This window comes from Medicago sativa, chromosome 3, assembly GCF_051527215.1.
Source record: "Medicago sativa cultivar Bolivia chromosome 3, Bolivia_mono, whole genome shotgun sequence".
NCBI lineage: Eukaryota > Viridiplantae > Streptophyta > Magnoliopsida > Fabales > Fabaceae > Medicago > Medicago sativa.
This window is the reverse complement of record NC_140751.1, coordinates 38,695,324-38,767,412: the sequence shown is the minus strand read 5'-3', so window position 1 is coordinate 38,767,412 and position 72,089 is coordinate 38,695,324. Positions and strand designations below refer to the sequence as shown.

At 35.4% G+C, this 72,089-nt stretch overlaps 2 protein-coding genes and 1 long non-coding RNA gene across 5 annotated transcripts in view; 2 read left to right on the top strand and 1 right to left on the bottom strand.

Moving 5' to 3' along the window:
• LOC146937520 (protein CLT3, chloroplastic-like) overlaps positions 1 to 9,384 on the top strand; it is an 11,303-nt gene extending 1,919 nt beyond the window's left edge. For both annotated transcript variants that reach the window (XM_085751787.1, XM_085751786.1), the window contains exons 2-10: positions 63 to 208; positions 805 to 842; positions 1,603 to 1,718; positions 4,092 to 4,191; positions 4,276 to 4,311; positions 4,668 to 4,718; positions 4,811 to 4,934; positions 8,236 to 8,361; positions 8,868 to 9,384. In XM_085751787.1, the coding sequence (XP_085607913.1) occupies positions 63 to 208; positions 805 to 842; positions 1,603 to 1,718; positions 4,092 to 4,191; positions 4,276 to 4,311; positions 4,668 to 4,718; positions 4,811 to 4,934; positions 8,236 to 8,361; positions 8,868 to 9,037 (907 nt within the window). In that variant the 3' untranslated portion in view covers positions 9,038 to 9,384. The remainder of the gene's footprint in view (positions 1 to 62; positions 209 to 804; positions 843 to 1,602; positions 1,719 to 4,091; positions 4,192 to 4,275; positions 4,312 to 4,667; positions 4,719 to 4,810; positions 4,935 to 8,235; positions 8,362 to 8,867) is intronic.
• An 18,795-nt stretch (positions 9,385 to 28,179) lies between these two features.
• Positions 28,180 to 52,552, bottom strand: LOC146937519 (quillaic acid 3-O-glycosyltransferase CSL1-like). Its single transcript, XM_085751785.1, has 8 exons — positions 51,915 to 52,552; positions 50,457 to 50,549; positions 50,009 to 50,110; positions 49,679 to 49,891; positions 49,483 to 49,585; positions 34,518 to 34,702; positions 29,565 to 29,912; positions 28,180 to 28,780 (listed from the first exon to the last, which is right to left on the bottom strand). The coding sequence occupies exons 1-8, from the start codon at positions 52,482 to 52,484 to the stop codon at positions 28,313 to 28,315; spliced, it is 2,082 nt and encodes a 693-aa protein (XP_085607911.1). The 5' UTR covers positions 52,485 to 52,552; the 3' UTR covers positions 28,180 to 28,312.
• Positions 52,553 to 54,499: 1,947 nt separating this feature from the next.
• Positions 54,500 to 57,063, top strand: LOC146937518 (uncharacterized). Of its 2 annotated transcripts, none has more exons than XR_015030965.1 (5): positions 54,500 to 55,103; positions 55,483 to 55,593; positions 55,990 to 56,165; positions 56,292 to 56,365; positions 56,727 to 57,063. It is a non-coding gene; the product is annotated as an uncharacterized LOC146937518 (long non-coding RNA). The 2 variants fall into 2 exon arrangements; XR_015030964.1 differs by having other exon boundaries at positions 54,501 to 55,103; positions 56,289 to 56,365.
• Positions 57,064 to 72,089: the final 15,026 nt, after the last annotated feature.

Sequence of the window (72,089 nt, the reverse complement as noted above, 5' to 3'; positions counted from 1 at the left end):
CAGAGTTCCCCCTCCCCTTTTTGGTTATATAACTACTTATACTGCTAATTTCTTTCTTTCAGATATGTAATTGTATACTTTTCTGTTTTATATATCCGGTACCGTGCTGGCATTGTCACTGATGAGATGTTAGCAGTGCCTAAAACTCCATTTCTGATTGTTGGTCTCTTGGAAGCTCTAGGTGCTGCCACAGGAATGGCGGCAGGAGGTAATGCTTGTCCTAATTTATGATTTCTGTTTAATACCAAAGTTTGTGGCATTTTCACTTGATTAAAAATGCTCCTGTCTTTAGTAATCTTTCATCAAATTTTCTTCCTGAATGGCAGAATTGTGAACACTAAAGAATTAACTAAATATGATTATAACAGCTGCAGCCTCCAGGCATGATATACTGGTCATTTTATTTATGGAGAATAATAATATATCAGTTAACAATTTTATAGGTTTACAGTACTAGCAATGCATATCATTAAATTTTTCTCAACTATCATCACTTTTTCTGTCATTATTTTTAATGCGGTTAGTTATACCAATTTAAGATTTCCTGGATGAATTGAGCATATATCTTTAATATTAGAAATGATTGAAAGATTTCTAAGATTCTTATTTTCATTTTTATCTGCATTTTATGTCGTTTTCTTTCAACTCTAATTTTTGAAGCATCTTGGAGTGCAACCTCTTAATATCGCATAGATATTCTGGGAGATAATAAGTCAATACTATCATTTGGATGTACGTCTTATAAATAAATATGCACGTGTCTCTAATTTATTTAATTATTTGTTTGTTTTTATGTTGTATCAGCAATGCTATCGGGAGCATCAATTCCAATATTGTCTCAGGTAAACGCCATCAGCATTCAATTGCTCTCTGCCAATTGTTGTGATCTCCATCTTCTAAGTTATGTGTTTTTCCGCTATTAATAATGTTCGATTAGATAATTGAGTAGGTGTTCTTTGACATAGGTGTCATTGTTCATAAATAAAAAAACACTGGTGCGGTTAGTTACATTAATCACGTACCATAGTCAAACAAACATATAGAAAACATGCATCATCGTGTGTGCATGTGCTAGACGAGTTTGGTTTGGTACAAAACAAGTCCTAACACCATATGCCCAATAATAGATAGATTTGAACTTCCCCATGAGCTACACTATTTTTCGAAAGCTCTTTCCGTCTACTACCATGATTTTTTTCAATTAGATGTCTAATCCTAGATACTACACAGTCCTCTAATGTGGGTCTGCTGGTGGCAATGACACTTTGGATGATGAGATAGGCCTGGTTACAACTGTTGTAATCTCCACCTTTCAAATGTATGAATTCCATTATTCGTACCATATAAGGTATGTTACTTCATTGTGTAATGTCTATTGTTTCATTCGTCTATAATTCCTAGAACACCACTATTGTCGGTCGACTTGTATAAATTGGTCATTAGGTACCTTCCACCCACAGAAACAAGACCAATAGATATATTTCTTAGATGTAAAACAATTTCCTTGATACATGACGAAAAATTGTGATCTAAGCAACTTGCTTACATTTCATGTGATAGGTAAAATAAAGATAGATAACTTCACCTACAATTTTCTTGCAGACTTTTCTTGTGTGGCAAATTCTCCTGTCAACTATTTTTCTTGGGAAAAGATATAAGGTCAACCAACTACTTGGATGCTTTCTTGTGGCAATTGGTGTAATCATCACTGTAGCAAGGTCAGTCATGTTAATTTATGCATGTGTTAAGTGTCAACATATACACTGCACTTTAGAACCATGTATATGTAGGCAAAAGAACATGATCTATAATGGCGTTTACTGTGAATCAAGAAATGAATCTGAAAGATCATAAACATTTACACCCATATACACTATTAATAGATGCTCTATGGATCATTTTGGTCAAATTGATTGAAGGAAACTGGGTTTCTTGCTTTAACTTGTGAGTATAAGAGGATGTGGGTTAATGCGGTAAAAAAACTACTCAATCGCTTTCTAATTTTATTGACTCTATGTTACTTCACTTGTATCATATTTCAAATGAAGTCTGAAAACTCTTTTGTTTTGGCTTATAGTAGTTACATTCCCCTTAGGTGCTGTTATTTTATTTTAAAAAATTGTTATTTTAAAATTGTTAACATCTTATTACACATACATGTTGCGATTTTTAATGTAGTTGTGGCTCGTACAGACTTTGTAACTGCTCCGAGTAGATTGGAATCATTAGCTTTCTAGAAACTTTTTCTTATTTATTATTTCTTAATATTATGTATATAATCCCAAATGACTGGGTTCCTTCCGAGCGATTCATACCATTTTATCTCTATTTTCTCAAGTTTCTCTACCTAATTCTAGGTTTTAGAAACAAATTCAGTGGACCTAAGTAAACTCTTTTTCCGAACAAAAATCATAACTGATGTCCTTGATATATTTTTTTTCTCTTGAAAGACCAAAGATAGTATAAAACTGAGGGAATATAAGTGGTACTCCAACCACTATCCTTGCTATATGGTTGTCTGCCCATCATTGAATCTGGGTCGTCTGCACTAGGTTCAAAGTAGTTCATCTGTCATCCCCCCAGTAATATGTTTTCAAAGTAGTTCATCTGTCATTCCCCCAGTCATATGTTTTCAAAGTAGTTCATCTGTCATCCCCTCAAGCTTCTGTGGATGATAGAATCAGCATTAAATCCAACCAGCAGTGGGAAGAACAAATTTCAAGAGACAATGGTGATTTGTGGAGGCACCCAGAATTTTGTTGCTGTTGAATTGGTGGAAAAGACAAAGATGTCTGTCACAAACACTTACCTTATTTTTGTTTAGGTTGGACATGGTCACAGAAAGGTGAAGGAGAGTGTGTAAATCTGTAGATTGAGGACATGCAAATTCAGAAGAATTGAATTTGTTGTTCTTCAGTTTGGGTGGTGCAGATGTTGGCTTGGGGCTGGAATCGTTAGCCTGCTTTGAAGAATTAAGGGCATAACTTGACAGTGAGGGTTAAGGAGGATATTAAGGCTTTGTTTGGGAGTTTGGAGGGGAGGGGAGGGGAGAGTTTTGGAAAAATGGAAGGAATAAGTGGAAGAAATAGAAGACATTGGGAGGAGAGGGCTTTGGAGGTTAATTTTTTACTCATAATAAAAAATCCCCCTCATTTGGGGGAACTCAAAAATTGTATTGGGGGAGGGTTTTGGGGGGTTATGGAGGGTTTATATGAATTTTTCAAATCCAATCTATGTTGTTATTATATTCTTAAAATTAAAAGTATATTAATCATAAGTATTAGTTTATCATTCTCTAAAAAAATGTTCTTTCAAAAAATGTGAATTTTTTGTCCATTTTTCTATATATTTCCAACCCCTCAAAGCCCTCCCCTCCCTTCCCCTCCAAACTCCCAAACAAAGCCTAAAGGAAAAAGGTCAAGGGTTCATTGTGGGGTGCAACAAGGTTGAAGAGCATCCAGCTGCAGAATTTGGCATTATATCATTTGTAAATTCCAATGGTCAAGTGGCAGATATTCTCTCTGTCACACCGAGGTCCTAAGATAATGTAGGTTTTATTGGAATTTGGAACCATTAGACTTATGTGATTGAGTAGACCAAGATCCATTCATTATATCATTAAACATGTAATTAATGTGTCTTATTCCAAGTAGCATTGGAACCATTTGTCCTCTAGAATTCTTCAATATTTTTTTTTGTAAATAAGTAGATTGCAGTTATTTTTTGAGACATTTATACTCCTTCCGTTTCTAGATAATTTTTCATTTCAAATTGTTTGTCGTTTTCTGTTTTCAAGACAATTTTTTTTTTCCTAATTTTAATCTCAAGTTAATATGTACATATTCCCAACTTATTATGCTCCACTATACATTTATGACAATGATTAATCTCCAGTGGTTAACAAGGACGAGGATCATTTTGTAAAATTAACACACATTCATTTATTGTTTATAAGCAGAGAGAGTAATTCTAACCTTCTGAGTGCATTTCATGCAAGCAATTCACACCACTGTCTGTACTTTCTCAAGTGTAACTTTGTGTTTGTTCTGTTTGAGTATTTCTGATTATGCACCTATGCTTACTTAATGTAGTGGATCTGGTGCCGGGAAATCATTGCAGGAAGCTGGTATATTTTGGAGTCTTTTAATGATGGTTTCATTTTTATTCCAAGCAGCTGATACTGTGCTCAAGGTGGTTGCTTTTTAATGATATTTTATTTTTTTAGGTTTTGAACTATATCTCAATGGTAACTCACGGCCTTTGTATACTATGTAGGAGGTAATCTTTTCGGATGCAACCCGGAAACTAAAGGTATGTCAATGAATATTTTTTTATCCATATATGTGTAAATTATGACTTGTCATAACATAGGTGTTGTATGTATTACCGAAGTAAGTATGGTGAACACATCTACCTCTAAGATTACTATTGATAATGATGTTTCTAAATTTAAGTATAACCTGCAAAAAACTGACATCAAATGGTTGGTTATATTTTAAAAGCTTGAAACAAGTAAAGTCTGATGGACTCGTTTATGTTGTCAGTTAAACATGCTTTTCTAATGGATGTTGCTTATGTATTTCTATTTAAACTTGCAAAATAATGTAGCTTTTACTTTCATATAATCTAATATATTAATTATCAATATTCAATATCATATGAAACAGGGAGGTTCTCTGGATTTATTTGTTGTCAATTCCTTTGGATCTGCTTTTCAAGTAGGTATCCAGCAATCTGTCATGAAATTTGCATCTTTTGAATTACAACATAAATACTAATGGATACATAAATGAATATATGTTTAGTGTAGGCGCTGTTTATATGCCTCCTCCTCCCTTTCTTATCAAAACTATGGGGCATCCCTTTCAGTCAACTGCCAAACTACCTTAAAGATGGTGCAGCCTGCTTTCTGAATATTGGGACGCTGTCTAGCGGTAAGCTGTATTTTCTTTTACGTATTGTCCTTTGTTATGGAAGGTGACTACCAAAATATATTTAGGTTATCAAATATGTTGTTTAGCTTCGTATCAAGTTCATCAAGGATTATATATGACCTAGATCTACCCACAGATGTGTATGATGTGATCAACCAAACATGGATAAATAAACAAAATTAATATTTAATTATTTTTTAAAATTTGTGCAAAAAGGGGGAGCTTTGGTGCAATGGTAAAGTTGTTGTCGCGTGACTGAAAGGTCATGGGTTCAAGTTCGGGAAACAACCTCTTGTGTAAAAAACAGGGTAAGACTGTGTACAATACACCAAAATGTTGGGACCCCTTCCGGTTTAACGCTAACCTGTTTAAATATGGTTTTGTTAGGAACCATTGTTGTCAAATATCCCATGGTGGCACTATGGCAGATATCGGTGGCTGCTTTTTAGAAAACCGATATGCCCTATTTGTGAAGGATGGCAGTGCCACGGCGCCATACTCGGAAATGTTTTCCAGTATGTCAGATTTTTGGCTTTCCGCCATGGTCGCCATCTGCCATCGATAACACTATTAGGATCCCGGAAATTAGATTGAATAGAAAGAACAATTGTATTAAGAAAATAGTAAAAAACATGAGAAACATCTTTCCTCCAAGGTTTCCCCTTCACACTATAGTCACTACTCTATTCTCAAAAGATACTGTATTCAATGATTCCCAGAGGCGGAGCCAGAAAAAAATGCTCGGGTGGGCCACTAAAATAAACTATAATATATAAACATAAAATTAAAGTTGTAATAAGCATTAAGCATGAAGTTGAAGTGGTGGAGTTGGACTAAAAAGCTCGGCCGGGTACTTCAAAAAAAGGATTTACATATTTTACTACCGCTATAAATTTTGAAACTGTTTGTTTATGTTACAACTGTTAATTGTGGAGAATTTTCAGTACTCAGGACAATTATAAGGGAGGTTTGAAACCCCGCAAATTAGAAGGTTTGTAAACCTCCGCTAACCAGCCAAGTATAAGCATGACAAAAATCACTGTATGCCACTTTTGGAACTGCCGAAAACTAAAACCATTGAAAAATCGTTTAAAATCTCGAAAAATGGACATAATTTTTTTATTTTTCCGGGTGGGCTACTACACCATTTTGTAGGGATTTTGGACTTGTCGAAAACTAAAACCGTCACAAAATTGTTTAAAATTTCGAAAAACGGACCTATGGTTGTTTTTTTAATTTTTCTATGCCCATGAAGGGCTCCGCCATGATTCCCCTCTCTATCATTGTTTTCCCCAATTTAATACAAATACTTTCTGTAACTAAGCAATTAACTAACTAACCAACTGATTCTCCCTATTCTACATCCTAACAAAACAACCTTGTCATCATGGTTGCAATCTACTAAACTATAAGTTGAATAGTTGGAAAAATAAACCATTCACCAAAATCCACTGTTGTGAGCATGTGGATGGGAAGAAAATTCTAATGAGCTCCTTCCAATTGTTGCCATAGTTTGATGATTCCTCAATTTTAATCTAGTCTTCCAATTCCTATGCATGTCTCATTTGTCTTGCCTTTTTCGTAGTATTCGCAATCAATGGCTTCCATTGAGATGTATGTGGTTCTCAGTTTTGTTTGCTCAAAACAGGGGTCATGCTCCAGTAGACTTTCTCCTTAAGCCCAATAACAAGCTTGGATTATAGAGATTCTTAGTTTCTTCTTCTTCTTCGCAGATCTCATTGCTAAAATGATTGAGTTGAAGATGGATATAGAGCCCACACACTAACATTGATTTAGCCACTTCTTCTTGACCCATTAATTAAAAAATTGGATTTTTTTGGCAGTTTTGCAAACTCGTCCACTTCTTCTTGATATTGGACCCAGCTACTAAGATCAATTTGGGCTGGATCCACCTGGTCAACAGAATGATCCACTGCTGAAAATCCTTTCTTCCCTTTCACTCTTTCCAAAATCAAATTTCCTATGACAATGCAGCACAGCTTCGTGCTCATTCACGGTGTTTCTACCCAATGTTGTCAAAATTGCAATTTTACTTGAAGCATCGCACAATTGTTTATACCCAATGTTGTCAAAATTGCAATTTTACTTGTAGTATCGCACAATTTGAGATCATTTCCCCTGTTATGATCTTTGACAATAAATAGTATGGGTAAGTATGTAAGCACTTGGGGGACCCTTCCTTAAAAGCTAGCTATCAAGGGGGAAGAACCAAGCAGCACTTAAATCCAAGCTTTGAGCCTCTAAAAAACTGTTGTAACTATAGACTTAAATCTCATGATATAAATTGAAGACATTATTCTAAAATCATCATTGAAGGCAATGTAATATCAACTTCCCTTTAAAGATTTTTTAGGCTGTGAATATGCAATCCTCCATGGTCGGTGAGTTTCTATCAATTGCATCAATTGCAGATTCCGTGATGCTCTCCAAGTTGGCTGACGTAATGGTCTTTTAATCATAATTTTATCTTCTAGTAGAATATGGTAGAAATGACAATCTCTGGACTGTATTTGACCCCGCAATGAGCTGCATCTCAAACTCTAATCGAAATTCAGTATTTGCAGTACTCTATTTCCCAAATAGATTTTGCTAACTTCAGAGTCATATTTCTGGTAAGTATGGCTTGAGAAACATCACAAAATAGACAAGGTTTTGCCTTTGATTTTCGCTAATTTTTCTCGTGATTCGAATTTGTGCAAATGTTGGTTTTTATAGTAATGGATCAATCAGTAATAAGCCTCCATTCTGATTTCCCACAAGTGATAATTCTCACCCTATAATATTGGCAATGTTATGGCTGGGTTATCAGATTCGTTTGCGACTCTCAGTGTAAGTGTTTGGTGGAACTCTAGTCTCAACCAAACACCATTTCCTATAAGAACAATAAATCTCAGGTTACCATTTGTTTGAATTAGGAAAGAAATTCTTTCAAGCCTTATGAAATGAAAACTGTTGTCTAACCTTCAAATCATACTAGCAATCTTTAAATACTTGAATTTGTAATTGCAAATTAATAAAATAAAACTACCCATAATTTTGTAACAGCCCATTCTCAATTTTTAGTTACTCACTATCTCCCATAATTCTCATAACCAGGTTTTGAATTCATAACTATTGGAATTCTACCATAACTTCAGTAATAGGTAAAAGTTCATATTCCCACCAGTTTCCAATCCTGTGGTTAAAAATAAAAAGTTTCAAATCCAAATTTTCTGTAGTAATTCTTGTGAAAAAAAATAAAAATTGCAGAGATTAACCTTGCATTGATTTTTGTTTGCAGGATGTGATGGAGCTCCCTTGCTGCCCTTGCTGTTTATTATTGTCAACATGGGCTTCAATATCTCCTTGCTTCATCTCCTCAAGATCTCTTCAGCTGTTGTCTCTTGTCTAGCCACCACTGTAGCAGGTATTATTAGATTTGTTTCTCTCAAAGGATATCAATATTGATGTGGCAAGTATTCACAAAACATCAATGATTTGCTCATGTTGAATGTGTTTTGAGGTTTCAAGATTGATGTTAGATTTTTAACATCTAGGACTAGTTGCTAACACTGCAAAACAACAGGGTATTGTTTTTTTGGGACAGAGATCATGATACTCATTGATAATTTATTCAATCTTGGGTTTCAAGATTGGCATTAGACATTTAGGACTACAGCTAAAGGGCATTTCTCAAAACAAATTTTGGGCGATGATACATATTATATTTGGTTTCAAGAAGAGGAGGGCCTCTGAATTATTATGTGCAAAGTGGAAATATATGAAATGATATTAGTATCTGAAATTTGAAAGTAGATTTACCTAAATACGAGTATTTTCCTTTTCTTCCATTTTATTTAAATGATAATATTATTTTAAATTCATGGTAATTGGTTATAAGCTAACACCAAACTATACATTCCTATGTGACAGTCCCAATATCAATCTATCTGTTCACGCTGCCACTGCCATACCTTGGTGTTGCCACTTCTCTTCCAACAGGCTTTCTTGCTGGAGCCATCATTCTCATCATGGGATTACTCATTTATACATGGACTCCTCCAAATGTTTCCTCCAATGCTTCCATGACTGCACCCACATAATGAAGCCAGGTGCAAATTTGAACCTCAATAGTTGCACCATTTCTCGACGTACAGAGTATAGATTGCAAACAAGGCTCATGAAAGCTAACGGTGCAACCGAAGATTCAGGCTCATTCTTTCACAAGATATGGGGAGACATGAAAACGATGTAATTTTTGTTTCAATAACATTTGCTGAAAATGATGAAGAAAATAAAACAGGAAAAGAGATCTTCCTGAGCTTGCTCAAGTGATAAATGAGCATAGCTAGATTTAGTTCAATTTTTGTGGAAAAGCAAAATTGAATAGAGGGGAAAAGGCATTTCATCTATTGAAATATGAAGAGTTTTTTTTTTTTCTTTTTTCGAAGAGAATGTTAAAATTATAGTAGCGATGCATTTAATATCCTTTTCGTTTTTTTAATGGCAAATATATATGTATATATATATATATATATGTATATATATATATATATATATATATATATATATGTATATATATGGGGAATGCTACAACACACCCACTCACTTTTAGGGGTGTTCGCGGTGCGGTTTGGATCGGTTTTGAGGCAAAATGTCAACCGATCCAAAATAAAAATCTCATGCGGTTCGGTTCGGTTCGGTTTGGATGAGTATTCTAAAAAAATCCGAACCGAACTGATCCAAATATATGCGGTTTAATTTGGATCGGTTTTTGGATGTCCAAAATGCAAAATATATTTTTTTATTTACTCTTTTTTGAAGAATATAATTTTTTTTATTAATATTAATATTACACAAACACGGTAAAATAATAGGTTTGATGCAAAATATATTAAAAAAATAAAATTATAGTATGAAAATTATCGATTATTTTTGAAACATATGAAGTAATAATAATATAGATTAAATTAGTGCAATGTATGAGATTAAAATTTAATAAACAACATAATAATGCAATCTATAATACTAATAAAAGAATAAATAAGTATTAATATTTATTTTTGCGGTTTGGTTCGGTTTGGTTCGGTTTTGAAAAAGTGATCCGAAATCCGATCCGATCTTAGTGGTTTTTACAAAACAACATCCAAACGCATCCAAATATATTCGGTTTTTTGCGGTTTTTGGTTTTTTTAGATCGGTTTGCGGTTTTATTTTGGATCGGTTTGGATTTGAACACCCCTACTCACTTTTGTGAAGGTGTGTTTTAGCATGTTACACCTTTTTCATCTAGACAAATAGATTCTTTAGTTTATTTTAGAAAAAGACAAAATTAAGGGACACAATTGTAATTGACATTAAATGTTTATTTTTTATTTCTAAATTCCCTATTCTTGGGTCCACCAAATTCTTTTCCTTAGTCTCTTGGCCACTGTTCTTCAATCTCTCTTCCCGTTTCCTTCTTGTTCTTTACTCTCCACTATTCTTGCATCCCCTTGATCACCATCTCTCTAAATTTGCGAGTGATTTGTTATATATAGATTATGAAACAAATCTTAAACAATCAGAAGCTTTTGATATGAACAAAACCAGTGCTGCATATTTTTTGTTACTTGCGGGTACAATGAAAGATATACGATTCTATGCTAAAAATCATGAAAAACTTAGAACACGAAAATGCATATCAAGCTTTTTCTTCATGGCATCAATTTTTTTTTGTCCATTTCATACTAAAATGATAGTATGATATGTATAAATCATAGGAAACTTCTTCTTCGTTATAATTTTGATTTAAATAAATTAATTAATTAATATCAAATTACAAAACTTCTTCTTCGTTATATTGTGTTCTTGAGCAAATTTGAGGAGAAATGAAGTTGTGGTGTTGAATTGTGCATGAAAGGACATATTTAGGAACATGGTTTGAATTGAATTGGACTTGATTTGTGAATTTTTCTCTTAACATTGGAAAAACGGTCCAAACGTTGATTTTTCCGAAAACTCATTTTTCTCCAGAAATTGAAGTGGGATTAAAGTTGTATAATGTTTATATGATTTCTAAAAATGGCTGTGATTGGTTTCATCAAGTTTGAACTTGTTTTGCTTTGAAAATGAGGATTTTTGTGAAAAGTGATAAAGTGAGACGAACTTTGAGTTTTTCATGATTTCGTCACACTTGGCCGGTGAAATGCCAAGGTATCCTCTACTGCACTCATATGTAGCCTAGAGGTATACTTAGTTGAGGCATTGGAACTTGTTTACTTGGTTTTGGCTTAAATGCTCAATTATTTCTAATGTTGTGATTTTGAGAGACGAACTTAGTTGAAAATGTTTTTAAGAGCGAATTTCCTTATGAATCCTTTATGGATAGTTGATATACCTTACGTGAAGATGTTTGATGATGTATAAATATGTCAACTACACGTTGATTGAATTATGGATATTGTTGGTGATTGTATATATGTTGGTGAACTATTGTCGATTGCATATATACTAAATGTTGGTGATGGTGTGGTGATTTGTTTGTATGAACATATGCATTTGTAGTCGAGTCATATGTTCATGCATTCATGGCTGATGGTGGTGGATTTTATATCCAATTGAGGTGATTACGATGTTTTTGTTGGATCGGAGGTGACGACCTTGGAGGAGACTTGGTACCATATGCATCTAGATGAGTCTAGAGCCATTGCATACATTGTTGGTGAATTGAAATGCATTTGAGTTGTGCATGGTGATTGAATTTGTTAATTGTTAATTGACATGGTTGAAATTGTGATACATGTATGATACACTTGTTGATATGAACTTGGAATGATGATATCGAATGATAGGAATGTTGTGAATACTTGTGAGAACATATATGATTTGTTATTCATCGTTCTTGAATGTATCTTTCATTCCCAGTGTTCTTGTTAATTCTACTATGGATTATGATGATGTAATGCTAACCCTCAATGGTTTACCACCTACCTTTCTGTATGGACGGGTAGATGGAGTGCAGGATGCTTAGACTGTATGCTTGATGTTGCCGAGGAGCGGAGTTCCTCTTTTTACGTGCAAGTGTCTAGATTAGGGCTCTGATCTAGGGTAGTACTTGCATGCTGGATTCTGTTTTGATTATGTAGTTTTGGAGTTGAGATATTGATTGTATCTGAGATCTGGGGATATATTTTTATCTTGAGATTTGAAGATGTTATTCATATGGTTTAAATATATGATACACCGCTATGTTATGTAACTTGATAATTTAGGCATGTATGTTTTCGTTTTGATGACGTAGCATCTATTTCTAGATTATATTCGTATATTCGTGCGTTTTACCGCTTATTAGAAGTAAGGTGTTACAAGTTGGTATCAGAGCCGTCGTTAGTCTTGTCCGGACTAGCGTACGTTGAATTTTCCTGTTAGTATGCGAATGGTAATGAGTTACCTTCGGTACTTGTTTGTTGTGCTGTTGTTCGAATCTGTTGGTTGGTTTTGTGTAGTCTTGAGATGGCTGGTGGTAGAGATGATGCGGCGATTGCGCAGGCTTTGGCTTCGATGGCACAACTATTGGCTCAGGCTAACGAGCAGGCGGTAGTTGTCATTGTGATCTTGGAGAGACGAAGGAGCGGAGGCTTGATCGTTTCTTGCGAAACAGTCCGCCGACGTTCAAGGGTATGTATGACCCGGATGGAGCTCAGACATGCATGCAGGCCATGGAGAGGATCTTTCGTGCTATGGTGACTGGTGAGGATTAAAAGGTCAGGTTGGCTACTCACATGCTTGCTAAGGAGGCAGAGTATTGGTGGACCAATGCTAAGGGTAGGCTTGAGGCTGGTGGAGAAGCTGTGACTTGGGCTAGGTTCAAGACTGCGTTTTTGAGGAAGTACTTTCCTGAGGATTTGAGGACTAAGAAGGAAGTGGAGTTCTTAAATTTGAAGCAAGATAATCGTTCAATGGCTGAGTATGCTGCAAAGTTTGAAGAGCTTTCGAGGTTTTGTCCGTACATCAATGCGGAGGATGCTATGGTTTCCAAGTGTGTGAAATTTGAGAGTGGTTTGAGGCCCGACATCTATCAGTACATGTGTATTCAGGAGATCTGTGACTTTGATACTTTGGTGCATAAGTGTCGTATGTTTGATGACGCCGGGAGGGCTAAAGCTAATCACTACAAGGCTCAGAATGAGAAGAAGGGAAAAGGTCATGGATTTGGGAAGCCGTACAACAAGGACAAAGGAAAGAAGAAAGAATCTGGTGGAGGCTCTAAGTCGAGTATTGCTGAGGTGAGGTGCTACAAGTGTGGAGGCTTAGGTCATTACTCTAATGATTGCAAGAAGGGAGAGAGTTGCTACAAGTGTAGGGAAGCATGTCACAAGGCTTTTGAGTGCAAGGAGGAGATCACTTGCTACAATTGTGGTGAGAAGGGGCATATCAGTACTAAGTGTACCAAGCCAAAGAAGGCGGCATGGAAGGTGATTGCATTGAATGCGGAAGAGGTGGAGCATCCGGATAATCTCATCTGAGGTATGTGTTTTATCAATAGTACTTCTTTGATTGCAATTATTGATACTAGTGCTACTCATTCTTTTATCGCGGTTAGTTGTGTTGAGCGTTTGGGTTTGGTTGTGACTCCGTTGTCTCGAGGGATGGTTATCGACACCCCAGCTAGTGGTTCGGTGACTACTTCTTCTGTGTGTGCTAAGTGTCCTGTTAGTTTTGGCAATGTTGATTTTGAGTTGGATCTTGTGTGTCTTCCGTTGAAGCATATGGACGTGATTTTTGGTATGGATTGGATGTTGACTTTCGGTGTTAACATTAATTGTTTGACCAAGAGTGTAATGTTTTCTAAGCCGGTAGCAGAGGAAAGTGGGAGGTTCTTGACCGCGGAGCAAGTGAAGAAGTCCTTGGACGGTGAAGCTAGTGTGTTTATGATGTTTGCTTCCTTGAAGGAGAGTAGTGAGAAAGGAGTTGGTGATTTGCCAGTAGTGCAAGAGTTTCCAGAAGTTTTTCCGGACGACATTACCGAGTTACCGCCAGAGAGGGAAGTTGAGTTTGCAATTGATTTGGTACCAGGAACGAGTCCTATTTTGATTGCGCCGTATCAGATGTCTGCATCAGAGTTGGGTGAGTTGAAGAAGTAGTTGGAAGAGTTGCTTGAGAAGCAGTTTATCAGGCCGAGTGTTTCTCCGTTGGGTGCTCCTGTGTTGTTGGTTAAGAAGAAGGATGGAAGTATGACGTTGTGTGTGGATTATGGGCAGTTGAACAAGGTGACGATTAAGAATCAGTATCCGCTTCCGAGGATTGATGAATTGATGGATCAGTTGGTTGGTGCGGAAGTGTTCAGCAAGATTGATTTGAGATCAGGATATCATCAGATTAGAGTGAAGGCGGAAGATATATCCAAAACTGCGTTCCGAACAAGGTATGGACACTTTGAGTATTCTGTGATGCCATTTGGAGTGTCTAATGCGCCAGGTGTCTTCATGGAATATATGAATAGAATATTTCATCCTTTTCTGGACCGTTTTGTGGTGGTGTTTATAGAGGATATTTTGGTGTATTCGAAGTCGGAGGAAGAGCATGCCGAGCATTTGAGGATTGTGTTCAGAGTCTTGAAGGAGAAAAAGTTGTTTGTTAAGTTGTAGAAGTGTGAGTTTTGGTTGCGGGAAGTGAGTTTCCTTGGTCATGTGATTTCTAAAGGTGGTATTGCCGTGGATCCGTCGAAGGTTGATGCGGTGTTGCAGTGGGAATCACCTAAGTCTGTTTTTGAAGTTAGAAGCTTTCTTGGTTTGGCGGGTTATTATCGGAGGTTCATTGAGGGATTCTCTAAGTCGGCGTTGCCATTGACGCAGTTGACTCGGAAAGAACAAGCTTATGTTTGGGATTCTAAGTGTGAGAAGAGTTTCCAAGAGTTGAAGGAGCGGTTGACTTCAGCTCCAGTGTTGATTTTGTCGAATCCGAAGGAATCAGAAGTCTAAGATTGAACATCAGAGACCGTACGGTTTGATGCAACCGTTGTTTGTGCCAGAGTGGAAGTGGGATAGTATCTCTATGGATTTTGTTGGAGCTTTGCCAAAGACTGTTAAAGGTTTTGATTCGATTTGGGTAATTGTTGATCGGTTGACGAAGTCGGCACATTTTGTTCCTATCAAGACTGGTATGTCTGTGGCTAAGTTGGCTGAGATCTACATTGAGCAGATTGTTAGATTGCATGGTATTCCTTCTAGTATTGTGTCGGATCGGGATCCGAGGTTCACTTCTATGTTTTGGGAGAGTTTGGAAGTTGCTTTGGGAACTAAGTTGAGGTTGAGTTCTGCTTATCATCCCCAGACTGATGGCCAGACGGAGAGGACTATTCAGAGTTTGGAAGATTTGTTGAGAGCTTGTGTGTTGGAGCAAGGTGTCTGTTGGGTCGAATGTTTACCGTTGATTGAGTTTACTTACAACAACAGTTTTCATTCTAGTATCAGCATGGCACCGTTTGAGGCTTTGTATGGTCGGAGGTGTAGGACGCTGTTGTGTTGGTATGAGTCAGGAGAAAGTGCCTTGTTAGGACCGGATGTAGTGCAAGAGACTACCGAGAAGGTCAAAATGATTCAAGAGAAGATGAGAGCGTTTCAGAGTAGGCAGAAGAGTTATCATGATAAGAGGAGGAAGGACATCGAGTTTCAGGTTGGTGATCATGTGTTTTTTAGAGTGAATCCTGTAACCGGTGTTGGTCGTGCTTTGAGTGTCGGAGGTTGACTCCTCGTTTTGTTGGACCTTTTGAGATTGTTGAGAAGGTTGGGGTTGTAGCGTACCGTATTGCATTACCACCCGTCTTTGTCGAATCTTCATGATGTGTTTCATGTGTCTCAGTTGCGGAAGTATGTGTATGATGCGTCTCATGTGATTCAAGTGGATGATTTGGAAGTAAGAGATAATTTGACCGTTGAGACTTGGCCAAGTAGGATTGAGCATCGAGAAGTGAAGCATTTGCGTGGCAAGGAGATCATTTTGGTTAAAGTGATTTGGGTTGGACCGACTGGTGAGAGTGCCACTTGGGAATCGGAGTGTAGGATGAGGGTTGCGTATCCGGATTTGTTACCTTCAGGTAATTTTCGAGGGCGAAAATTTTTTTTAGTGGGGGAGAGTTGTAATAGCCCGATTTTTCGCTAGATTTATTTTATTATTTATTATTGTGTGTTATATGTGCTCTTATGTGATTATTTGCCTCTGTGTGTATTTTTGGTTGGGATTCGTAGCATTCGGTGTTAGAGGGGTATTTTAGTCATTTTGGACCTTGGGGCATTTTAGTCTTTTTGAGATTAGGGGTAGTTTTGTAATTTTGTTGAGGATTATTTTTAGTGCTTAGTGAGAGTTGTTATTTTACTAAGTGCTAGGGAGTTGTAGTAATTTATTTTATTACCGGTAGGTGACCGTTAGTATTACATTTTACCGTTAAGTGAGTAGTAACATTTTGGGTTAGAATAGAAATGGGTTAGGCCCATTAAGGCATTGTGAGTTAAGCCCAAATAGGTGAACCTATATAAACTCTTGTTAGTAGAGAAATATGGTTTTTCACCAACATTTGCAATTGAGAAGAGATAGAGATAGAGAGAAGATAAGGAGTTGAAGAGGAAGGCTAGAGCTAGAAGAGGAATTCATCATCTATGTGCTAAATTGAAGCTTGGGTTAGAGATTCTTGGTGCTAGAGGTAAGAAGGTTAGAATTCAACCATAATTCATAACTTTTTCCTTTTTACCCATTTTTGTGAAATTGATGAATTGATTCTAATTGCTGTAAATTCGTGCATAATTGTTGTTGTTATGTTTGAAAACATGATATATATGATAATTATATGATTGTATGTGAATTAACATGTTGAAATGCATAAATATTGGTATATTGTGTTCTTGAGCAAATTTGAGGAGAAATGAAGTTGTGGTGATGAATTGTGCATGAATTCGTGTTCATTAGTTGTTGTTGATGATTGTTGAACTGTTGGAATCGAATTGGTGTAACTGGAATCGTTGTTTATGGATTTGTGAGGAGATTTGTGGTTGTGTTGGTGTTTGAGAAAATTTTATGATTTTGATAAAATGAGCCATTTTGTTGTTTCTAATGCTTGAATCATGTTTTTTTAAGTGTATTGAACCTATATTGACCTATAAACACTTTCTGGAACTTGTTTTGGTGAATTGGGGATTTGAAAATTGGATTTTGGGGTGAAATGGGTTGGAACCCGTAACTGAGTTTTGACAGACTGAAGGAGGACGCTTAAGCGTTCTCACCACGCTTAAGCGAGCTGCAAGCGTGCTGCCAGCGTGCTGAAAACGTGAAGTCACAGTAGCTTCTGTGACTTGGACGCTTAAGCGAGCGGCGGTCGCTTAAGCATGCTACCCTCAGTTCAGCAACTTTTGATTTTTCGTTTCGTGCACTTGGGGACCAATCCGAGCTTTCTAAAATGTTCCTTTCAACTTGTTAAACCTCTGTTTATGCATTTAATCCTACTGGAACATGGTTTGAATTGAATTGGACTTGATTTGTGAATTTTTCTCTTAACTTTGGAAAAACGGTCCAAACGTTGATTTTTCCGAAAACTCATTTTTCTCCGGAAATTGAAGTGGGATTAAAGTTGTATAATGTTTTTATGATTTCTAAAAATGATTGTGATTGGTTTCATCAAGTTTGAACTTGTTTTGCTTTGAAAATGAGGATTTTTATGAAAAGTGATAAAGTGAGACGAACTTTGAGTTTTTCATGATTTCGTCACACTTCGCCGGTGAAACGTCAAGGTATCCTCTACTGCACTCATATGTAGCCTAGAGGTATACTTAGTTGAGGCATTGCAACTTTTTTACTTGGTTTTGGCTTAAATGCTCAATTATTTCTAATGTTGTGATTTTGAGAGACGAACTTAGTTGAAAATGTTTTTAAGAGCCGATTGCCTTATGAATCCTTTATGGATAGCTGATATATCTTATGTGAAGATGTTTGATGATGTATAAATATGTCAACTACATGTTGATTGAATTATGGATATTGTTGGTGATTGTAAATATGTTGGTGAATTATTGTCGATTGCATATATAATAAATGTTGGTGATGGTGTGGTGATTTGTTTGTATGAACATATGCATTTGTAGTCGAGTCATATGTTCAGGCATTCATGACTGATGGTGGTGGATTTTATATCCAATTGAGGTGATTACGATATTTTTGTTGCATCGGAGGTGACGACCTTGGAGGAGACTTGGTACCATATGCATCTAGATGAGTCTAGAGCCATTGCATACATTGTTGGTGAATTGAAATGCATTTGAGTTGTGCATGATGATTGAATTTGTTAATTATTAATTGACATGGTTGAAATTGTCATAAATGTATGATACACTTGTTGATATGAACTTGGAATGATGATATCGAATGATAGGAATGTTGTGAATACTTGTGAGAACATATATGATTTGTTATTCATCGTTCTTGAATGTATATTTCATTCCCAATGTTCTTGTTAATTCTACTATGGATTATGATGATGTAATTCTAACCCTCAGTGGTTTACCACCTACCTTTCCGTATGGACGGGTAGATGGAGTGCAGGATGCTTAGACTGTATGCTTGATGTTGCCGAGGAGCGGAGTTCCTCTTTTTATGTGCAAGTGTCTAGATTAGGGCTCTGATCTAGGGTAGTACTTGCATGCTGGATTCTGTTTTGATTATGTAGTTTTGGAGTTGAGATATTGATTGTATCTGAGATCGGGGGATGTATTTTTATCTTGAGATTTGAAGATGTTATTCATATGGTTTATATATATGTTCCGCTGCTATGTTATGTAACTTGATAATTTAGGCATGTATGTTTTCGTTTTGATGACATAGCATCTATTTCTAGAATATATTCGTATATTCGCGCGTTTTACCGCTTATTAGAAGTAGGGTGTTACACTCCCCACCTCACCAATTCATCAAATCTTTTTCCTCAAAGATTCATGATCAAGTTTTGGTTCCTCTATAATCCTACAAGAGATTGGTAACTTGGATTAAGCTTGTTTCTAATTCTTCTCCTCTTTAGAAGAGATTCAAGGCTAGGGTTTTCTATTTGGTAAAGTGGGAGCTGGAGCTTGTGTATGTTATGGTTTCATCTTGATCAAAGAAGTAATATGAAGCTTGGAATGGATTGATTTCATTACTTTTCCTCTCAAAGAGAATTTCATGGAGTTAGGGCTTTGGCTTGCTTGAGCTTGGGACTTGGAGCTGTCACAAAAATCTTGTTTTGGTGAGTTCTATAGATAGTTTTCCACCCTTGGGATTATGTGATTACTTGTGTAAGAAAACCATGAATGTCTAGGGTTTATACATAGAGTTTAGTTACCCGTTTTTATGCCATGCTTGCTAAAAATGTTAATACTTGCCAAATGAGTGTTTTACAAGTATTCTATGATCAAATATGTCCAAATATACTTAGAGACACTTGGTTTTGAGGTTTTTGGGTCAAAAATACCATTTTTGAAGGTGTTGGACTGTCACAACTCGCCGGACCGAGCAGTTACTCGCCAGGGCGAGCAGTTACTCGCCAGGAAAGCTAGACCACCAAAACTGGGGGTTTGCTTGCCCCCAACTCGCCACAACGTACTCACTCACCTAGGCGAGTAGACAGTGTGCAAGTGCACTGTTTGCTCGCTTCAGGCGTTGTTGGCATGTCCCGGTTCAATTTTTCTTCGAGTAGTCTTTTTATAAAGTAAACCCCTCAAACCAAGGTCCTATGTGGTAATCTTTTGCAAGGTTTTCTTGTGAATGAAGCAAGTATTTAGCATAGATAGCTAAGCATGGCAATCAAGAGATGTTACGTTAAGAATCGGGTAGCAAGTTAATCGTTAAGCAAGGGAAAGAATATAGAGCCTCGACATAACTTGTTGAGAACTAGATAGTTAAGTATGAATTTATTTATGCTAAGATGTGAACGATTAGATATCTATTCACATAGAAAGTTAAGCAAGCATATAGTTTATCTCTAGAAGGATCGATTAAGGATCCGAGGTAAAAGTGATAGCATGTATAGATTTAAATTTTCATGCATGCACAAGACCAAGACTTTTTAAGATGAAAGTACCATGTCTCTTGTTATCCACACTAGGTTGGATACAAGGGGTTCTCCTAGGGGAACGGTTAAGCCGCAAGGGAGTCGCATGTCACTAAGTAATCAAAGTGAAGGTGTTGTGTCTTTTGTATTCCTTCCAAGGTTGGATATAAAAGGTTCACCAAGGGGAACGGGGTAAGCCGTAAGGGACCCGCACATCACTAAGGGAGTCTGGTGCACCTTAGCTAGGTATTTCACCGGTAGTAAGGGATTAACTTCCGGGGTTACTCCACTCGGGATTAATCCGTAAAATGAACTCAGATAATGATTGTTTGTTCAACGCTAACCTAATGAATGAATCTGACTATGCATATTGATTAGACATTTTTATGTTATGTCATAGAGCCTTGACGTAGATCGTCAAGAACTAGTAAGATAACAGGGAGAGAAAGTCTAGTTGTGATATGTTGTTAGACACAACGTAATCATGCAATAGAGCAAGTAGAGAAGGTTATGCCGATGACGAACTTAGGTTTCCCTTAATTGTCCGGTTTAGAATCGTGTCATGATTATAGTATGAGAAGGCCTCGATGCGTAAAGCGTATCCTGGCATTGCGGTCTTAGTTTCCCCTTTAACCGCCATGACACGTATAGTAATAGTAAAGCCTATAACAAGGTAAGAAGTACCTATGACGGGTCTAGTATGCACGACCGTCTAGGAAAGTATGACCACACACATATAATCAACCGTCAGGTTGTATTGTAGACACGTGGTGGCCGTAGGTTTCCCCGAGGTTACCTATAGCCTAGGATTAGGTAGGACTCACTGAGACATTATGTCTCATCCCAATCCTTATTTGTTTAAGATAAACAGGTTGGTTTAGCAAGCTAGTAGCCGAATGGATGTTTCAGCAAGTGTTCGTTCGTACCCGCTGCAGGATGATATGGATATGCAAGGATGCAATTGCTATGTTTAAGAAAAGTTGAGTTGTATTATTGTTGTACGAACGCACGTTGTTGTATAAGATATTCATTCGAAGTTTTGTTGTTGTAAATTTTTAATGTATCCAATACTAAACTAACGTACATGCTAAGCTTTCTAGATACGTTTAGTGTGGGTGTTATAGCACCCGATTTAGTTCTTTGCTCAAGGATTTAAAAAAACTAGCAAGCATTTTCTGGGTGAACAAAATTAAATCGGCATGCACTAATTCTAAATATAAAAGTTCATATTTTTCCATATTAATGGATGAAAATTTCCAAAATCTTTGTAAATAAAACTTTGAATAAAAAGTGTTGACTTTATCTATCCCTAATCAGTATTTATTTTATCTATTTTTACGATCAAATGGAAATTCAACATCATTGTGCCATTCTTCATAATAAAATAACTATCATGAAGATGAATTTTACTAACACCAGTTCTTAGCATACATTTAGATTTCTGTTTAGAGGAGCATGCATTTAGATATCGATAAAGTTAACCTCCATTGTTGACCATGATAATTTTTTATGTGTTTGAAATAATTCTTTTTCAGCACTTGAGTAATATAATTAAAAAACTAGATTTGTTTACCATAAAAGAAATAAAAGAGCGACATTCACCTACACCAAAAGAATTTCAGATTTCTTGAGGCCTTAAATGAGTAGTTATAAGCCTTTGATTAAACTTAAATGGATGGTTGTGATTTGGTGTCAATATAAAGTTTGACACCTGGTGTCAACGGATCCTATCTCATATATATATATATATATATATATATATATATATATATATATATATATATATATATATATATATATATGAGTTAGGATCCGTTGACACCAGGTGTCAACGAATTCGTTGACACCAAATCTCAACCGTCTATCTCATTTAATCAAAAGGCTCATATTATTTCACATCTCTATTTGATGAGTATCTTTTACATCAATCACATGCTATTATTTTTTTTTCCAATTATTTATGTTACAATCATACGGTTCCAGAGACAATTTATTGCGAATTAATGTTCCAATTAATTTGGTGTAATTTCCTCCAATTCCACCAAAGTAATTTGCTGTAATTTCTTCCGCTGCCACACATCCTCTTGGTTTATTACTCATACAGTTTCAGGGATATTTATTCCAAATTGATGAAAACAATTGTAAATGGAGAGGAAGGTATTGAATCCAAGATTGACAATTGAGTTTTTGAAATTTTATTCCAATTTCATAACTATCCCTAAGTAATAGAATTCCCAAATTCATTACCTAAAATATATTGAGAAGGAGAAGAAGATATAATTTTTATTTGGAACATTGATCGATGGTAGAGAGGGGAAATCTGACCGACAACAATAAGAAAGAGGAGAGAGATAACAAAGAACACTTAAGCTAAAAATGGGGTGATGCAAAAATTTGGTAAGAAAAGATCCAAAGAAGTAATGATCATGTAAGATTTTAAGTAAATAAATATGAGCCTTTTGATTAAATGAAATAGACAGTTGAGATTTGGTGTCAACGAATCCATTGACACCTGGTGTCAACAGATCCTAACTCTATATATATACCCCTCGATCCACGCCTCAAAAGGGGTGTCATCTAAAATCAATGGATTCATGATAAAACCCTCCATAATGCGTTTTTTATTTTTTTAAGGGGTCAAAAGGGGTGGGGGGATCAAATGGTATAGTTCTTTTGTTGGTAAATTGGAGGATTAGAAACATGACTATTGCTTTTCAACTAGCTGTTTTTGCATTAATTGTTACTTCATCCATTTTATTGATTGGTGTACCTGTTGTATTTGCTTCTCCTGATGGTTGGTCAAGTAATAAAAATGTTGTATTTTCCGGTACATCATTATGGATTGGTGTATATATATATATATATATATATATATATATATATATATATATAGACACACACACACACACAAACATACACACACTAAGGTTTAGACGGGCACTTCGTGTCTCTATGTCCCTTTTCTTATTAAGTTAATGCGGATAAATTTTGAAAGGTAGTTTTTATAAAAAATTTGTTTAAAATTAATTTGATTTTGATTAAAATTATAGGAATACACAAGACTAGAGAAAACAATTGATACGAACCAAAGCATTGTGGATTCAATTCATATATGATACAATTCAAGGATTCATGAATCTAATCAGATTTACATGAGCAACACATGCCAAGGTCAGAGAGAAAAAATGATACAATTCAAACTATTTTGAATTGAATCAAAGGTTTAGAAAAATTGTTTTGCCACACAAAAAAGGAAGTTTTCCCACTGTTTGCCTATGATTTTGGCAAACGGGGGCTAGTTCTGATTATTACAAGCAAGACCGAACTAGAAATCTCAAGACCATTGTGCAAAGATTTTTGTATCGAATAAGAGTTTCGCAAAAGGCCACAAAGTGCACTCAGGTTGCTTAGAGAGCAGGTCGGGTTTGATATAAAAATGCACTGTCTCTCGACAGGTTTGAGAATGAGATAAAAAGCTTAAAATAAAGCTAGATAAAATATAAAAGTAAGTTTACGCTTGTAAACTCAAGGAAAAAAATTAAAATGCAGTGCATTAAAATAAAATGGGTGGTCTACAAATCAGTTTACATACATTCTGTATAACTCATTTCGCTAGACGCTGGTAGTTTGAGTATTGTATAATTTTGTATATGATTTACGACCCTCTTTATGCCTTGGAAACCACTATTTATACTAAAAACATAGATGGTGAACCACTAAGCTCATGATCAGCACTTCCTCCATCTTGGACAATCACTTGTCCCACATTTTCCACTAAAAGGAAACCGCTTCTTTGCTTGAAATCGTGTTTCCCGCCTTTTTGCTTATCTTTGACGCGAAACTGCTCTTTCAGCCTTACATTGTCGAATCGCCAATTATGCGCCTTAGGCTTGCCTTGTCGAAGCTTCTTTAACTTATATACGATAGCTCTTCAATTCCTGCAAAGTTAAAGGTCGAACAAAATGTCGACCATATTAAATGAGTATGTGAAATTTACAGGCTAACACCCACACAACAAGAAACATAACACACAAGACACGTATGACACAATGAAACAAAGATTGTTAGGTGCTTTAATATATTCTAATCATTGACTAATATGATCAACAAAAAACATCGTCAAAAGAAACATAAAACTAGTGTAATAAACATCATCAAAACACAAACCTAACACTAGATGCAACTTTAATTTATATTCATTTTGCCGAAATTCTGTTGTAAATTGGAGTATTGTATTTAACGCTTATATTAAATATCTTACTTACTAAAGCTTGTCAGGTCAAGCTAACCCTAACCCTAACCCTAAAGCTAGCATTTTCCCACTCATTCTAAAGCATTTATGTCGACGCTTGACCTCCTCACCTTTAATACACGCCATAAAGTCATTTCATTACAGGTTGTAGTAACTGCCATTTATAACACGATAGCATATTAATTTAATTTTTGAAATAGAATAACACACGATTGTTGTATTAATTGTCATCCCAAATTAGATCCATGAATTACGTACAAAATTGTATAATGGAAATAAAATAAGACACAATCAATTGTATATTGATTAGCATTAAAACCACACGGTAAAAAAAATTTAAAAACAAAAGAGGCCACACGGTTGCATTGTATAATGGAAATAAAATAAGACACAATCAATTGTATATTGATTAGCATTAAAACCACACGGCTGAAAAAAAATTTAAAAACAAAAGAGGTCACACGGTTGCATTGTATAATGGAAATAAAATAAGACACAATCAATTGTATATTGATTGCCATTAAAACCACACGGTTGAATTTTTTTTTTTTAAAACAAAAGAGGCCACACGGTTGCATATTAAAAAAAGCAGCACTTTTTGCATATTAAAAGAAAACCACACGGTTTACATAATGGAAATAAAATAACACCCAAACAATTGTACAATAACTAGCATTAAAACCACACATTTGAAAATTTCTTTTAAAAAAAAGGGTCACACGGTTGCATATTATAAAAAAAAACAGCACCGTTTGCAAGTTAAAAAAAAACACACGGTTTGCATATTAAAATCAGTCTCCTTTCTCCTTCCATTATTCTATCGTTGATTCAAATGGAGGGCCGTGATATTGAAACTCTGCTATCCTATCACTGCTTTAGAGGTAATACGGTTATTTTTTCTCACAATTACGACGTGTTTTAATATCGTTTCCTATTTTTTAAATCTTTATGATGTTGCAGGTCCTTTGCTCAAAAATCCAGCTTCATCCTTTGAAAGTGTTGTCAGCAAGTATTGTGTGAAGTTTAGGACATACATAGTCGAGTATGATGTTGAAGAGGTGAAGATGATTTTGTCTGACATGTTTCAATTTTTTTTTTGTTATTTGTAATGGTTCTAATCGTGTTTTTTGTTGCATCAGGGGGCTGTTATGCTACCGAGCATGTTCATGAACGACTTTGGCGACAAGTTCAACGATTTGAGACTTTGATTGATGCAAAAAACCATCAGTTCGTGTTGGTTGATAGAATTGATGGGCGTATATTTGCCTTCGTCTATCTTCTCTCATGGTCAATTGTACGTGGCTTTGTCAAGGGTTACTTCAAGATAAGGTTTGAAGATATTAATATCTGATGATGATGGTGAAGACATTGATGTAACTTCTAATGTAGTTTATCACGAAGTTTTTCGCAATGTATCCTAAAGTGTGTACTTGGAAGGATTGACCGAAATTAAACTTCTTCATTGTTAATTATTTATGCCTGACAATTTTCACTAGGTTGTTTACTTTCTATTATTTAACAGAATTAAAGTTCTTCTATTCCTATGATTCATGGCTTGGAATGTATCATAAATTTTGTACTCTCTATGTTTTACGATGTATTGTTATAATTATTATGACTTATTCTACTATGGTATAATATTGGCTTAGGTAACATTATGAGTTTCTACATGAAAATAAGATCAATGCGTCAGCACGGGTCATGGTTCTAGTTCTAGATAAATTTAGTTTGGCAGTTATACTATATGTTTTCTTTAATTTCTTTACTACGTCTAATTCTTATTTAACTTCACCTTGAATCTTTTTTTCTAAACTGAAGTTAAATGTTTTGATAAAGAATTTTGGTGTTCAACCTTTAGTTAACAAGTTAACATAGTGGTAATGGTTAAATAACGAAAAAGATTTTAGAACCTAGAAACATAATTCACCCCTTATTTTCCACCCATTTGCATCGTAGCTCCCACCGCCTTTTCTGATCATGTACATATCATTTATATTCATGTAAGTAACTTTTTCTTCATTTTAACTAGTATATGATATTGAATTTTATTCTTTTCTTAAAACAATTTTTCTGAAGGTTTTAAAAAAAAAAAGGAAAGCAAGTATTTTAAAATTCGGTTAATATATATTTTTAAAAATTATAACGTTATAAAAAAAAATTTGGCTAATAAAACTGTGATTGCTAATAAACTTATATTTTTAAGAACACTACAATACCCTAGAGTTTTGTTGTATATAGTATCGAATATTGAACTATTTATGTCATGTCTATTTTTTATATTTATTTATTTTGAACTAAATTTAAATTTTGCATTTATTTGGCCGATAAGATACTGTTAACCAACATCAAAATTCAAATCATATGTAGTATGAATATGTAACTTTGAACGTCCTTTTTTTTTCTCTAGATTTACCCTATCTTATTTGGGGTATTTACCCCCTCATGATATCAACCAATCAAAATGCAATATACATTGACAACATTAAATGTCAATTAATGAGTCAATTTTTTCTAAAAAAATAAAAAATAAATCAATTTTAATCATAAGATAACTTTTAATACTTTTAATTTTTATTTAATTATAGACAAGATTACATTAGAGGTCCTTTATCTGTCCTCGTGAGCTTAGCTCAGTTGGTTAGACAATGCATAAAAATATGCAAGGTCCGGGGTTCAAACCCCAGTCACTACCAAAAAAGAGGTCATTTATCTTATTTATTTGTAACACTTTGATCCTTTATCTTTATTTTTGTCCGTTTAGGTCTTTTATTTCACATAAAAGCACATATACATCTTTTTTCTCATTTTTTTATTAAAAAAATACATTATTTTATTTTTTAAAATATATTTTTATTAAAAATGAAAAAAATCCAGAAAATGATGAAGATGTTCATCATCTTCATCTTCTTCCTTTGAATCTTCATCATCTTCATTGAATCAAAAAAAATCTACACAAATATATCTCCAAATATCATGAATTAATGTTATGTTCACCTTAAATCTTCTTTTAAACTCAAAAATCAAAACCCTACAGAGAAATTGCTAGCATTCGTTGTGAGGTAGTTAGTTATAACAATTGAGTAAGTCATCTCCAAATATCATGAATTGATTTTTCTTGGTTGTGAGGTAGTTAATTATAACAATTGAGTAAGTCATCCGTTGTAATTTGAGAACTGCTAGCAGGTGTTGCCGCGGTGATGTTGTGGGAGTTTGCTAGCATTTTTTTCGGTTGCTGCTGAAATGGTTATGTCATGAGGCTTTTGTTCTTTTATTTGGACTTAAAGGCTTTGGCTGATAGTGAGGTAGGTCTATGCGTGTTAGCAGATTTTATTAGCTTGGTTGCTTAAATAAAAAAATATGTCACGATACCTGGCGCGGTTCTAGAAACAACAACAATTCTCACTATAAATGGAAACTGCGACAGTTTGGAACGACAAAATTGAACAATCAAAATGGGAAGAAGTGAAAAAGAAACAAGAATTGATCAATAAGGAAGAATAAAGAAGAAGAAATTTGAATGAAGGAGATGTTTTTGTTCTCACGTTCGGGGTTCTGGAATGGAAGAAATTTTATGAATGTAAGTGATGAATTTAAGGACATCTAGATGAAAGAAATTTGATGTAAAATTTTATTTGTTATAAGTCTTGTAGTGTAAATTAATTAAGATTGAACACCTTAATATAATTAAACAAAAATTAAAAGTATTAAAAATTACCTTATCATTAAGATTAACTCTTTTATTTTTAGAAAAAATTGACTCATTTATTTGATATTTAATATTACCTATGTATATTACATTTTGATTGCTTAATATCATGAGAGGGTAATTACCCCCTAAACAAGAGAGGGTAATGTAGGCCTCACCCCTTTTTTTTCTTTTCTTTTTGATGTCATTTTACTCTTAATTTAAAAAAAATAAAAAATAAAAATTAGGACAAAAGATGTGACACATTAGACAAATGAAATTCATCCAAAAATAAGATTATCCTCTCAAAATCATCTAAGCTTAAGATTACAGAATTATAAGATACAAAGCACTATGACGTACTCATATGCTTTTCATGGTTCATATATTTGCTACCCAACCTTGCGTTTCATACTTATAATCCCCTCAATAATAGGATAACTTAGAGCTATTAGATAGCTAACGAGAAAAAGTTGGCCAAACATTTCATTAAAATCCTTCACATTGAGTAGTCTCCATAAACCACCAAAGAAGCAAACAATGTTTATTATGAGCAACACAATCAATGGTGCCATGAACAATGTTGCACCTTCAAAATTAAACTTACCCTGCTCATATTGCTTTACCTTATCTTTGTCAACTGCTTTGTTTGATAAATTGAATTTTCCCTTGTTCAACCCAAACCATTTTTTTGCTGCTTCTATAATTGCAAAAAAACATCCAATTGATTTTACAATCAAACTTCTTTGTTCATCCCACCAAATTCTGGAGGAGCCACCACTTGAAATTACCTCAATATAATGTTGAATTTGAGTGGATACATATAATACTGTAAACACTATAAACCAAGGTTCTGTAACCTGTAACATAAATAAATTAATATACTTAATCAAGGAAAATCTTAGAAGTAGCATATTGCAAAATGACATAAAAAAATGGTAGTAAATAATTATTCAACATGTTTGAATTAACTTATTTAAGTTTATTTGTAGACATAAACATTTTTGAGATTGTTTAGAAGAGCTTATAGAAAACCACTTGTAACATAAGTTGTTTCAGCTTATGAGCACAAGTTATATTGTCTTGTTGTTATGTACTATATAAAGTGATTTTAATATTAAATAATTTATACATTAATTTTTTGTAATTTAAAAAAAATATAAACTATTTTTGTGTTTGTTTAATTACTATAATAAAATTTTCTTTAAATAAAAATGTGTACTATAAAAAGTGATTTTAATATTAAATAATTTATAAATTATTTTTTTGTAATTTAAGAAAAAAACATAAACTATTTTGTGTTTGTTTACTATAATAAAATTTTCTTTTAATAAAAAATTAGTTATCAAAAATGATTTTTTAGAGATGCAACTCAAAAGGATCAAATCTTCTACAAAGTAATTTTTATTAAAAAAAAAATTATTCTCATGAAAAATATTAGTTGATAGGTTAACTAGAGTTAGTAGCTTTTGTTAGCCTATCAACTAACTATAGTTGATTATTGATCTTCTAATAAAAAACTTGTATTGCAATCAACAAGTTCATAGCCTATACAAAAATAGTTTTTTATTTTATCTTTCATATAAAAAATAAAGCCTATACATAAACACTTATGCAAGGTTACAACTTAATCGTAGTAATTACCTTTGGAAATACAGAAATTCCTTTCAAGAAGCAAATCTGAGGAATGATTCCATATAGTGTGTAGGCAATAGGATATTGGGTTGTGGTTGTGAAGTAGCAAAAGGTTAGACAATGAATAATGGGCAATCTTGAAATCCCGTAAGTGAATGGGCTATATTTAGAGATTCCAAGCAAGAGAAGTTCAGATGTCCACTTTACCAACTGAAGCAATCCCTCTTTCATGTCAGTGGGTGCACATCCTAAGAAACATGGTATTTTTGGATAAAGATAGGTTGACCTCCATCCTCTGCAATGAAGGAGGTAGCCAGTAACGGTACTCTCAAGTTTTATAGCATAAGAGAATCCCACCTGTGGATATCAATCAAGTTAATAATGGGAATGAAAATAGAAATGCATAATTATAAATGAAAGTTTAATATGATCTCCATTCCAATCACTTAAGTCGTCCATTGCGTTTACCTCACACACTCAAAGTCAGGCAAAGGAGATCTGGATGGTCCACATTCACACGGGAGTCGGGGGACACATCCAGTGAGATTGCCACGAGAGAGAATCCTGATCCTTAATTACCCATATTTAGACTTACAGATACTACCCACACCCCAAATAATCCAAGTTACACCTCAAAATTACTAATATACCCTTTATTCATGTTCACTGCACATTAATTATGTATACGTAAATTCAGTTTACATAGTGTATGTAAACTCAGTTTACGTAGTGTATGTAAATTCAGTTTACGTGAGTTAAGTAAACTGAGTTTACATACACTACGTAAACTGAGTTTACATACACTATGTAAACTGAATTTACATAAGTAAGTTAAGACTGAGTTTTTAGTTCATGTAAATTGAGTTTACATAGTTTATGTAAACTGAGTTTACATACACCAAGTAAACTGAGTTTAGGTGTATGTTATTCATTTTTAGAATATGTAAGTAAACTAAATTCACGTGAAACCTATATGTAAACTTAAATTATGTTACCCTTCTACGTAAACTTAAATCAAACAAATCGATGTCGATAGACAAAAGTGAAATTAACTACAACTATAAACATCCATGGTAAAATTAACAACATCGAATAAATCATAGAGCAAACGATAAATAAAAACTCGAAGAAATTTATGAAATTCACTTACTTGTATTAATCGAGTACGTATCAATGGAAAAGAAGTTGATTCAATTGACGATTTCAGTAGGTATTGATTGCATATCCATGGTGGTTTGTGGGTGAAAAAGGGGTGATGGTTCAAAATGATAATAAAAGAAGGGTTTTTAGAAATTTAGATGAAGAGGACAATTTTGGTATTATTGTAAAAATTTTAATAAATTTGGGTGTAACTATGATTATATAGGGTGAAACTAGAAAAAGTCTGTATTTTTTATTTGGTTTTTTCTAGATTACCCTCTCTTGTTTAGAGGGTATTTACCCTCTCATGATATCAACCAATCAAAATGTAATATACATTGGAAACATTAAATGTCAAATAAATGAGTAAATTTTTTCTATAAAAAAAAATCAATTTTAGGTAACTTTTAATACTTTTAATTTTTATTTAATTATAGACAAGATTACATTATAGGTCCTTTATCTTATTTATTTGGAACATTTTGGTCCTTTATCTTTATTTTTTTCCGTTTAGGTCTTTTATCTCTCATAAAAGCACATATACATCCTTTTTCTCATTTTTTTTTATTAAAAAAATACATAATTTTATTTTTTAAAATATATTTTTATTAAAAATGTAAAAAAAATCCAGAAATATGATGAAGATGTTCATCATCTCCATCTTCTTTCTTTGAAGCTTCACCATCTTCATTGAATCAGAAAAAATTCTACACAAATATATCTCCAAATATCATGAATTAATTTTATGTTCACCTCAAATCTTCTTTTAAACACAAAAATCAAAACCCTATAGAAAAGAGATTTAGTTTCATCACAAAAAAAAAAAAAAATAGTTATATAAATTGTCACACCGTATATTATTATTATTTTCTAACTCAATATTCCAACACGGCATAAAAATAACCCCAAAATTGAGAGCAGCTTTGCACATCAATTTTGTTGTTTCCAGAACAATCTTAACTTTTGTAAAGCCTAACCCTTCCGCTAGTGACTAAGCCTCCACCATCCGCCTTGCAACATTTATGAAATTAAGGTTTTGATTTTTGTGTTTAAAAGAAGATTTGAGGTGAATATAACATTAATTCACGATATTTGGAGATATATTTTAGTAGAATTTTTTTTTATTTAAAGAAGATGATGAAGATTCAAAGGAAGAAGATGAAGACGATGAACATCTTCATCATATGTCTGGATTTTTTTTTCATTTTTAATAAAAATATATTTTTAAAAATAAAATTATGTATTTTTTAATAAAAAATGAGAAAAAAGATGTATATGTGCTTTTAAGAGAGATAAAGGACCTAAACGAGAAAAAATAAAGATAAATGACCAAATTGTTACAAAAAAAATAAGATAAAGGACCGCTAATGTAATCTTGCCTTAATTATATTTAGGTGTTCAATCTTAATTAATTTACACTACAAGACTAGCTTAGAACAATTAAAATTTCACATCAAATTTCTTTCATCTGAATGTCCTTAAATTTATCGGTTACATTCATAAAATTTCTTCTTCCCATTTTTATTGTTCAATTTTGTCGTTCTAAACTGCCGCAGTTTTCAATTTTCGTGAGAATCGTCGTCGTTCGTTTGATTCCAAATATCGTGAGAATTACTGTTATTTCCAGAACCACGTCAGGTATGGTGAGTTGATTTTTCTTTTTGATTTGATTTTTCTTGGTTGTGAGGGAGTTAATTATAACAATTGAGTAAGTCATCTGTTATACTTTAAGGATTGCTAGCAGGTGTTGCCGCTGTGATGTTTTGGGAGTTTGCTAGCATTTTTTTCGGTTGCTGCTGAAATGGTTATGTCATGAGGCTTTTGTTCTTTTGTTTGGACTTAAAAGCTTTGGTTGATAGTGAGGCAGGTCTATGCGTGTTAGCAGATTTTATTAGGTTGGCTGCCTAAATAAAAAAAAGTCACGATACCTGACGCGGTTCTAGAAACAACGACAATTCTCACTATAATTTGAAACTGCAGCAGTTTGGAACGACAAAATTGAACAATCAAAATGGGAAGAAAACGAAAATGAAACAAGAATTGATCAATAGGGAAGAATAAAGAAGAAATTTGAATGAAGGAGATGTTTTTGTTCTCACGTTCGGGGTTGTGGAATGGAAGAAATTTTATGAATGTAAGTGATGAATTTAAGGACATCCAGATGAAAGAAATTTGATGTAAAAATTTTATTTGTTATAAGTCTAGCAAAATAAAATAAAATAATCTAACACACTTAAAAAAAAATATTGCGGGTCTATTTTAACATAATCAAAATTTGAATACATATTTTTCGCTATTTTTTATTCACAATTACATTAACATATAGTTTTAAACCCTATTAGAAAATATGAAACAACCAAAAAATAAAATTACAATAGTTACTAAATACAGTAAAATATGGTTATTTACAAATTAGTTTTATACTATAAATTATAAACTTAATAGCAAAATATTTAAGTTTAATTACCATTGATATTTAAATTATAAAGAAATGAATTTATTTTTCTTAAATGGTGGTTCAAAATTAGTATATATCATTAAAATATTTATTTATGTTAAAATAGATTAAAGTGTAGTACATATTTAATTATTAAGGGAAAGGGTTGTAATTCAAGCATCTTATAGGGAGAGGAGTGTAGATTTTATTTTTAAAGGGAGAGAAATGTATATTTTAACATAAGCGGGGAGGGGAGTGTAATTTGCTCTAAATAAAAATGAAAAGTATTAAAAGTTGCCTTATGATTAAGATTAACTTTTTTATTTTTAGAAAAAATTGATTCATTTATTTGACATTTAATGTTGTCTATGCATATTACATTTTGATTGGTTGATAACAAGAGAGGGTAACTACCCCCTAAACAAGAGAGAGTAACGTAGTTCTCACCTTTTTATTTTCTCTTGTTAGTTGATTCACAATTCTAATCCCTATTTTTTAATTTGAAAACATAATTCCTCAATTTTAAAAATTTCAGATAGTTTTCTCCATTACAGAATTTAGGACTTATTTTTAGCAATGTACATGTGGTTTAAATCTCCTTATTTTATTTTTTAGAGAAATAATATTTGAACAATCATTTTATGACGACTGTTATGACAAATTTCTTATTCATACTCACATCATGCTCTCTCTCTCTCTCTCTCTCTCTCTCTGTCTCTCTCTCTCTCTCTCTCTCTCTCTCTCTCTGGTTTTTATGTCAAGACCTACATTTCTTTGTATATCTTGGTTATCCCATAAAATGGTTATTCAAATAACATTCCTCTATTTATTATCATCAAAGTATTGTTTTGAAAAAAACTGGAAATAAAAATACCGTAAAACATACAAAAAAACATATTTAACAGAAAAACAATTGTCAAAAAATAAAATAAAATTGAAAGACTATATTTTTTAATTATAAAATGAGAGTTATAATTATTGTTTTTTAAAATTGAAAGGCTATATTTTTGAATTATGAGATGAGAGGTATGATTGAAAGGATTGAAATTACATTTAAACTTTAAATTTGAATTCACACCTTATGAGGTATGATTGACATCGTTACCATTCAAACAAACTTTCATTGGCTTTAGAAAGTTTTAAATTTGTACTAATTTAATCAGTCAATGAACGTTGGCTCAATTTATAAAAAGTTGACTCAATCGTAAAATTGTAAATTCACTCATGTTGCCAATTTGAAGATCTTTTTATAAAGGTGAGAGCATATCAACATTAATGCATTAGATTCCATCAAAAACTAAAATATTAAATAAGTTAAAGGTTAAAAGTTGAAATTGTAGCAATGGAGAAAATAATATGATGTTTATATGTGTTGATGTTCTTACCTCAGTACTCCAGTTTGTGTTACTTTCATAGGAACAAGAAGCCACTACACTCGCTTCTTGTAAAACTACATGTCTTGAAGCATTTTGATTAGTAGTTTGTTGACCACATATTGCTTTCAGTGACTCTACATACATAGCAGACTTGCCATAGTTGGTTTCGGCATTAAGTAGATAGTCCCCTGCCACTATGAATTAAAAAAAAAATTAATTAATTTGTCTCTCAAAGGCAATATAATGGTAGAGATACTTTGTCCTCATTAAAATTGTTTTTATCATATTTATTGGTGGAGGTAACATAAATATTATGTAAAAAAGTCTCGATAACGAGTGTCCTAAAAATATCGGTTGAGAATATAATTCTTTTGCAATTACAATTTTTCAGAAAAAATTACTTCTTTTGTTTTCTTAAACAATGCTTTAAGAGAACCTGTAAAAAGTTTTCAAAAATAGCATTGGTTATGTTGGAAATGTTTAAGAATGTTCTTATGACATTAGTTAATGAAACAAAAATAAAAATGTTGTAATATCCCGCCTGTCAGTATCGGAATATTACCAGTCGATCGTGTCAGACGATTAATATTTCGAAAGGAAGTTTGACGGAGATATTTTTCAAGTGATGTCAGCTATTTACGAGTTAAGTATCAGAGTTGGATTAAACACGCTTAACACAAGGGCAATTTGGTAATTGCACGATTAAGAGATATTTATATCATTTGGGGCCAAAATATCTTCATTTCTCACTTGTCTTTCTCTCTCTAGGGTTGAGAGAAAGAATATTGCTCTCCCTTCTCTCTTCTCTCACGCCATCTCTCCCTATTCCTCTCCAACAATTCTTTCCAAAATCTTCTTCCTTCATGGCAAGCTTTTTGATTATGTCTCCTCAAGGTCTCTTAAGCTAAAGGAAGTTTGTTTGGTGTTTGATTTCTCTACTTCTCCTTTCATGAAGAGATTCAAAAGTTGGGGTTTGGATTTGAATAAGAAGCCAAGGCTTTGGATTGTTAAATTGGAGATTGTGTTGGGCATATTTTATGGAATTGGAGAGTTTAACAAGATATAACCATGAAGATGAATTCATCTTGAGGTTTAGGGTTTGACTCATGGTAAGTTGGAAGATGTTTCAAGCTAGGGTTCTTCATAGTCAAGAACTATGGTGCTTGGATTGCAAGAAAGAATAGCAAGTTTGAAGGTTATGATCAAAGAAAGCAATTAACCAAGAGCTAGGGTTTTGGTAGCTTGAGCTTGGGAATCTTGTGCAACTTTGTTTGGGTGAGTTCCATAGCTAGTATTTCCTTACGTTTGGGTTTGTGTTATGATTTGTGAGTATAAGATGAAAACTTAGGGTTTTTATAAATAAGTTAGTTGCCCTTTTCTTGCCTTGCTTACCAAACTTGCCAATACTTGCCTTATGGACGTTTTACAAGAGTTTTATGATCAAATATGTTCCAAAATACTTAGAGATACATGATTTGAGGTTTTTGGGTCAAAAATATCATTTTTAAGAGTTCTGGACTGTCATAACTCGCCACGACGAGCACTTACTCGCCATGGCAAGTAATACCACAGCAAGGGGGTGTTTACTCGCCCCCAACTCGCAAACAACTCGCCATTGCGAGTGAGGCAACTTGCCATTGCGAGTAAACAACTCGTCATTGCGAGTGACAACATGGCAGCATGCTGTTTGCTCGCTTCAGGCCCGTTTTGACGCCTTTCGGTCCAGTTTTTCTTCGAGCTGTCTATTTACAGAAGTAAACCCCTCAAGTCATGACTCCAAGGCATAGGTTTTAAAATGTTTTCTTGAGAGTAAGCTAGTATTTGGCAAGCATAGTAAAGCATGGTAAATGAGAGATAATACGATAAGAATCGGGTAGCAAGATAATCCTTAAGCAAGGGAAAAACTAGAGCCTCGACATAGTAGTCGAGAACAAGAAGGTTAAGCAAGAATCCTTAGAATGATAAGTCGCGAAGTGTATTCTCTTCGGCCATGAACAAGTAAGTTATAACAAAAATGTTAACCTGAGGAATGATTAGTTAATCTCTCCACCATGATCAAGTATGAATATGAACACTTACCGCTAATCGGATCGATCAAGGTTTCGAGGTAAGCTTTAAGCATGATTAGGTTTAATCTTCCATGATGTTAAGACTAATATTATAACCACATGTCGGTGTTCGTGTCTCTTGTTATCCATGTCAGGGGGATACGGGAGGTTCTCGACTCAAGGGGAACGATTCAAGCCGTAAGGGACCCGCACGACACTGAGGGAGTCTGATGTACGTACATCGGTCATGATGGGATTGTACTCGGGGTTACTCCACCCGGGACTCTCCATAAAATGAATCAAGATAATGATGTTTGTTCAACGCTAACATAATGAACTTATATGCGAATATGTATGATATGACTGTGATTATGATCACGAATGAACTCATGCACGATTATGTTAAGTACAAGTTAAGTAAAGAATGTGATGTCGATATCCTGCTTAGGATTGTGTCATGAACATGTTACATGAAGACCTCGATGCGTTTACCGTATCTTGGCATAGTGGTCTTAGGTTCCCTTGACTGCCATGACACACAAGATTATAGTAAGCCTATAACAAGTAAGATGAAATTAAGACGGTCCTAGTATGCACTACCATCTAAGCATGCAAGTCCCCACACACGTATAATCAACCGGCAGGTTGTATTGTAGACACGTGGTGACCGTAGGTTTTCCCCCGTGGTTGCCTATAGCTTAGGATTTAGGGGAACTCACTGAAACATTATGTCTCATCCCAATCCTTATTTGTTTCAGATATCAGGTGGTTTAGCAAGCTAGTAGCCGAATGGATGATGCGACCAGTGTTCGTTCGTACCCGATGCTGGATGATGTGGATTTTTCAAGGATGCACTTTAATATTTTAGTAAAGTTGAGTTGTAATCTTATTGTACGAACGCATTTGTTGTTTAAGAAATTCATTCGAAGTCTTATTGTTGTAATTATTTAATGTATCCAGTACTGAATTAATGCACATGCTAGACTTTCTAGATACGTCTAGTATGGGTGTTACAATTTGGTATCAGAGCAGGTCGATTCAGATCGTGCCTTGGGTCATTAAGTTACAACAAAGGTAGTGGGACCATTGGGTTCCGGGTAAATGTTCTAGTTGTTGTTGTTAGTTGAGCCTGATCAACTCAATTTAGCAATCGATGATTAGAACGGATGCCTGAGAGCTGAATAGGACCCAGGAGGAACGAAGTATGAGATGAAGAAGCACGGAAGTGTAAACTCAGAAGTAAGAACTCAGAATGAGTATTAGTAAGAAGATGATAGTGCCAGTAGGTGGCCGGGGAACTAAGTAAGTAGATGTATGAATCCTCTGAGAAGGTAAGGTAATGCTAAGAAGGGACGTTTCGACGGCGTTGGATAAGTGTTAATGATACTTCGTATACCCGTAAGTAAAGAGTTTGAAATACATGAGTAGGATCTGAAGCTTTAGTAAGAGTCATTGTTGGAACGGGTTGAAGTATAGAAGGAATTGAATTCCGGAGTGTAAATGCAAGGCTACAAGTTAAGGAGAAGTCTATATATGTGGACGGAGTTAGTAGGCTCTCAGAAATAGCGTTAAGTGATTGAAGTAATGAACTTGTATGTTCAGAGTGGACAAGGTTCGAATGTTCGGGAAGTTGCGATAAGCGGCGACGTAATGGGGGAAGTTATCCATAGTGGAGGAAGCTAAGGATTTAAGTGGAGGGTTATGGTATTAGGATTAAGCATTAATTTCCGACGTGCAGAGAATTGTATTGAATTAAGTTGATGCTTGCCAAGCATAGGTGATAGAATATTTTATGATGATGGGAATGAATGATGTGCATTGGATTACTTGAAAACTAAGAATGTTTTCCGGAAATTGAGCTGAAGAAACTCGACAATAGCGAACTTAGGGCGAAATTCTTTGTTTTACCGAAAATTGTCAATTCGTCTCTAGGGTCTGTGGTAATTATTGGGGAGTTGTTTTCATAATCTTTTAAGTGACGAAAACCTTTATGACATCGAGTGACGAATGCATATCACATTCTAAGGTTTTGAAAGGAAAAAGGCATGAGCAATCATTAACGAAATCGATTCGGTTTAAGGTAACTTAGGGAATTAATGTGGCAAGAGTTAAGAAGGAGTTTAGACCAAGAGATTAGAGGTTCCGGTATCTAGAATGGACGTCACGGGTGTGAAGACATGAAGTAAGAAGTTAAGTGGTGTAGAGTTTTATGAGATCACAAGGTTCTTGGATTTCGTGGAGTTGTGAGTACCCCTCGAACCTATGTTTTGCTTAATTAACTCGCTAAGACTCGTTATAATGTTAAGTCCTAAAGTTTATATGATTTTAGGAATATATTCACATATGGGGGATTGAAGTTGACATTTTGAAATTTAAATAACATTTTTGTAGGTATCCGTTTGTTACAACTCGCGTAGAGTGGACTAAACTCACTAGAACCAAGGTCTGATGGCTCATTTGAGTTGTCAACTTGTTCTATGATTTTAGAGAAACGACTGGGGCCTAGATTCAGTGTATTTATATATATAGTGGAAAAATCGTCAACGTCAATGACCCATGTGCTAATTTACGAAATTTCCTTAGAAAGAAAAACTAACGAGCAAGCATAGGATTGATTAAGCAAAACATAGTTGGTGTGTACGCGAAGATACAAGGTTAGATACTTAAGGAAGGTATGTTCAAGTGCAAGATGAGTCTGTCATGGGAATATGAGATTACTAGGAAACAAGTTTAAGTATGTTACGTATACATCAGGAATTAAACCCAACCAGCAAAAACGTAAGGTATATCCTCAAGTAAAGTATCATGAGTATACGATAAGTTTGATCTTACAAGGCATTGGTAAATGTAAGGTTGTAAAGTTAATTGCAACATAGAAAGTTTTGAGAAGTGTTCAAGAAGATATTAATGAGATGGTAGAAAGAGTGTGAAGTTTCACTCGTCTCAACATATTAGGATATTGGTTGAAGCCAACCGGTGGGAATCAGAGTAGCGCGAAGGAAGTTAATCAGTAAAGTTGTGAACAGTAACCATGGAATATGGAATCTGGTAGTAAGAATCTTGTGAAGAAAGTTCAGAATTGTAATGCAGTTCTAATTAGAAGTATTATGAGACAAGCCATGAGTTCTCGGTATGATAAGTAAGGATTGATGCTTATACGGCCAATATTGATTAAGGTAAAAGTATACAGGATGTATCTCCATTTAAGTAAGACGAGAAAGACTAGAGTTTCCACAATGAAGTAATCGGGTTGCTAATTGTGATGTTGAAAGTGTAGAAGAGCTTTTGATTAGTCCGGAAGAGTAAGTGCTACGATAAGGGAATAAGGTTCTTGAGATATACGCAATGAAATACATACCCTCCTATACCAAACTTGTTAAGTGGTAACGATACTTGCAATAATAAAGTCAAGCCATGATTTTATAATTACTAAATGTTAAGATAGGTATTAAGGAACTTGGAAATGATATTGTACATTGTTGAAACCAATGAGGCGCGTCGTAAGTGAGCAAACTCACTTAAGACGTCCAGACTTCAGGACCAACTTGTTTTAGTCAATTTGGGACGAGTTGTAAATCTTTTCAAAAATATAGAAACTCGTCTTGCGGTTCTGCAGTACTATTCCAGACTTGGTTTCAAAATGAGATTTCCTTTTAATCAAGTAAACATATGTTCCAAGAACCTATGTACCAATGATTAGAAATTTCTTGAAGTAAAATGCCAGAACGAGTATCGATATTAACTAACAAGAAGCGGTATTTGGAAGTATGCAAGTACTATGGAGATGTGATTTTAAGAGGAAACTACAATGTTCATGTGATACTAATATCATACGAGATACACGGAATTCTATTAAGAGTATTTAAGTGCAAATGGACGTGGTAGAGAATTTCAAGAGCATGTGAATCACAAGACTGGTTAATGAATTGTTAGATGAATCAGTATAATTGTTTTCGCTTCTCCAAGATAAGATATGTGGGTTACCCTCGAATTCGGGTGTAGAGAGATTGTGAAGAGATAGAAAGGTTTCTTAAGACTCAAAAAGGGATTATAGAATTATCAAGGCAAGTAACATAAGTAAGAGGCATAAGTCGCAAGGTGCCTTAAGAAAGATAATGTCTGCATGATAAGATGTTCTAGATGCAAGTGAGCACTGCAGGGCAAACTTAGATATCAGTAGAACTTTAAATTAAAGGCTAAACCAAAGAATACGAGTTTTATCTCAGAGATTGGTAGATGGTTTCTGAATTTCGAGGATGAAATTCTTTTAAGGGGGGTAGAATGTAATATCCCGCCTATCAGTATCGGAATATTACCAGTCGATCGTGTCAGATGATTAATATTTCGAAAGGAAGTTTGACGGAGATATTTTTCAAGTGATGTCAGCTATTTACGAGTTAAGTATCAGAGTTAGATTAAACACGCTTAACAGAAGGGCAATTTGGTAATTGCATGATTAAGAGATATTTAGATCATTTGGGGCCAAAATATCTTCATTTCTCACTTGTCTTTCTATCTCTAGGGTTGAGAGAAAGAATATTGCTCTCCCTTCTCTCTTCTCTCACGCCATTTCTCCCTATTCCTCTCCAACAATTCTTTCCAAAATCTTCTTCCTTCATGGCAAGCTTTTTGATTATGTCTCCTCAAGGTCTCTTAAGCTAAAGGAAGCTTGTTTGGTGTTTGATTTCTCTACTTCTCCTTTCATGAAGAGATTCGAAAGTCGGGGTTTGGATTTGAATAAGAAGCCAAGGCTTTGCATTGTTGATATGGAGCTTGTGTTGGGCATATTTTATGGAATTGGAGAGTTTAACAAGATATAACCATGAAGATGAATTCATCTTGAGGTTTAGGGTTTGACTCATGGTAAGTCGGAAGATGTTTCAAGCTAGGGTTTCTTCATAGTCAAGAACTATGGTGCTTGGATTGCAAGAAAGAATAGCAAGTTTGAAGGTTATGATCAAAGAAAGCAATTAACCAAGAGCTAGGGTTTTGGTAGCTTGAGCTTGGGAATCTTGTGCAACTTTGTTTGGGTGAGTTCCATAGCTAGTATTTCCTTACCTTTGGGTTTGTGTTATGATTTGTGAGTATAATATGAAAACTTAGGGTTTTTATATATAAGTTAGTTGCCCTTTTCTTGCCTTGCTTACCAAACTTGCCAATACTTGCCTTATGGACGTTTTACAAGAGTTTTATGATCAAATATGTTCCAAAATACTTAGAGATACATGATTTGAGGTTTTTGGGTCAAAAATATCATTTTTAAGAGTTCTGGACTGTCATAACTCGCCACGGCGAGCACTTACTCGCCATGGCAAGTAATACCACAACAAGGGGGTGTTTACTCGCCCCAAACTCGCAAACAACTCGCCATTGCGAGTGAGGCAACTCGCCTTTGCGAGTAAACAACTCGCCATTGCGAGTGACAGCATGGCAGCATGCTGTTTGCTCGCTTCAGGCCCGTTTTGACGCCTTTCGGTCCAGTTTTTCTTCGAGCAGTCTTTTTACAGAAGTAAACCCCTCAAGTCATGACTCGAAGACATAGGTTTTAAAATGTTTTCTTGAGAGTAAGCAAGTATTTGGAAAGTATAGTAAAGCATGGTAAATGAGAGATAATACGATAAGAATCGGGTAGCAAGATAATCCTTAAGCAAGGGAAAAACTAGAGCCTCGACATAGTAGTCGAGAACTAGAAGGTTAAGCAAGAATCCTTAGAATGATAAGTCGCGAAGTGTATTCTCTTCGCCCATGAACAAGTAAGTTATAACAAACATGTTAACCTGAGGAATGATTAGTTAATCTCTCCACCATGATCAAGTATGAATATGAACACTTACCTCTAATCGGATCGATCAAGGTTCCGAGGTAAGCTTTAAGCATGATTAGGTTTAATCTTCCATGATGCTAAGACTAAGATTATAACCGCATGTCGGTGTTCGTGTCTCTTGTTATCCACGTCAGGGGGATACGGGAGGTTCTCGACTCAAGGGGAACGATTCAAGCCGTAAGGGACCCGCACGACACTGAGGGAGTCTGATGTACGTACATCGGTCATGATGGGATTGTACTCGGGGTTACTCCACCCGGGACTCTCCATAAAATGAATCAAGATAATGATGTTTGTTCAACGCTAACGTAATGAACTTATATGCGAATATGTATGATATGACTGTGATTATGATCACGAATGAACTCATGCACGATTATGTTAAGTACAAGTTAAGTAAAGAATGTGATGTCGATGACGTTCCTAGGTTTCCCTAATCATCCTGCTTAGGATTGTGTCATGAACATGTTACATGAAGACCTCGATGCGTTTACCGTATCTTGGCATAGTGGTCTTAGGTTCCCTTGACTGCCATGACACACAAGATTATAGTAAGCCTATAACAAGTAAGATGAAATTAAGACGGTCCTAGTATGCACTACCGTCTAAGCATGCAAGTCCCCACACACGTATAATCAACCGGCAGGTTGTATTGTAGACACGTGGTGACCGTAGGTTTTCCCCCGTGGTTGCCTATTATTTAGGATTTAGGGGAACTCACTGAAACATTATGTCTCATCCCAATCCTTATTTGTTTCAGATATCAGGTCGTTTAGCAAGCTAGTAGCCGAATGGATGATGCGACAAGTGTTCGTTCGTACCCGATGCTGGATGATGTGGATTTTTCAAGGATGCACTTTAATATTTTAGTAAAGTTGAGTTGTAATCTTATTGTACGAACGCATTTGTTGTTTAAGAAATTCATTCGAAGTCTTATTGTTGTAATTATTTAATGTATCCAGTACTGAATTAATGCACATGCTAGACTTTCTAGATAAGTCTAGTATGGGTGTTACAATTTGGTATCAGAGCAGGTCGATTCAGATCGTGCCTTGGGTCATTAAGTTACAACAAAGGTAGTGGGACCATTGGGTTCCGGGTAAATGTTCTAGTTGTTGTTGTTAGTTGAGCCTGATCAACTCAATTTAGCAATCGATGATTAGAACGGATGCCTGAGAGCTGAATAGGACCCAGGAGGAACGAAGTATGAGATGAAGAAGCACGGAAGTGTAAACTCAGAAGTAAGAACTCGGAATGAGTATTAGTAAGAAGATGATAGTGCCAGTAGGTGGCCGGGGAACTAAGTAAGTAGATGTATGAATCCTCTGAGAAGGTAAGGTAATGCTAAGAAGGGACGTTTCGACGGCGTTGGATAAGTGTTAATGATACTTCGTATACCCGTAAGTAAAGAGTTTGAAATACATGAGTAGGATCTGAAGCTTTAGTAAGAGTCATTGTTGGAACGGGTTGAAGTATAGAAGGAATTGAATTCCGGAGTGTAAATGCAAGGCTACAAGTTAAGGAGAAGTCTATATATGTGGACGGAGTTAGTAGGCTCTTAGAAATAGCGTTAAGTGATTGAAGTAATGAACTTGTATGTTCAGAGTGGACAAGGTTCGAATGTTAGGGAAGTTGCGATAAGCGGCGACGTAATGGGGGAAGTTATCCATAGTGGAGGAAGCTAAGAATTTAAGTGGAGGGTTATGGTATTAGGATTAAGCATTAATTTCCGACGTGCAGAGAATTGTATTGAATTAAGTTGATGCTTGCCAAGCATAGGTGATAGAATATTTTATGATGATGGGAATGAATGATGTGCATTGGATTACTTGAAAACTAAGAATGTTTTCCGGAAATTGAGCTGAAGAAACTCGACAATAGCGAACTTAGGGTGAAATTCTTTGTTTTACCGAAAATTGTCAATTCGTCTCTAGGGTCTGTGGTAATTATTGGGGAGTTGTTTTCATAATCTTTTAAGTGACGAAAACCTTTATGACATCGAGTGACGAATGCATATCACATTCTAAGGTTTTGAAAGGAAAAAGGCATGAGCAATCATTAACGAAATCGATTCGGTTTAAGGTAACTTAGGGAATTAATGTGGCAAGAGTTAAGAAGGAGTTTAGACCAAGAGATTAGAGGTTCCGGTATCTAGAATGGACGTCACGGGTGTGAAGACATGAAGTAAGAAGTTAAGTGGTGAAGAGTTTTATGAGATCACAAGGTTCTTGGATTTTGTGGAGTTGTGAGTACCCCTCGAACCTATGTTTTGCTTAATTAACTCGCTAAGACTCGTTATAATGTTAAGTCCTAAAGTTTATATGATTTTAGGAATATATTCACATATGGGGGATTGAAGTTGACATTTTGAAATTTAAATAAAATTTTTGCAGGTACCAGTTTGTTACAACTCGCGTAGAGTGGACTAAACTCACTAGAACCAAGGTCTGATGGCTCATTTGAGTTGTCAACTTGTTCTATGATTTTAGAGAAACGACTGGGGCCTAGATTCAGTGTATTTATATATATAGTGGAAAAATCGTCAACGTCAATGACCCATGTGCTAATTTACGAAATTTCCTTAGAAAGAAAAACTAACGAGCAAGCATAGGATTGATTAAGCAAAACATAGTTGGTGTGTACGCGAAGATACAAGGTTAGATACTTAAGGAAGGTATGTTCAAGTGCAAGATGAGTCTGTCATGGGAATATGAGATTACTAGGAAACAAGTTTAAGTATGTTACGTATACATCAGGAATTAAACCCAACCAGCAAAAACGTAAGGTATATCCTCATGTAAAGTATCATGAGTATACGATAAGTTTGATCTTACAAGGCATTGGTAAATGTAAGGTTGTAAAGTTAATTGCAACATAGAAAGTTTTGAGAAGTGTTCAAGAAGATATTAATGAGATGGTAGAAAGAGTGTGAAGTTTCACTCGTCTCAACATATTAGGATATTGGTTGAAGCCAACCGGTGGGAATCAGAGTAGCGCGAAGGAAGTTAATCAGTAAAGTTGTGAACAGTAACCATGGAATATGGAATCTGGTAGTAAGAATCTTGTGAAGAAAGTTCAGAATTGTAATGCAGTTCTAATTAGAAGTATTATGAGACAAGCCATGAGTTCTCGGTATGATAAGTAAGGATTGATGCTTATACGGTCAATATTGATTAAGGTAAAAGTATACAGGATGTATCTCCATTTAAGTAAGACGAGAAAGACTAGAGTTTCCACAATGAAGTAATCGGGTTGCTAATTGTGATGTTGAAAGTGTAGAAGAGCTTTTGATTAGTCCGGAAGAGTAAGTGCTACGATAAGGGAATAAGGTTCTTGAGATATACGCAATGAAATACATACCCTCCTATACCAAACTTGTTAAGTGGTAACGATACTTGCAATAATAAAGTCAAGCCATGATTTTATAATTACTAAATGTTAAGATAGGTATTAAGGAACTTGGAAATGATATTGTACATTGTTGAAAACAATGAGGCGCGTCGTAAGTGAGCAAACTCACTTAAGACGTCCAGACTTCAGGACCAACTTGTTTTAGTCAATTTGGGACGAGTTGTAAATCTTTTCAAAAATATAGAAACTCGTCTTGCGGTTCTGCAGTACTATTCCAGACTTGGTTTCAAAATGAGATTTCCTTTTAATCAAGTAAACATATGTTCCAAGAACCTATGTACCAATGATTAGAAATTTCTTGAAGTAAAATGCCAGAACGAGTATCGATATTAACTAACAAGAAGCGGTATTTGGAAGTATGCAAGTACTATGGAGATGTGATTTTAAGAGGAAACTACAATGTTCATGTGATACTAATATCATACGAGATACACGGAATTCTATTAAGAGTATTTAAGTGCAAATGGACGTGGTAGAGAATTTCAAGAGCATGTGAATCGCAAGACTGGTTAATGAATTGTTAGATGAATCAGTATAATTGTTTTCGCTTCTCCAAGATAAGATATGTGGGTTACCCTCGAATTCGGGTGTAGAGAGATTGTGAAGAGATAGAAAGGTTTCTTAAGACTCAAAAAGGGATTATAGAATTATCAAGGCAAGTAACATAAGTAAGAGGCATAAGTCGCAAGGTGCCTTAAGAAAGATAATGTCTGCATGATAAGATGTTCTAGATGCAAGTGAGCACTGCAGGGCAAACTTGGATATCAGTAGAACTTTAAATTGAAGGCTAAACCAAAGAATACGAGTTTTATCTCAGAGATTGGTAGATGGTTTCTGAATTTCGAGGATGAAATTCTTTTAAGGGGGGTAGAATGTAATATCCCGCCTGTCAGTATCGGAATATTACCAGTCGATCGTGTCAGATGATTAATATTTCGAAAGGAAGTTTGACGGAGATATTTTTCAAGTGATGTCAGCTATTTACGAGTTAAGTATCAGAGTTGGATTAAACACGCTTAACAGAAGGGCAATTTGGTAATTGCATGATTAAGAGATATTTAGATCATTTGGGGCCAAAATATCTTCATTTCTCACTTGTCTTTCTATCTCTAGGGTTGAGAGAAAGAATATTGCTCTCCCTTCTCTCTTCTCTCACGCCATCTCTCCCTATTCCTCTCCAACAATTCTTTCCAAAATCTTCTTCCTTCATGGCAAGCTTTTTGATTATGTCTCCTCAAGGTCTCTTAAGCTAAAGGAAGCTTGTTTGGTGTTTGATTTCTCTACTTCTCCTTTCATGAAGAGATTCGAAAGTCGGGGTTTGGATTTGAATAAGAAGCCAAGGCTTTGCATTGTTGATATGGAGCTTGTGTTGGGCATATTTTATGGAATTGGAGAGTTTAACAAGATATAACCATGAAGATGAATTCATCTTGAGGTTTAGGGTTTGACTCATGGTAAGTCGGAAGATGTTTCAAGCTAGGGTTTCTTCATAGTCAAGAACTATGGTGCTTGGATTGCAAGAAAGAATAGCAAGTTTGAAGGTTATGATCAAAGAAAGCAATTAACCAAGAGCTAGGGTTTTGGTAGCTTGAGCTTGGGAATCTTGTGCAACTTTGTTTGGGTGAGTTCCATAGCTAGTATTTCCTTACCTTTGGGTTTGTGTTATGATTTGTGAGTATAATATGAAAACTTAGGGTTTTTATATATAAGTTAGTTGCCCTTTTCTTGCCTTGCTTACCAAACTTGCCAATACTTGCCTTATGGACGTTTTACAAGAGTTTTATGATCAAATATGTTCCAAAATACTTAGAGATACATGATTTGAGGTTTTTGGGTCAAAAATATCATTTTTAAGAGTTCTGGACTGTCATAACTCGCCACGGCGAGCACTTACTCGCCATGGCAAGTAATACCACAACAAGGGGGTGTTTACTCGCCCCAAACTCGCAAACAACTCGCCATTGCGAGTGAGGCAACTCGCCATTGCGAGTAAACAACTCGCCATTGCGAGTGACAGCATGGCAGCATGCTGTTTGCTCGCTTCAGGCCCGTTTTGACGCCTTTCGGTCCAGTTTTTCTTCGAGCAGTCTTTTTACAGAAGTAAACCCCTCAAGTCATGACTCGAAGACATAGGTTTTAAAATGTTTTCTTGAGAGTAAGCAAGTATTTGGCAAGTATAGTAAAGCATGGTAAATGAGAGATAATACGATAAGAATCGGGTAGCAAGATAATCCTTAAGCAAGGGAAAAACTAGAGCCTCGACATAGTAGTCGAGAACTAGAAGGTTAAGCAAGAATCCTTAGAATGATAAGTCGCGAAGTGTATTCTCTTCGCCCATGAACAAGTAAGTTATAACAAACATGTTAACCTGAGGAATGATTAGTTAATCTCTCCACCATGATCAAGTATGAATATGAACACTTACCGCTAATCGGATCGATCAAGGTTCCGAGGTAAGCTTTAAGCATGATTAGGTTTAATCTTCCATGATGCTAAGACTAAGATTATAACCGCATGTCGGTGTTCGTGTCTCTTGTTATCCACGTCAGGGGGATACGGGAGGTTCTCGACTCAAGGGGAACAGTTCAAGCCGTAAGGGACCCGCACGACACCGAGGGAGTCCGATGTACGTACATCGGTCATGATGGGAATGTACTCGGGGTTACTCCACCCAGGACTCTCCATAAAATGAATCAAGATAATGATGTTTGTTCAACACTAACATAATGAACTTATATGCGAATATGTATGATATGACTATGATTATGATCACGAATGAACTCATGCACGATTATTTTAAGTAAAAGTTAAGTAAAGAATGTGGTGCCGATGACGTTCCTAGGTTTCCCTAATCGTCCGGCTTAGGATTGTGTCATGAACATGTTACATGAAGACCTCGATGCGTTTACCGTATCTTGGCATAGTGGTCTTAGGTTCCCTTGACCGCCATGACACACAAGATTATAGTAAGCCTATAACAAGTAAGATGAAATTAAGACGGTCCTAGTATGCACAACCGTCTAAGCATGCAAGTCCCCACACACGTATAATCAACCGGCAGGTTGTATTGTAGACACGTGGTGACCGTAGGTTTTCCCCCGTTGTTGCCTATAGCTTAGGATTTAGGGGAACTCACTGAGACATTATGTCTCATCCCAATCCTTATTTGTTTCAGATATCAGGTGGTTTAGCAAGCTAGTAGCCGAATGGATGATGCGACAAGTGTTCGTTCGTACCCGATGCTGGATGATGTGGATTTTTCAAGGATGCAATTTAATATTTTAGTAAAGTTGAGTTGTAATCTTATTGTACGAACGCATTTGTTGTTTAAGAAATTCATTCGAAGTCTTATTGTTGTAATTATTTAATGTATCCAGTACTGAATTAATGCACATGCTAGACTTTCTAGATACGTCTAGTATGGGTGTTACAAATATTACCTTGGAAATTGATGAAAAGTGATGAATTCAACTTTTTAAAAGTTTAAAGTTGTGACTTTCAATGAAACCTACTAATTTTGTCTTGGCTTAATTGCACTATTAGTCCCTCAAAACTATCAAAGTTTAAAAAAGGGAGACCAATTCTACAAAATGGTGAAAATAGAGGACCAAAACTACAATTAAGCCTTTTGAACTTTCCTAACAAGTGTTGGACACTTATTAACATGACCCTATAATAATGCTATATGTACCTTTTTGTTTTGGACTTCCAAAGAGTAATGCACTTCTACTTAAATAATTTCCACTGCCAGTGAGACCTGGACCTCTTAATCCATCCATTCCTTTCCACCTTGTCTAATAGAAATGACAATATGTTACTTCATAAACTAAATAAACAGACATAAATTAATGGATAGAAGGTGAAGATTTTAAATTTTGGTGACATACCATAAAAGCATTCCTAGCCTGACTATCATATATATCTTTCTTGCTGAGGTTGTGGAACATTTGAGGGAATTGGACAAAAGCAAGATCTTTGGAGGTTTCAGGATCAAGAAAAAAGCACATGGATTGTTTGGCTGATGATGAATCATTACAATTCATATCACAATCTAAGACAAGTAAATAAGGGCCATTGCTGATTAGCCCTGAAACCCTAAGCTGTAATCACATTTGATACAATGTTTAAATGATCATATATACGTATGTGTGTATCATAAATTTAATTTAAAGAAAATTACGAGGAATGTTTCAAGTTCAAAATAAATGAGTACACACCAATGTATTGAGTGCTCCTCCTTTGTATCTATGAGGAACATATGGTCTTCTTTCACGAGACACATAAACAACCAGTGGCATTTCCTTTTCGTCATTAATGATCTTCAAAGAATGATAAGAAGGAAAATCATCAATATGTGAACTACGTATTTTTCCCAAACTTTTTAAGAGGATTTTATTAATTGATAAGAATGATAAGAAAGCAAAACCCTATTAATTATATATTCATAATTATGCAATAAAAAGAGCGGAAAGACGGGAACGTGAGTGCCCTTCTTTTCGCTAGTTTACACATAAAAATATATTCATAATTATGCAAAAATAATAATTTATTCATTAAACATATTTATACTCATTTAAATAAATTATTCTATTCTTTAAAAAAAAAATATCAATGTAATTTATGTAGATATAGTGATTATCAGTCCTTATCCATTATTAGGGGTACCTCAATAAGAGAAGGCCTATCATTCACCACACGAAGATTTTTGTCGTCGCTTTGCAATTCCTCAATATTTTTCTCCATTTTCTCGTATTTTTGCTGTCAAATAGTAAAATCACAACATGAATGTGGTCGTCATGAACATCAAAAATAAATAGATAATATCATACTTGATATAGTCAGCTACATAAATTAAATGATAGCATGAAAGACGTATCTATTGTTCAATTATTTAACTCCAATGCTATGTTGATTGTCTAAATTAAATGTACACTTTTAACCAATATATATATTAAATGTGATTATAGTATTACATGATCATCTTTTATATTGTTATTTCAATTTTTTTAAAAACAATTAATAGTGTCCGTGATTTCAAAAAAAAAAGTAAGTTTTCTTTTCAGTTTCCTTCTTATACCTCCATCCAAACACAATCTTAAACTCTATTTGATTTTTTTTTACTTTTTTTTTTTTTTGGGGGGGGGGGGGCGGCTTTGGGAAAAAAATAATTGAAAAAATATAAGCAAATAAAAACATTAGAAGTGGAGGACTTTAGGAGGTCTATTTTTTTTTTTTCATAATACAAAATCTCTTTAATTTGTACCAACTCAAAAAATACATTAAGTAGGATTTTGAAGATTATATATAAATTCTTGAAAGCTCGGTTCATGTTTATATAGTACTTCCAAAGTTTAAAGTATATTAATCATAAACGTACTATTTCTTCTACAAAATCACTATTTCAAATAAATTGAGAATTTTTTCTTTATTCCCCTCTCTTTCTGTCCCTCCAAAGCCCTCGTTTCTCTTCAAACTTCAAAATAGAGAATAAATTTCCACGAATTTTATAATAACTTCTTTTACTTTTTTTTTTTTTTTTTTTATCATAACTTATTTTATTTTTTTCGAAAAGGAACCCTTGATCCACCAAGCTTTAATAATGGATATGGGATTTGCATGAGTCTATAAACTAATTTTACAATTACAAGCCTTACTGCTTATTAGATTGATTGTTTCTAAACTAATGTTTTGAACTTATTTTTATAAATTTTTCATGATAGCTTATGAAAATACCATATTGCTTATAAAAAATCATTTTAACTTTATTTTATCTTTTGCGATATAAATAGTTTATATATATGCACTTATCACAATAAACATTTATCCTATAATCTGCAAATTAAGTGTTTATTCAAATAGGATTCACATACAACAACAATGAAACAAAAAGGCTTATAATCAACCTTATTATGATATGGAGTGTGTACTCCATCCAACCTCAAAGAATATTGAAAGAGTTTCAAGCAGAAGGTTCGGGTTGGATTGGAGAAACTAAGATAACCATTAATTTATCAACATTTACATATAAAAAGTTAAAGATAAAATGTATTTTTTTAATCACTACTTTTTGGTTGTGATACTTTAGAGAGAGCAATAATAGTAATAATAATATTAAACAAATACCTTAATCTGGTCCCTCTCTGCTTCAAATTCATGTGTTGGAAGTTGTTCATCCTCACCCAAAGGAGAGAAAAAAATCTTAGGACATCTTGACTTAACACCATATTTCTTACAAAAAGGAACCCAAACTTTAGCAAATTCAAAAGCCTCTTTAATCCCAAAAAGAGTAATAGGAGAACCTCCATCATCAGAAAGATAAATAGAAAGTTTATCAGGAGGGTAGTCCATAGCAATAGCAGAAACAACAGTGTTCATAACTTCTACCGTCGGTTCTTTTTCAGGATCAATCGTACACACAAATATGTCGAGTCCCGGTAACTTCTCTTCGGCCGGTAATTTCTCGGTCATCACTGAACGAGTCACTGGCCGCCAACGGAATGCTTGGTTGAAAACCCACATAAATGATAGAATAATCTCAGCTAGTGTCATTAGAAGCCATGGATATGAAATAAATAAATTTTTGATACGGTAGTAAAAGAGAAACAAGATACATATGAAGTGGAAGACTATGTGAGTTCTTTGTAGAGGTAACCATGGTTGAACGGTTTCTTTGTGAAGGGTGAAGGTTGCCATAACAATTCAATGATTCTTAAACTTTTGTGTATGGCTTTTTGTTTGGTTGATAAACTTTTGTAAGTCTTATACTACTAGTTAAGCATTTTCATTTATATAATGAAATGTTAATTTCGAGGAAAAAATATTTATTTTTTTAAACAACAGTATTACCTAAGGTAATCAGAACTGGACTGCTCATTGAACCGGCATGTTTATCAGTTTGAGGTTCAAAGGTCGGACCGTTTCTAAGTATATAATTATTTTTTATTTTTTAATAATATATAAAATAATAAACCAAAAATTTACACAATTATAGATAAAAAAGCTTATAAGCATTTTTTTTTTTACAAAGAAACATATATTGCTTAAAAGGATAATAGGTCAATACAATTTTGTAAAACATGTGCATCTATTTTTTCCCACTTTTAAACATATATTGCATGTATATCCAATACAATTTTGTAGAGCTTGTACATTTATTTTATAGAGGTTAATAAGCATTTATTGCATAAATTTGATCTATTGTCTTTTATTATTGTTCCAATAGGGTCACTTACTTTGTAACATAGAGCATTATGAGAATGACAATAGTAAGAGGGTAATATCCAAAAGTATGTGTACTCATTGGTATTGAAATAAGAATAATATCAAGAGCTTTGTGACACATTGAAAATCTCAAATTGCAAAAATATAAATAAATTGTGGTATTCAAAATTTGAAGGAACAAAAAATTATTAATATAATGAAGTATATTTAATTACACATATAAGGTCCGACCTAGTAGGCTTTTCTATAAGCCTTAACCTAATATATTTAAATTAATGAGTTTTTTAAAAAGTCTAAATCTGACTTATTTATTAAAGTTAGGTCGTGTCGAGCGTTAAGTATGTCGGACAATATATACCTCTAAAAAACGGTCGGACACCACGTGCAAGTTTAATAATGCATTTTTTATTAGGGTTGATATATGTTAACCTCCTGTCAATGTTAGCGAGTTCTGGTTTACCTCCTGTAAAAAAAAATTGTTTAAATTTTAACCTTGTAATTTGAAGATTTTTGGTTTTGGACCTTCAAGAATTTTGACTGTACAAAATCAATGATATGGCAGGTGGATAAAGTGAAATATCGATGATATGATAGTGGGGTAAACCAAAATTCTCTCAAATTACAGAGGGCGAAAGTACTTTAAATTTTGTAATTTGATGCCATAAAGGTCCAAAAAAAAAATCTTCAAATTACAAAGTTGAAATTTAAAAAAAAAATTCACAGAGGATAAATCGAAACTCGCTAATATTATAGGAGGTAAACATATATTAACCCTTCTTATTAAATTGAGAAGAAATGCAGAAGAGTTAAATAAGTTATTAGTGCAGCTGTGCAGGTGATTAAAGTAAGCACAACTAACGCATCAAAAAAAAATTCACAGAGGATAAATCGAAACTCGCTAATATTATAGGAGGTAAACATATATTAACCCTTCTTATTAAATTGAGAAGAAATGCAGAAGAGTTAAATAAGTTATTAGTGCAGCTGTGCAGGTGATTAAAGTAAGCACAACTAACGCATCAAACCTTGTCTAAAAACAAAAGAAAACCAACGCATCAAGTATGGATCTGATCTGACCTCGGGTTTTTCCCTAATCTTAATTTTTTAAGACCCCTCTATATAATATTAGATTGTTTTGCGGGGTGTCTCCAAGCTTTTGGAGTGGTTTTCTATTACCCAGGTGCTGTCAGATCTCGTAGATCAATCAACGGCCATGATCACTTGAAGTACTTTGTGTGCTGAAATCACACCCAAATCCAACTCATTGCTTTTAAAATAAGGATTAAACTCAAACTTGTGTGACTTCAAAGATTTTGATTGATACAAGTAACAAACTCGTGCATGTGTATAAAATTATATTTAAAAAATCTATGAATTTTTGTAGAACCCGAGTAATTGAAAGTTTCAATGACAAGAAAGACCATGGCGGCCTTGAACGCCATCGTTCATGACAAGAAAGAAACCCTACGGGAGTATGTCAAGCGTTTCACTCGAGCGGGCGTTGAAGTGCAAGGCGCCCAAGACGGCTTGAAGTGTTTCATATTCGAAAGCAACCTCCACGACGATTACAAATTCATGTAAGACACTATACAAAAAATAAGCTTGGTTGCGGAGGTTTTATTGGGGAGGTTTTTAAAAAGTCCCGCAAATTGGCTTATAAAATGACGCATACACTTGATTATGTAACAAATACTTATTATTCTGCAGCGGTTCAAAAACCCCCCACAAAATTGAAGCAATTTTTCCCCTTTTTCCACTATCCCGATTGTTTTTCCCTATGGCGCTCTTTGTTTTCACAAACTAAAAAAAGAAAAAGAAAAGGGTTATGGGTAAAGAAACTCATATTTCAGAAACAAAGAACCCCTCTCACTCTCGTGTGAAAACTGAAAACCTCTGTCTCTCCAAACGCATGGCTCTCACAGTCTCACTCTCCGTATCCGGGACGCCACAGAATCGTAGGTCAATCGATTTGTTTACATTCCAATTTGTGTTTCTTTACGATCTTTTTTTGATTCTGAGAATTGCCCGCTCAGTCATCAATCTACCTTAGCTTACTCAATCCTCCTTCTCACTCGAAATCCATCTAGAAATGTAAGTGAATAACAAAACTCATCTCTGTATATTGATTTGTTTACGGCTAGGTTGTGATTTGGGATTTTAGGGTTTCTGATTTGGGGTTTTAGAGTTCTGATTTCGGGTTTTTGATTCATGTGCTCCTTCAGGTTGTGATTTAGGATTTTAGGTTTTCTGATTTGGGGTTTTTTATTCATGTTTTCCTTCAAAATTGGGTTTTAGGGTTTCAGATTTGGGATTTTTTTTTTGTTGGTTTTAGTGTTTATGATTTGGGGTTTTTTATTTATTTGCTGCTACATTGTGATTTTGTGTTTTTGTGGTTTTTGTTAGTGTTGTTTTCATTGTCTATATTGATTTTTTTTTTTTTTTTTTTGTGGTTTCTCTTTCATGAATTCAGTCATGGATGCTGTAAAGACATCAATGTGAATATATGACTCTATTGTTGGGAGTCTTTATTTGGAAATAAAAGAAATCAGAAGCATTGCTATCAAGCAGACTTTCATGCACAGTAAGTCACTTTGATACTTGGTATAAGATATTGAGTTTCAACAAGTTACGCTAGTCTAATGTCCTTATCGTTGTACTGATGTATGTTTCATTTACCATATAGTTTGAAGAAAATATATAATGGTCTTGAAGTCCTAGCAATAAAATATGTATGAAAAGGCCTAAACTTGAGTGTATCAGAGTTTGAAATTTGAATACTAGACTACTTACCATATTTTTTGGGTTGTGGTTTTGGTTGTTTATACATTCCATATTTTAAGTCATAATATCGTACAAGTTGTTCTACTTAACGAATAGAGAGGTTGGACCGTTTGTTTTCTAAAATACGAATCTAAGGAACGCATAATAATGGACATATTCTTTCTTAATATCTTACATGTTATACTTTGTCTTGTAGGCAATTTATGCAAGAGATGCTTTGGCAAAGTCTATGTATTCATGCCTGTTTGAATTTTGGCTCTTTGATGCTACATTTATATACAAAGGAATAATTTTGATCAGTTCTGCATAAACTATGCAAATGAAGGATTGCAGCAACACATCAAACGTCATTTGTTCATGTTAGAACATGAGGTATGAACACCATAGAAATTGAAGGCTCTAAACAAGTATTGAATGCTTTCATATATCTGGAAATATAGGAATACTAGCCTAGGAGAATCCAATCATTTTCTTATATTTGTTGATTGTTTTCAGCAGTATATTAAATCGACATTGGTTGGGCCTAAGTTAAATTTGAAGGAAATCAAGATTGCCTTCATCTTTTAGAGAAGGTACATAACTTCTGAGTTCTAATATAGTTTCTGACATATGGTTTAGATCCTTTGGTACTCTACACATGCTATTTCAAGGGAAGACATCTTCTGGGTTCTAATATATATTCCGACATATACTTTAGACATCCTTTGGTACTCTATACTTGTTATTTCAAGCGAAGACATGTTTTAGAAGTGAGAACTGTTGTTTAGTAGGGTTCTTGGAGTATTTTAATATTGTCTATCAAGTATTCTAATGTGGAACATGATTATCATATGGTTCGAAATTGTGTTTGTTTACTGTTGTAATTTTGTTTTGTTTTTGTAGAAGTTTCGTCAAGTATTTTAACTAATGAAGTGTTTTCTTTTTTAATTTCAGTCGAGCTTAATTCATCTTTGAACGCAAGAGGAACGTGTGGTGGAGGCAACATCTGATGTTTTTAGAGTATAATTAAGATTATATGTTAGAGTTTTATGGTTTATATCAAACACCAAACCACACTTGGTTAGATGTTCAAGTCGTTATTTGGGAAGTTGAACAAGAGTAATATTAGTTGTATGTTTAGTTCTGATGATATCCCTTTTAGAGGAAGACATATTTTATGCTATTATGAATTACTGTATGTGTTGTATTGTTACATTTGATATTTGATTACTGTATGTGTTGTATTGTTACATTTGATATTTGATTACATATGAATATTTTTAACTACATATATGTTATAATGGTTATGTATTTATTTTGGAATTTTGAGTGTAATGATATAATTTATTAGATATTTACAATTCCAATAAATTAGAAGAAAAAAGTAAACAAAATAAAGAACCACAAAAGTATAAAAATGCTCAATTAAATTAAAAAAAATATTATTGTATTTGAGGAGGTTAATAACCCCCACAAAATGGTTGACATACTGCGGGGGTTTTTTGGATGCAATACCAGCGGTTGGCTAAAACTCCCGCAAATATTTTGTGGGATTAGAATAAACGGGGGTTTTGAAAACTGCCGCAAAACATGTTGTTGAGGATGAAAACCGCCGCAAAATAGTGAAAAAACCGCCGCAATCCATGCGCGTTTTTTGTTGTAGCTGAGGGCTTCGAGCAGCCAAGGATATTAGTGACTTTCTTACTCACGCACAAGCATACATTAACTACGAAGAGAAGAAGTTGGCGGAAGGGGCACTCAAAAGCATACAATTTGGCATGAGCAGCGACGACGGGAGCCGCAACAACAATGAGAAAACAATAAATCAGCGCACCCGCTTTATCGACTACACCCCCGCTGAACTCATCGCGAGAAATTATCCTCCGAGAGTGCCTCAACATAGAATTCAAGGAGGAAGGCATCAAGGCCCCCCAACCACTGAGAGAATCTGCGAGAACCGACATGACGAAGTACTGCCGCTGTCATCGGAGTCAGTGTCATGACACAGAAGAATACCACCAACTTCGAGACGCTATCGAAGCGTTAGTAAAGAAAGGAAGGCTAGACCGCTTCACCAAAAAGGGACGCCCAAGGAGCGGCGGGCACAAAAGGGTTTCCTCGAGAAAATTACCAAAGAAGAAACGCTCCTCGGAGAGGGAGGAGTCCCGACAAGAAAGGCATGGGGCGCCATTGGAGAAGATCGAACGAATGACGAAAACAACTTCGAAGGTGAGGGGAAGAGAGACCGAAACTTCCTCAGAGTTATAATGGGCAGATTCTCTGCACTGACCGAGGAACCGAAGGGGACGACCAAAAGGAGGATAGATGAATTGAAGGCGGTGCACACGACACCTTCGAAAGTAGCTAAGAAGAGACCGTTACTGGGTTCACCGACAACGAAAAGGTAAATGGAGTTCCCAACAAAGAGTTACCACTCGTCGTCATTGTGGGCATCCGGGGCCACGATGTCGCTAGATGTTTGGTAGACGAAGGCAGTTCCGTGGAAATTTTGTTCCAAGACGCCTTCGAGAAGTTAGGCTCAAGAAAGAAGATCTAGAATCCTACGACGACATCGACCTCCATGGTTTCAATAAAACAAGCACGCGCCTATGAGGATACGTAAAACTAGGCCTAACCTTCAGAAAGGGAGCGTACGAACATACGGTCGAAGTGTCCTTCCTAGTAATACCAGACGTGTCCATCTACAAATGTATCTTAGGGCGCCTCACCTTAGTGGCGCTCGATGAAGTCACCTCAACTGTCCACTTGAACGTGAAGTATCATAATAAGAACAGAGACGTAGCCATCATCCATGTAGATTTAAAGGGATTAGGCTTTTGCCATAGTTTGCCGAAAACACAGGAAAATAAATTGGCACGCCTAGTGGGACCCTGTTTGTGCAATTGATTTTCAAAAACATTTTCATAAAAAACAGTTTTTCAAAACTCATATCCTTGAGAGATCTGTTTTAAGAATTTCGTTACTATTTTCGGGTAAACTTTATTGCTAAAAACACCAAATTGTTTGTGTATGCATTTGAGAAGTGGTAAATCTATGGCTCGTGCCAGTTCATCCTCTTCACAACCATCTTCACAAGCACAATCTTTACAAGCGACTACTCCTTTGGGAGATTTAAACATGTTGACCGCCGTGGGGGGGGGGGCAACCATGGCTATGCCAGTTTCGACGAAAACGGGAGTAACCGCTCCCTCAACCATTTCGACATCTTTTCCAATGACACGACCAAAAATGGGAACCTTTGTGCCCCCATTCACTACTGGTGTTCCTTTGACTACCAGTGTCTCAAGATCTCCTTTAGTTAGGCCTAGGCTTGATGATCGAAACACAAATGTACTGAAGCTTCCTAGCGAACAACAATATGGTATGCCAACTTCGATGATGGTAAATGTGCATAATAATGTGTCTGCATTTGCAGACCAAGAAAATCCATTCACAATGCACAACGTACATAGTCCCTCAAGTTCTAGCATTTTCGGTCGAAGTACTCTACCACCCTTTGAAGGTGAGAAAAACACAAGAAGGGGGTCGAATTATGTTTTTGAAAAATTCTTCGTTTCTCTTAAAAACTGAACACACTGGTCAGAAGCTAAGTGAGACAGCTTCTGAAGTGATAAACAGAATCTAAATGTAGCGGATAAAAACATAGAGAGAGAAGAAGAAAGACACAAAGCAATTATACAGGTTCCTTCCACAAACCGGAAGTAGTCATGTCCCCCTTGCACTTCCAAGGAGAGTTCACTAGAATGTAATATCTGATTACAATTGCTCAAGCACACAGCAAGAGACTTCTTTTGCTCAAGCACACTTCGCAAGAGTCTTCCTATGCTCAAGAACACAATCAAGAGACTTCTATGCTCAAGCACAACTGCAAGAGACTTCTAAACACACAAGATTACAAAGAATAATGTTTGAGGTTGAACACTTGATATACAATCAGAGGTGCTCATAATACAAATCAGATACAGACTCTAAGACTTAAGAATTTCTAAGATAAGAATTTGAGAAGCAGAAATTCTAAGTGAATGCATAACAATTTCAGCAGAGGTTTGGAACTTGTAAAAATGTAGTTGAGTCGTTCGTTCATCATTACCAAATCTCTAAGACTTCACTCCTTTATATAGAGGTGTGAAAGAGACGTTGTGAAATTGCCAGCACATCAAAGAGTCGTTGTTGAAGCTTGATCTTTCACCAATGATCTTTTGCCTGATTTGGTTGTTGTCCTATGAAGAACCAATTTGAAATCCATTCCCATTGTGAAGGAACATCTTTGCAGGCGTAGCCGTATTCTGGAGCTGTTTTCTTGTCTTGTAGCGTGGACAACTGCAGAGTAGTGGAGAAGGTGGTTGTACAGTTTGTAAATAGTACAATGTCAACGCTTTCGTTCCTTTTGCAACCAAAAAGCCTTCAAACACTTTTGAAATGACCGTTGCAAAGTTCCACTAGTCTTCTGCTGTCTTTAGATGAATTTTGATCCATGAAACAACTCTTGAATCCTTGAATTTTGCAAATCCAGTTGATCTTCAGCTTTTGGTGAAATGGCTTCTGATGAGGCAACTTCTGATGATGTAGCTTCTGATGACGTGGCGCTTCAGGACCTCTAGTCTTCAGGAGCACTAGTCTTCAATAACACTTTGACTTCAGGAGCGCTTTAGTCTTCAGTAGCACTTTTCCTTCAGGAGCGCTTTAGTCTTCAGTAGCACTTTTCCTTCATGAGCGCTTTAGTCTTCAGGAGCACTTTGCCTTCAGGAGCATCTAAGCTTCAATTTCATTGATTTTTTTTGCTCTTTATTTGCTTGTTCAGAACCTTTGTATGATATAAATTTTTAACTATGGTCCTGTACACTTGAACAAATATTAGCTAGTCCAATTTACAATTTTTAATACCTTGTTATCATCAAAACTCTTTAAGGTTCATTGTTAAACACATTTTGTTCCAACAATCTCCCCCTTTTTGATGATGACAAACAATAGTATTTAAAATTGATCAATTGTTGTTAATCTAATTAACAAGTTGACTTTGGGGTTCTGAGGTTTGTAAGCTCAGAGTCTGAGGTTTCTAAGCTCTAACTCCCCCTGAGTCTGATAGCCTTTAAGGTGAGGTTTGTAAGCTCCCTCTAAGTTCTATCCAGGTTAATTAAATTCATTTTAGCGCACAATAATATCAGAGCTTAAAATAAAATGGAAAGAAGTAGATTATAGATAAGAAGAATGGTTCAATTAATTTTATTTGAAATTTGATACTCCTTCTTTCGTTCATAGCTTATACCTTTCAGGTAAAAAATGATAGAAGTTTTTCAAAATAATTTTCAAATATTATTAATGGGGCTCAGAGCCTTTAAATACTATCACATATACTCCCTTTTTTGTCATTAACAAAAAGAAATAAACAAAAAAAAGAGATGAGAAAAACATAAAATAAAGGTTCAGAGCAATATATAAGCATATAAACCATTTTCTCAAGATAAAAAAAAAAATCAATCAGAGCATAAAAACCAAAAAGATTATCAGAGCAAGAACTAAATAATATGAACAATATACACAGAGTTCAGAAGCAAAAGATAATCAGAAGCAAAGACTAAGTCAGAAGCAAACACTAGGTCAGAAGCACAAGATAAAACAATACATATCAGAAGCAAAAAGATAAACAAGCATGCTATGGGTGTGCAACTAAGGGTTTGGCTTGTTTTGGTTTTCTAGGATCTGCTTCAGTATTTCTTGAGTTTCTGCCAGCTTTCGTTCCATTTCTGACTTGTGCTTCTCTTATCTGATTCTTGCTTCTTCCATCTTAGGGTCTGTTTCAGCCTTGAACTTTAACAACATTAGCTTCTGCTCTTGTAGCTCTTTTTCCAATTCCTTGTTCCTTTCCTCTAACACCTTGTTCTTCTGAACTAGAGCTAGATCAGGTGCAGCCTTGCTCAGATTTACCTTGGAAAGGAATTTCAGATCCAGATTCTTGGGGTGAATAAACTTAGGAAGGAAATCTGAAGGTTCTCTTCCCCTTATGCTCAATGGATTCTTCACCCAGGTTCCAAGGACCTCTATCTCATCAGAGCCTGCTTCCATACCATTCAGTCAGTCTTCCAGCTTCTGCTTAGATTGTTCTTGAGCTTCAATGCATGAATCATGCAGAGCTGAAATGACATTTACTACTATCTTTTTCAATCTCCTCCATTGCTTCTGATAGCTGACTGTGTGACCTAAGTCATGTCTTCCTTCTATCAGCTTGATCAACTCAGTAGCAATGTCTTCTCACACATCTTGTAATATTTGAGAGTCCAGAAATATGGTGGGTGGTGAAGGTTGTTTAGAGGGTTTTGGTGAGGCTGTGGGGACAATGGCTAGGTTTGATGATGATGATTGGCCATTTGTGGTTAAAGGATGGCTGGTTGAGGGTTAGTCAGAATCAGGGTCTATAACCATGTCAGAGGCATGATCATCTTGATCATCCTCAGAATCAGTATCCATATCATTGGTTATAGAGACACCATCATAGCGGGTTACCTTGATAGTTTGGTTAGGTAGAGTGTTATACCCTAATTTTGGACCTAAAAATACTTATTCAATTCTTCTTTTCTTGCATTATAAGTCATTTGAACTGTCTCTGATCAATTGCATCTTTCTCTGCATTTTATTTCAATGTTATTTGCAAAATTCACATAGAAGGGTATTTTAGTCATTTCCCATGTTAAAATTTCTTTCAATCTTTGAAAAATAATTTGAGTCCTTTCAAATAGTTTGAATAAGTCCTCATTTCAATTCTATGTCAAAATCCATTTTACAAATTGCATTTGAAGTCATTTTGAGTCAGTTTAGCCCTAGGGGCATTTTAGTCTTTTCATGTGTAAAAGTCCTGTTAAAACTCTTAAAATTGTCCCTGAGTCTTTTAAATTGCTTGTATAAATTCTTGCTTTAATTCTCTGCCAAAAAACCATTTTTTAATTTGCATCTGAGTCATTTTAGTTGTTTTAGCCTCAGGGGCATTTTGGTCATTTCACACGAAATTTCGGCAGAGAGAGGTTACTTTAAAGTACCTCATTTAAGCCATTGGTTCGTTTTAGTCCGTTTTGTCTTTTTTAATCGTTTCACTTTACGTTTTTCCAATTTACCAATTTTATTCCAATTTTATTATTATTCTCATTTTAGTCCTTTAAAATTTTAAAATTGCACTTTAGTCCCTTTTTCTTTTCTTAGGTCAAACTTTTATATTTTTTTGGTCAATTGCAACTAAGTCCTTTTTTGTCCAGGTTTATTTTTTCAGTCCTTTTTAAAAGAAATTGCAGGCTGATCCCAAATTTTCCAGAAATTGCAAAAGGGGTCTCTGAGTCCAAAAATATGCCAAGGCCGAATCAGTTAGGGTTTAAGTCCACATGTCAACATTCTATTGGCTATCAGGAACACATGTCACCTATATAAAGGCCCAATCATCACAGTCCCAAAAAAAATGAAACAACTCAGCAAAAATTCAGTGCCACATCACAAACAAATTTCACATTCTCTCTCCATTCAGTTACGATCCAAAATCAGGATCAATCAAGAACACAGAAGAACAATCACAAACCCTAGGTCTTCAGAATCAAAATTCAACACAATTCCAATGAATTGGTGAGAGTTCTCAGAGATTCAAAGCTGAATCATCATCACTGAACTCAAACCACTGCAATTCAAGCACAAATTCGGAGAATTTGTGCGATCACAGTGGAGAAGAAGAGAAATTGAAGAAAGGTTCGAATCAGTGAAGAAGAAGAGGATCAAGCACCGATTTATTTTCGGTTTCGAAGCTTACCAGAAAGACCAAAAGCTTGCAAGGATCTATCTCGTTCGAATCTCCAAATCAAACTCAGGTAAACACACAAATCCTCCTCGTTTTAACTTTAAATCATCATCGAAGGTTCGTGGTAAAAAATAAACGGTGAATCGAAGTGAAGATCCTGAAAAGCTTATGAAAAATTTCAAAGTCGAAACCCTAATTTCAAAAATCATGAAGATTCACCGTTTATTTTCCAAATCAGAGTGTATAATCATCATCAGTGAAGAAAATAGGAAGAATTAGGGTTTAGTTTCGAAAAGATTAGGAAAATTTTGAAACCCTAGGAACGTAAGCTTCAGGCTTAGATCTGCTCGAATCTAAGACTCAGCTCCAAAAACAAGTGTCAAAATCATGAAGAGGAGTCCAAGACGAACACAACGACATAAAAAGTTTTCAAAAAGGGTTCAGGTACGGCGGCGCCACCGGCAGCCACCGTACCTCCGTCGTGGTGTTCGTCGGAGAAGACGACGGAGAAGAAGAGAGAAGTTACAGAGCTTCTCTCTCTAAAACGTTGAAGAGAGAGAAGAGAGAAGGAGGAATGAATTGGACCGGTAGGTTCGTGTTTATATAAACACCTGAACCGATCTGGTTCATTCTGGCTCATTCCCTTCTTGATCTGTACCGTTTGATTCATGGTTTGCCACGTGTATGCCTGTGATCCTTTGTTTCCATGCGTCTGAGTTTTGTTACCATGTGCTGCATGCTCTCAGCCCTTGGATCTAGGGTTTGATGGAGTTGGATCAATCCAACGCCCCTGTGGCATTTGGATAGTCCAAGATCCATCAATAACCTTGGGCCTGGGCTCATCCTTGGCAGATTTTCGTTCCTGGCTTTCTTCTTTTGCTATTTCATCACTGCCTCTTGCTATTTGCACCTTTACATGTCCAAAATTCTTCATAAAAATTTCTAAATTTTTTTTTCATGTGTTCTTGATCACTTTCTTGACATTTTTGTGATGTTGTTATGTGTTAAATCTGGATTAAAAAATAAGTGGCATTTTTAGTTAATTGTTCATTATATTTGTTAAAACTTGTGAAATTTTACATGTGTTTGTGTCTAAAAATTCTCTAAAAACTCCAAAAATTTCATACATATTTCTTGATAGTTTTGTGGTATTTTTGTGATAATTGTTGCATGTTAAAATTGATAAAAATGATGAGTTGATTTCCTTGCTAATTTTGTGATGTTTTGTATTAAAAAACTTGTGAAAATTGCTTGATTCAAGCTCCAATCTCTTGATCAATGTTTGTGGTCTATTACCATATGATTGTGTGAGGTTTTAGCTACTGTTTGCATGTGTTATTGCTGCATATGTGTGGATTTTGTATAATTGCTTGGCTTACAAGTTATGTTTGTGAATGAAATGCCAAATATGCATAAAATGCATCATGATTCTTGACTTGAATATGTTCTTGTCCTTCTCATGTCATTGAATGTGATAAAACCTTTAGCAAATTGGCATGATATGAGGATTATAGGGCATATACTTGGCTTGATGTCAAGGTAAATTTTAGGTGTATCTTGCTACTTCTAGGTTAAAATTCCATTACCTTTTGTCAATTCCTTTAGTACTTTCTTTTGCTTCTAGTTTCCATTCTATCATGCCTTATTCTACTAACCATTTTTTTGTTTCGTGCTTCATGCATCCCATAAGCATCCCATCTTCCATCTCACATTCTTGGCTTTTATTTTCTTACACTTTAACTTTCATGCAAAGCTTAGAATGTAAAGACCTAGGAATTTTGTAATATTTCTCTTATGCCTTTAGATTCTTGCAAGACCATAGAATGTATCTAGGCCAATGATGTAAAGGACAATGGACTCTAACGATGTACACCGACACAAGCACCGACACATGCACACACCTCACTTTAGATGTATGCTTAGAATATGCATGTTTAGATGTATGTTTAGGATTGTATGTTTAGATGAATGCTTAGGCTTTATACTTAGAAAAATCAACTTTCCAAAAAACTTGAATAACATCACTCAAATAATTTTCCAATGAAACCTTGGGATCAAAATCCCATTGAATTTTCCCTTTATTTTCTTAAACAGAAACCCTTAAAGAATTTTAATCATACTTAGACTTTTTTGCAAAATAACTAATCAAACCTCACCTTTTCTTAAATTCTCATGCCTTTAAGGCCTCTCAATCTCATTCTTCAAACTCCAATCTTCAAACTTAAAATCAACCAACAAAAACAAAAATATTTTTGGAAGAGAACTACGATGGATTTGATCCCTTTAAACGGGTACGTAGGCAAGGAACAAATTTCCTTCAATTCAACTAAAATAAAAATTCAAACACTTTCTCTTCCCTCCAATTCTTCACTTAGAATATTTTTAGGCTTAATATCACTTTCAACATAGCATTTAAAAATAAAGCGCGCGCGTAGAAAGTAAAGACGGTTCCTATAGGATACTATAGTCGTTATGGGTGCCTAACACCTTCCCGTAGCGAAAACAACTCCCGGACCTCGATTCTCAAGGGTTTTGCTTACTTTTTCCCTTCCCAAGAAAAAATAAGATATCACCGGTTAAAAAGGTTCAAACGTAATCAATGTTTGACACCCGAAAACCAAGATAAAACATAGAGAAATAGTGAATGATTTGGTTGGCTCAGGAACAGGTTGTTCAGGAGCAACTGGTTCAGGTTCAGGTGTGATATGTTCAAAAACAGTAGGTTCAGGTACACTTTGGCTAGAAAGGATTGGATTTGAGCTGGTTGAGGGGGCCATATGTGGTTCAGATTGTGTGCTAGGTGGTTTTTGTTGTGGTGAAGAGGTCTTTTCTGGTTCAGGTGCATGGTGTTGGGGGCTTTCTGAAATAACTTTCTCAGAAGCAATTGCTTCAGAAGCTATTTCAGAGGCTGTTTGTAAGTTAGACTCAACTTGTTCAGGTAATTCACCTTCACAGTGACTTTCTAAGATGTCTAACAGTGAGGTGTTTTTAGAGGGATATATGATGTAGAATAAGATGTGGTGAAGACATTGGATACCTGAGGAATCCTAACTAAGTCATCAGCAGCTTCTGAAGTGGACTCTAAAGTTGCAAATTCTGAAGCAGTAACTTTCTTCTTGGCAATCTCTGCAGTTTTATCAGCAATGCTTTTCTCTTCTGCCATCTTCTCCACGAAGAAATCTTCATTCTTATCTAGTCCAGCTTCCTTGAGCTTTGCATCCCTATCCTGAATGATTTGAGCTTCCTTTTTCTTCTGATCAGCTAACATCTGATCAACTTGCTCTTTAGCCTTTTTCTCCATATCAGGAGTCACTTCAACCATTGGAGGGAATAGGTGCTGCAGCTGCTTCTTCTTCTGCTTCTGCGGCTGCTTCGGCGGCTTCTGCTGCGGCGGCGGCGGCGGCGGCGGAGGCGCGGCGCCGGCGCCTTCTCCTTCTCCTTCTTGACTTCTCCTTCTCGCTTCTCCGGCGCGGCGGCGTCGCGTCGGCTTCGGCTTCTCTTCTCCTTCTCCTTCTCCTTCTCCGGCTCGGCTCCTTCTCCTTCTCCTTCTCCTTCTCCTCCCTTCTCCTCCCTCCTCCTCCTCCTCCTTCTCCTCCTCCTCTTCTCTCCTCCTCCTCCTCCTTCTTCTTCTTCTTCTTCTCCTCCTCCTCCTCCTCCTCCTCCTCCTCCTCCTCCTCCTCCTCCTCCTCCTCCTCCTCCTCCTCCTCCTCCTCCTCCTCCTCCTCCTGCTCCTCCTCCTTCTCCTCCTCCTCCTCCTCCTCCTCCTCCTCCTCCTCCTCCTCCTTCTCCTCTCCTTCTCCTTCTCCTTCTCCTTCTCCTTCTCCTTCTCCTTCTCCTTCTCCTTCTCCTTCTCCTTCTCCTTCTCCTTCTCCTTCTCCTTCTCCTTCTCCTTCTTCTTCTTCTTCTTCTTCTTCTTCTTCTTCTTCTTCTTCTTCTTCTTCTTCTTCTTCTTCTTCTTCTTCTTCTTCTTCTTCTTCTTCTTCTTCTTCTTCTTCTTCTTCTTCTTTTCTTCTTCTTCTTCTTCTTCTTCTTCTTCTTCTTCTTCTTCTTCTTCTTCTTCTTCTTCTTCTCCTCCTCCTCCTCCTCCTTCTCCTCCTCCTCCTCCTCCTTCTCCTCCTCCTCCTCCTCCTCCTCCTCCTCCTCCTCCTCCTCCTCCTCCTCCTCCTCCTCCTCCTCCTTCTCCTCCTTCTTCTCCTTCTTCTTCTCCTTCTTCTTCTTCTTATTCTTCTTCTTCTTCTTCTTCTTCTTCTCCTTCTTCTTCGTCTTCTCCTTCTTCTCCTTCTTCTTCTTCCTCTTCTTCTCCCTCTTCTTCTTCCTCTCCTTCTTCTCCTTCTTCCTCTTCCTCTTCTTCCTCTTCTTCCTCCTCTTCCTCCTCTTCTTCCTCTTCTTCCTCTTCTTCCTCTTCTTCTTCTTCTTCTTCTTCTTCTTCTTCTTCTTAGGCTCATCCTTTTCTTCTTCTGTCTTGTCAAGAACATGTTCCAGATGTTCCTTGCTGATAATAGTCTTAACAACCTTCTGTTGTTTGGCCTTTGCATCAGTAACTTCTGATTCAATAACTACCTTGGCCTTCTTTCCTTTGATCTTAAGAGGAGCAACTTCATCTTGAGAGTTAACACCTGACTCTTTGTCATGGGCAGCTATAAGTCCAGCTAGGACTTCAGAATCATTTTCCTTAATGATAGAAGGAAAATCTCTAATCATTTCAGATTCAGCTGTTATGATCTCCATAAATTTCTCATCTTGAGGGACCTTTTTGATAAACTTCATAAAGTATAAGCTCCTGCTACTGATAGTCTTATCATCAGTAGAAACTTTAAAGCATTTGCCAGACGCGTCCTTTGATCTCCTCAGAATCTCCAGCACACTACCTTGGTGGAAGATCTCAGACAATAGTCTCCCACATGGTACTTGCTTTCTCCCTTTGTTGATGCCTTCATTTATTGCCCAGCATAAATGATGCATGATGTATTTTGGGAGGTTGATTTTCTCAAAAATGGCCATGAAATAGATTGCCAACTTATGTTCATAGTTGGGTTGGTAAGACCCTCCTCCTCTCTGAAAGAAGCAATCTGAGCAGAACTTCACCAGCATCCTGTGATGAATCTCCATATCTGAAGTCTTAGCCTCTGAGTTTCCATTCAGTAGCAAGTTGGTGTAGCTTGCTAGAAGGATATCATCCTTTTTGACATTGTTCTTAAATCTGCCTTCAGAAACCACCCTGCAGGCTTTAGCAATAACTTCTTCTGTGATGGTTATTGGAATACCCGTCACAGCTGACCTGATCTCTAAACCACAGATAGGTTTAGGATCCTTCTCCTGACCCGTCTTTCCCTTTAGACTGGGTTTCTTAGACACCGCTTGTCTATCTTCTGCCTTTGCATCCTTCCCGTCGTAGACTTCAGCCCTTACCTAGAAGTCTTTTACAAGATTCTCGTACGTTGGCCCATTCAGCATTTTGAAGTACTTAGATAGCTTCTGAGCTTCTACCAACGCTTCCATGTCCACCTTGAGTTTCTTGAGCGAAGCAAAATTCACTGGCGATTCTATTTGAACGATCAAAGATTTTAGTTGAATAGACATTGTTCTTTGCTTGCAAACGGACCCAGATCCTAATGTGCCTTGTTGCATGCTTGAAGTTGATTCTGGAACACTTCGGTTTGAGCTTGAGGTTTCCATTGATGTAGATTGAAGAAGATTTAGGGTTCTAGGGTTTGAGAATTGCGCTTACTTCGCAAGAGGTTTGAAAGAATGAAGTGTTTGTTGTGAAGTGAGTAGTGTGTGAATTGTCAAAGTGTTAAGAGTAAAACGATTGCAATTCAAAAGAGACAAACAAACATAACATTAATGACATTGGGGGCGCGTGAAAGTACTTTCAAAGCTATCAAATCATCATTGCCTTTTTAAGTTATACACCAATACAGATAAGCCACTTCAGAAGTTCTCAGAGTAACTGCCAAGTTAGTGGGCCAGTGTTACTACAAAAAGTAACTTCCAGCGATTCCACTAACTCAACTATTCAGGAGCATAAAATCCAGCTTCTGGACTTCAGATGCTGATGTCATCATCAGAAGCGCATTTTCCTCAGAACCTCAATAAAGAGCTTCTGATGGACTATGACTTCTGAACTGACTTCAAAACCTAAAATCCTATTCAGGAGCAAGCAAGCTTTTAATCAGACACAAAGTGCATGTTCAAATTTTTCTTTATAAAATCAAATCTTTCAACAGTTAAAGGCTTAGTAAATATATCAGCCCATTGATTCTCAGTATCAATGAATTGTATATCTAAAATTCTTTTTTGAACATAGTCTCTAATAAAATGGTGTTTGATTTCAATATGCTTAGCTCTTGAATGCAAAATTAGATTTTTAGACAAACAAATAGCAGCAGTATTATCACAATAAATGGGAATACTGTTAGCAATTATCTGATAGTCTTCCAACTGATGTTTCATCCAAAGTAGTTGTGTACAACAACTTGCAGCTGAAATGTTTCATCAACTGTTGTAGGTTCAATCATTGATATCAGTCCAATCATTGAATCTTCTTGTCTGAAATATGATATTGTTCTTCTTGGACTATCTTTGTTTCCAATGATTAGCTCCTCAGGATATGAAGACTTGTGCTTAAATGTGTTTCTGGGAGGATCTTCTTGATGTGAGCCATCTTGTGCTTCATCAGAAGCATCTTCATCTGTGCTTCTGATGTGGGTTCAGCTTCTGGACTGTCTTCAGATTCAGCTATCTGATTAGGTTCTGGAGAAACTTCAGGAACCTGTATCTCTGCAAAACTTTCACCTTGCTTTGAAGTTTTATCTTCAAGCTCTTTGTCATCAAATTTAACGTGCATAGATTCTTCAACACGAAGTGTTTCTGAATTATACACTTTGTATGCCTTTGACCTTTCAGAGTAACCTAAGAAGATTCCTTTTTGGGCCTTGGCATCAAATTTCTTTAGGTAGAGCTTGTTATTCAGAATGTAACATGTACATCCAAATTGATGAAAGTAAGAGATATTGGGTTTTCTTCCTTTAAAGAGTTCATATGCTGTTTTCTCCAAAATAGGTCTGATATAGATCCTGTTTTGAACATAACATGCTGTATTCACTGCTTCTGCCCAAAAATGTTTTGCTAAATTGTTTTCATGGATCATGGTTCTGGCCATTTCTTGTAAAGTTCTATTCTTACTTTCTACAACCCCATTTTGTTGTGGAGTTCTAGGAGTAGAGAATTCATGGACAATTCCATGTTTTTCACAAAAAGCTTCAAATGGCTCATTTTCAAATTCTCCACCATGATCACTTCTGATTTTCAAAATCTTTGTTTCTTTTTCAGATTGAATTTGAGTGCAGAAACTACTAAATATATCACAAGCAACATCTTTACTCTTCAGAAATTTTACCCAAGTCCATCTGCTATAATCATCAACAATGACTAATCCATATTTACTTCCATATAAGGATGCAGTACTTACTGGTCCAAATAAATCAATATGGAGTAGTTCTAAGGGCCTGGAGGTTGAAACAATGTTTTAGTTTTAAAAGATGATTTCACAATTTTCCCTCTCTGACATGCACCACAGAGTGCATCTAACTTACTAAGCTTAGAGATTAATCTCCAGTTAGCATGTCCCAACCTTCTATGCCACATCCATTTCTTATCATTCACTGATAGAAGGCAGATTACCTTATGATCAGCCAGTTCAGAGAAATTGATTTTGTAGACATTTCTATCATCTTTCCCTTGAACACAATGGATTTGTCTTCCTTGTTGATTACAGTACAGTTGGCTTTTTCAAATAACACATCATAACCATTGTCACAAAATTGACTAATACTTAAAAGGTTATGTTCAAGACCATCTACCAACCATACATTATTAATTGAGGTAGAGGAATTACCAATAGTTCCTGTACCTATGATCTTGCCAGACTGGTTGCCTCCAAATCTCACACTTCCTCCCTCTTTCATTTTTAGGCTGAGGAACATGGACTTCTCTCCTGTCATGTGTCTTGAGCAACCGCTGTCTAGGTACCATGATTTTTGTTTCTTTTTTGCTCTTAGACATACCTGCATTATTGACATTTTCAGATTTAGGTACCCATTGTCTTATGGGTCCTCTCAGGTTAGTACTAGAAGTTTTACTCTTCACTTATTGTACCTTGTGATGTGAGTTGGGTTGCTTCTGATTAACCATCACCTTAGGTTTAACAACCTTTGGTTTTGATACTTCAGAAGCAGTAACTGTCTTCTTCTGAAACTTAGACTTCAAAACCTCAGATTTTGGTTTCACCAGACTCTGAGGAACAGGTTCTGATCTCTTTAGAATCCTGATCTTTGAAGTCTTGGAATCAGAGTTGATCATAGCCTTTGGCCTAGAGTTCTTTGGCTTGGAAGTAATCTTAGCCTTAGAGCTAGAATGTAACACCCTACTTCTAATAAGCGGTAAAACGCGCGAATATACAAACATATTCTAGAAATAGATGTTATGTCTTCAATCAACCACAACACATACATGTATAAATTATC

Coding starts and splice junctions, on each gene's coding strand:
- LOC146937519 (XM_085751785.1), bottom strand. CDS start 52,484: ATGGCAACCTTCACCCTTCACAAAGAAACCGTTCAACCATGGTTACCT. Junction 49,892..50,008: donor GAGGAGCACTCAATACATTG/GTGTGTACTCAT, acceptor ATGTGATTACAG/CTTAGGGTTTCAGGGCTAAT. Junction 49,586..49,678: donor AGGCTAGGAATGCTTTTATG/GTATGTCACCAA, acceptor CATTTCTATTAG/ACAAGGTGGAAAGGAATGGA.